This window comes from Apteryx rowi, unplaced genomic scaffold, assembly GCF_003343035.1.
Source record: "Apteryx rowi isolate R43461 unplaced genomic scaffold, aptRow1 scaffold_166, whole genome shotgun sequence".
Lineage (NCBI taxonomy): Eukaryota > Metazoa > Chordata > Aves > Apterygiformes > Apterygidae > Apteryx > Apteryx rowi.
Window position 1 is genome coordinate 1,087,173 of NW_020447930.1, and position 72,089 is coordinate 1,159,261.

At 37.4% G+C, this 72,089-nt stretch overlaps 1 protein-coding gene across 1 annotated transcript; it reads right to left on the reverse strand.

The window, feature by feature from the left end:
* Positions 1 to 270: 270 nt before the first annotated feature.
* PAWR (pro-apoptotic WT1 regulator) lies at positions 271 to 43,014 on the reverse strand. Its single transcript, XM_026060174.1, has 6 exons — positions 42,973 to 43,014; positions 39,765 to 39,893; positions 20,038 to 20,072; positions 7,271 to 7,418; positions 5,792 to 5,896; positions 271 to 357 (listed from the first exon to the last, which is right to left on the reverse strand). The coding sequence occupies exons 1-6, from the start codon at positions 43,012 to 43,014 to the stop codon at positions 271 to 273; spliced, it is 546 nt and encodes a 181-aa protein (XP_025915959.1).
* Between the last annotated feature and the right edge of the window lie 29,075 nt (positions 43,015 to 72,089).

Genomic DNA, 72,089 nt, shown 5'->3' on the forward strand with positions numbered 1-72,089 from the left:
AAAACCCAAATAATTTTGAATTTAATATTTTGAAATATGTCAAAATTGTTGTTTTCCTTTGAAAAGAAAGTTAAAAATATACCCCCAAATTGATGCCATTTCACTGAATGAAGAAGAAAGTATTATGAAAATAAACATCCATCTGGTTTCCTAATAATAAATATAAAGACAGTTATTTTAACATACTGCAACACAGGAAGTATTACTATATTGACCTTAACATTCAATCAGTAGTTTTTAAAAATCTTTCCTCATTGAGGCTTGAATCTTCTACCTTGTCAGCTGTCCAACAACTTTTAACAGGGTTTTATTTTCTTGCTTCAATTGTTCATTTTCATCTTCTATATCATCTAGGTCCTGTGAAAGGAAAAGGGAAAATAAAATCAAACATTTTTCAGAACATAAACATAAACTCTCAATTAGTAGCTGCAAGAATTTAGCACCTTGGCTCTGATATCAAGAAGATATGGTGTATTGAAAGATGAGGAATTAGAGTTTCATAGTAGCTACCCTTAAATCTTCTAAAACCTGCATTTTTCCATCTGTTACCATAATTACAAAACATTAATATTATATTCCCATGTATAAGCACCTTTAAGTGGAAACATATAATCAAAACTGGAGCCACAGAAGGAATGAATGCAACAGGAAACCAAAATAGGACGGACGTGATTAGTTTATTGGCATATGCCTACAGTGTATTAGTCAGCTATTGCTTCTGCTCCCCAGACTGTGCTTGTCTGCAACAATTACACTTGCACATATGAATCACTACTTACTATGGCAATAAGGTTGGCTTTGTGTTCTAAATTAAATATAAAAAAATCAGGAAAAGTCCTGCTCACCCATTTTTCAATTTTCTATTAGAAAAAAGTTATGAGATATATTGTACCTTCTATCTAAACTGCTACCGAGTGCTTAAAATAGATTACTTCTATCCCAAATGTCCTTCCCTCTTCCACCAATGACTGTATTTAAACAGTTCCCATTTCACTTCTTGACTTCCTATCAAGTCTTTTCAAGTCTTCTAAGTGAAAAACAGTGAACTTGGCTGTTGCTATATGCAATACTTCAGTCAATATAGTTTTACTGTATGAAGAACATGAAAGAAACAGATCAAGAAATAAAAACTGATTAAAATAAAGGAGTGACCCCAGGGAGACCATTTTAAGGAGGAAAACGGCAGGCAGGCAGGCAAAGGAGACAGACCAGGATTGTGATCAGAGATTTTAGCTGCCTTTGCGTTGAAGTCTGCAAATCCCTACTTGTCGCCATGCTAAATTAAATATAAAACAATAGTAGGGAAAAATATTCTCTCTCTTCAACCTTTAATTTGTTAAATGGTATTTGACATAAGGAGCCTATTTCCTTGTATCTTTTTAGTGGGGTCATTCCAAAAGCGCACTTTGGAGACTTTAGAGACTTTTAAATTTGATATTATGATTAAAAAAGTCTCTTCAGTTTGCCAGTTAAAGTACAGATTTGGTGATTTGGCAATTGGTGCCCAAATCCATACTGCAATACCTTTGCAATTACTCTTTTGTTTTGGTAATGTGCAATAAAGAAATCACTAGTATAAACTTTTCTTTGCCTAACAGAAGTAATATTGCATCACAGCACGGATGGCTTCCAGGAACAGCATTTAACTATTCTGAAAGTTACAGATACAAGTGACTTAAACATCTACTCCTGCAAAAGTTATGATAGAGCAAGTCACTGTAATTACAGTTTATGATGTAATTGTGAGAAACCTACTTTGTTTTCTTTCTTGTGCAGTTCAGGTCAATAGCACAGCAAAGGGAAATAATTAGATGGAAGGGACAATACTTTTCCAATAAAATAATAATTTTTCAGTTCTGTATACATAATACTGTGTTTGAGCTCGCTGTTAACCTAGCCATTAGATGCTGATGACCTAATTAAAGCCTGCTTAAAGGGCTTTTGCTGCTTAAAGGGCTTTTGTGTAAAAATATCTGAAATTTACTCAAAATGAAATACAAAGTTTGTGAAATATCTACACTGCAAGAATAACATTCCAAAGATTACTCCAAGTAAGAGTTTCTTGAATATAAGCCAGTAATAATAACAAACTGCGTTTTAAATATCTATGGAAATAATGGGCTGATATGTGTTTTTTGCCAGTCTGGAATTTAAAGTTTCTTATTCAAAATTACAATTCTAATTTAATTTATATTTATTAGTAAAAAAGGGACGCAATGGCAGAAAGCTTGGGCTTCACATACCAAAGGAACCAGTGACTACACAACTGACATTAATTGGCTTGTAAATCCTCACTAACAGACTCCCTCCAAACACACATCTAACTATCGCATCTCAGCGAGGTCAGACATGACCAAGTGTAAACTAGTCGACAGTTGAACTTAGCTTAAAAATATTTAAATGTACTGAAATGCCTTTCTCTTCAGACAGTTGAGGCTTTTATAAACCAATTATGCCTTTCTTTTAAAAAAGGTGGTAGACATAATTTAAGCGGCTAATCTACTGGAACAAAGCCATTTATGGCAGAAAGCCTTTTCTGGTTCTCAATATGAATGTCATTCATGTTCTTTAAGTTTCTTTGTGATGCCCTGACAGGTCTCGGTAAAATATTTTTTCTTAAAGTAAAACATAAATTACTTAAAATGAGAAAAAGTCTGCCAAGAAGTTTTCAGAATTCTTGGAAAAAACATTTTTCAGGTGTAACATGAGATCTTTGCCAGTGAAGGATGCATCTGTGGACCACATGGACTGACTAAAACCTGTATAAGCATTTGTTTGAATGTAAGCCTTACCCATGCACAGCACTGAGCAGCCAGAAAGCTATGCAACACAACGGGCATCTTAAGAAGTTATTTAGGCTCTTTGAAATTATTTCCATGTCTGTGTAACCTAATATGCAATAACAGCACTTTTTGCTGAAGGGAAAAGACAGTACCCTGAACGTGTAGGTTAAATTTCAAGATCTCCATTGAGGTTCCTTACCAGCAAAGCTTTTAAAAGACTTCTCCATAAACTACGGAGAGTTTAGCTAGCAGAGCATCCCCTTATCTGAACAGAAGGCTGAAGATCACAACCATTTTTCCAAACTAAGCATCCAATTCTGATGGAGGTCTAAAGAATAGTGTTCTACAAAGAACAGATGGATCTCAAAGTGCTGGCTCTCATGATCTCAGTTATGATGACAAACCTTAGGCAAATATAATGACTGCCACATTAACTTTCATGCACTTCTCTCATGAGAATGATATACAATTTCCCTACCTATTATTAATAATATATTAAGCTTTCTTCCTTCCAAATCCACATGGATAGCCACTATAAAAATCCAACAACTATTATAAAAGGAAGTAAAACCATATTTGTTTTAATGGAAGTATCATTTGGGACATGTTGGTCTCAGATTTTGATAAGAAAATCAGTTTTTACACTAGTCATAAAGTTAAAAGGCAGCTATTTCATTCTTAAGAAAAGCCAGTACATAAATACTCATACTGCAATAAAGCTACCAGATGACACTATGATAAATGCTGACCTGATGGAGAAAAAATTAAGAAAACTTTCTCTTCTGTATTTAAAGAGAGGCTACAAAGGAAGTAGTGATATGATGGCTTCATATATCTCACTGAAAGATATATTTTTAGTCATTTTAAAATAAAGAGGTTTTAAAATAAAGAATGTTTTTTGGAAGGACTAAATACTGTTTTATCTTTTCTTTTCACACAATAAGCAGAAATTGCCATCATACTTCAGTGCAGCCAAAGCACAGGCTCTGTTTGGCTTTACTTTGCATGTTCAAAGATCGTCTCTATTTTGACATTTGATGGACTTTGTTGAGGACATCATCCTTCAGATACAGCAAGAAAAGAAACATTGTTTCTGGAACTCTTCTGGGTTCTTTTAGGTACCACCATGGTCCTAAATCACAAGCTTTCAGTGATTTTGATTCTTTTGATTTGTTGTTTCTGACCTCTGAGTCAGGAAGTCAGGTGTGACTGGCAGTATTAAGTAGAAGGAATGAACAGCTTCCTTGGCTATGGTAAGGCCATCAGCTTAGACGTCACAGATTCTTTGCAGAATGGAAGAATGCCATAAAGACCAATTCCCAATTAAAACAGAAACCTCCTCAAACAGACAATACTTATCTATCCTACACAGTAATTTCCAACTTTCTTTATAAAAAGAAATAAAAGATATCTATTTCTGAATGATCACAGAATCACAGAATCGCTGAGGTTGGAAGGGACCTCTGGAGATCATCTAGTCCAACCCCCCTGCTCAAGCAGGGTCACCTAGAGCACATTGCACAGGATTGCATCCAGGCATGTTTTGAATATCTCCAGAGAAGGAGACTCCACAACCTCTCTGGGCAACCTGTTCCAGTGCTCTGACACCCTCACAGTGAAAAAGTTTTTCCTCATGTTCAGATGGAATTGTCTGTGTTTCAGTTTGTGCCTGTTGCCTCGCGTCCTGTCGCTTGGCACCACTGAAAAGAGTCTGGTCCCATCCTCTCGACACCCTCCCTTCAGATACTTGTACACATTGATAAGATCTCCTCTCAGCCTTCTCTTCTCCAAGCTAAACAGGCCCAGCTCTCTCAGCCTTTCCTCATAGGAGAGATGCTCCAGTCCCCTAATCATCTTTGTAGCCCTTCGCTGGACTTGCTCCAGCAGTGCCACATCCCTCTTGTACTGGGGAGCCCAGAACTGGACGCAGTACTCCAGATGTGGCCTCACCAGGGCTGAGTAGAGGGGGAGAATCACCTCCCTCGACCTGCTGGCAACACTATGATAATCTTATCAAGCTCCTTTATTCATGTGCATTCTTCTGCAAACCTATGAACACGCTGTCCTACTTTGTTACAAATGAATAATGCAAAATGAAAAGTTTAGTACTACGCACACAGAATTATTGTCTCCTTTCATTGCTGGATTGACCAAAGCCAGTTCTGAATTTTTACAAGACGATCTGCATTAGATTAGTAGAAGCATATTCCCCTGGTATGTCCAGGCTCTGCACTTGACAGGCTCTGTCAAGGAGTGCAAGATAAGGTCAACTAATGTGTTTTAGAAAAGTGCTCCAGTTTGCCCTTAAAACTGGGCAAACTTGAACTTCTTAAAATTAGTCTTATACTAACTTTAAAGTTTCTCATCCTGTCCCACTCCCATGGATGCCTCACTCTTCTACCCCTCTTCTTCTGCCTACACACCTTGCATGAGTGCTGCTAGTTCACTCCCCTGCCCCATGTCTTGTTCTGCCTTTAGCTGGGGATGAACAATAGAGTATGAGAATATGTGTCAGAATATTAAGCACTTAGACACTCCAAAATCTTTTTAAGATTACCTAAACTATTACTACCAAATAGAATAGGATAAATTAAAATGAAATGAAAGCTATAACAACTTTGTCTGAAAAAAGTCCTGGGAAAAAATTTACTGAGAAAACTATCAAAAACTGAACTTAATTGCCTGGTATGCTATTTACTGAATAGGGAAAGAAAAGGTAGCAAATAACACATGCTTTTATAACCTTTTTCTACAAACACTTATAGCAACAGGAAATTCAGATACTCCAATCACACAGCTTCTAGAACTTTACCCATTAATGGTGATAAACAGAAGTCAAAATATAGTTTATTTATGCTTTTCCTGAAGGGTTAAACATGTACAAAATATGCTCTACTTAATTCTCTTCTGACCTTGTCCAGCAGATATGGGCTAGTAAAGAAGAGCACAGAGAATACGGAGCCTTTTATTCTTTTTATATAGCACCACATAGAAAAATATAGGCTTACTCTGTTTAATAAATCAATTTCTTCCTTCAGCTTCACAATCAGCTCCTCTTTGTCCTGTGTAATCTTCATTAATCTCACATTTTCCTGTCTCTCCTTTGCAAGTTCCTAAAAAAGAACATGTACTGAAGTCCCAAATAGAATAGGTTATTTGAAAAGAAACAGTTTTAAGTTACCACTAGATTAAAAAAAAACAAAAAACACTTACCTGTAATTCCTTTTCTACAGGAAGTCAAGCCCACAAATACATTTCAAGGAGCTAATGAGTCACATGTCTAGGACAATATTTTACCCACAGTAAACCTGTGTGATAATTTCCAGAGATAATGTTTTAATTAATTTTCAACTTAAGCATGAATGCAAAATTGGATTGGGGCCCAAAAGAGAAATAAGTAAATTTAAGGTCCCAGCTTCCAAACTTGTTATATTGTATTTTTCTTTAGGATACAGAATTTTGTTTTAGATTGTGGTTAACAAGGAAATGAAGACTCACTGTAAGATCTGTGCATCTGAATGTGAGAAAAAAATGAAACATTTCACATGAGACATTTACACCTTAGGAATTCAACAAATCAGGACTCAGGATACTGAAAAAAAGCACTGAAATCTTCCTCTGTTTTCTGTGCTATTGGCAATTAAATTATTTTGGAGGGAAGCTGATTTGGAAGAGGTGATTATAGAGCATTTCACTCAAATCAGGCTTCCCTAAGTCTTAAAAAAAAAAAAAGGTAATTTCTAAAGAATATGCTTTATTTTCATCCTTTCCAAAAATAAGGTCTATCTAAATTGTGTTAACTTAGCAACTTTCATCCATAAGGATTCAAAGATATTTGGGAAGTTACATACAAAAATCCATTTCAGAAGAAGAAAGAGAGGCTAGTAATAGATTACAGAGATGACATGTTTAGCAAAAACTGTTATAGGTGAAAAACTCAGCTTTAACATTATTACTTTTTCCCAAAATTGTTTATATGAAAAATTTCTAAAATAACGAAAATTTATTTTAAAAATGTATCATCTGAGTTGCTTAAAACTTCAATGAACAACCGGATAACAAATTTTATAACACTTCAGTACATTAAAATTTGCCAAACAAGAAGTAGATAAGGAGTACACTTGCTTATTTTCTGAACAATCAGTGAGCCAACCTATCTCCTCCCACTACTCCCCCAGAAGTTATTTGCACAGTGTTGGTGTGTTAAGAGATAAGTACGAGAAAGACACAGAACACAGCTGGCTCTAAGCATATTACCTTTACCTCAACTGTTCCTTGTTTATACACCAAATCAAAACTAAACATTTATGATGATTAAAAAGTTCATATTCTTCTCAGTCTAATTCTTTATACATTTTTGTAGCCAAAAGTATCTGTAGTTCAAGTATTTAGCACCACTTCTATATATTTTACTCAGCATTTCCCCACTGAGTTTGAAAGATACTTTATTTCAGAGGGATACTGCTTGGAAATAAGTTGGTACTTACTCTTTCAAGTTCCTCAATCCTCTTTTCCAAAGCATTACTTGGTACAGAATTCCCAGAAGAATTTGCATCCCTGCTGTATCTGCTATATGTTGTCCTGTCTGTTCGGGAATATCTGTTTGCAACATCTTCTTCTGGTGCATTAGGTGTGCTACAGAAATAAAGAAGAAAGCAGACACCCATACATTTAATAAAATGGTTGTGGTAGGAACAAATATAGACTGCTCTCCAAGGCACTCAGTAAGTAAGTCTAAACTGCAGAGCACTTATTTCACAGCTCTTGTGTTACCGAGAACTCACTGAATTCACTGCCTCAAAGAGTAACGCACTAGACTATCTCAAGATACAACCAATATCAATATCATTTCCTTATGACTGAATGTTGTAGCTTATAATTTTCCTAGAGCAACATTTCAGAGTACTCTGCCTGCTTTTTTCTCTATGAAACCTCTTCTTTTCTGGCCAGGGTAATTTAAGCAGCACATATGAATTTGCTGTAAAAAACCTTTGGATCATCTCTACCACTGAATCCCCACCAGAGAAGGTCAGCAACTCTTTTGCCTGATAATAATCTAAATCAAGATGAATTGATATTTGGGTTAAGGACATGACAGTTTTGAAGCCATATTTGATCTGAGTTATTGCAACTACACAGATCCACTCACTGAGTTATATTACCAGCTCTGAAGAGTTAGTGTTTCTTATTCTAGATTCCAGCATGAAAGAAATCTTATTTGCTTTACACACTTATTGGAGGTACTAATCTAAGAACACTGGAATTGTTTAATTCAGTGAAATATTCAGGAGACATATGACCTGAATCCTCAGAGAAAAACATTTGGCAAGTTCTCATCAACAGAGCAACTGGTTGTTTAGTACATTTTGTAAGTCTTCAGAAGAAGGTGGTGACCTGCTTTTCTGAACAGTGATTATGAAATTTAAACTAAGAGCTGTAGACAAAAGAAAATGTTGCTTTCTAGAAAGAATTTTAAAAAGGCTACCTAAAGGTCACCTTGAAACAGCTGCATTTCTGTGTTGCAAGGAACAGACCAAGAATATGAAACTCATCAATAGAACTTGATTAAAGCCAGGTTACTAGCACTGTGGGAGAAAACAGCACAAAGTATTTGGACTGATACACCTCAAATTAAAAGAAAAATTACCTATTCATCACTTCAGGATTAAGGAACATTCTTCTTGGATAAGGAAAGTTGGGAAGAACATCAGATATAAAAGCAGCCAAGAGCAAAAGCAATGAAAGAAAAGAAAGGGCTAAAGTTTGTGCTCTTACATTCAGTGAAATAATTACCTACTCAGCAGTTCTAGTACTCCCACATCCAGGTCAGGTGACTGACCTGAAGCTTATTAGGTATTAATGAAATAAAATGGAAAAATGTGCATGTGGTGTGCGACACCATGATTTTTGTTGGAAAATGTCAAAGTTCTAGGCAGTTACTGAGAAAGTCTCTCCCTAATGAAAATATTCTAATGTCATGGGGTTTTTTTGTGGGGTTGGGAGGACGAGGGAAAGTCCCCTCTCTGGATATCCAAAAGTCATCCATGAATCACATACGCAGTTCCAGCAGACAGCAGACTCCTTGACTGCACATCAATACCAAACTCCATGATCTGAGGAGGAGGACACAGCTCGTCAATGGCTTATGAGTTGTCCCAAGGAAGTAATATGCTCCCTGATTCCCTCCTCCTGTGACGCCCAGAAGCCAATTATGTGGTATCCCGCGTCACTGTATGAAAGAAATACACTGCAGAAGCCAAATCAAAAGGATGATGTCAGTATATAGGACTAACTGTAAAAACAGGGACCTATGAAGTTGCTGTCTAGAATCATTCACTGAAATGACAGAATGCTATGCTAAAAGCCTTGGGCGGACAAAGTATCTTCCTGCATGATCCCCAAAGACTGTCTTCCTAGTCTTTCTAAAGGGGGGGAGGGTAGAAGGGCTTTTGAAAAAAACATCTTCAGTGAACATTATCCTTGACATAAGACAAATGGCTAAAGAACAACATCAATGTTGTTTAAAAGATAAATATCTTTTAGAAACATGAAAAGCTTTCAACACATGAATATTGTAATTACTGAAGATAAATTTTAGATGAAGTTTATCGCAAACATTATGTTCCACTCTTAAAAATAGAAATGGACCATTCAGGTTTAATTTATACAATAAATAGGATTACAGAATAATTCAGCTTAGAAGAAACATCAGGAGGTCTCTAGACCAACCGTTTGCTCAAAGAAGGGTCAGCTATGAGACCAGGTTGCTCAGAGAAAGCCCTTTATCCAGATGAGCCATGAAAACCTTTAGGATGGAGACAGCACGACTTTTTAGGGCAACCTGTTCCAATACTTGATGCCCTACCTAGTGAAAAAGCTTTTCCTTTTATCAAATTAGAGACTTTCATTTCAATTTCTGCCCTTTGTGTCTTGTCCTCCCACCATGCACAACTGTAAAGAGCCTGGCTCTGTCTTCTTGATAATTTCCTTGTAGGTACTGGAAGCCTGCTCATAGGTCCCTCTAAGTTTTCTCTTCTCCAGGCTAAACAAGCCTAATTCCCTCAGTCTCTCCTCATATGCCATGTGCTCCAGCCCCTGCACCATCTTGGTGGCTCTCTGCTGAACTTGCTCCAGATCAGTGTGCTTAATACAGGGGGGACCAAGACTGGATGCAGTATTCTAGATGCAGTCTAACAAGGAATAAAGGAAGATAAAAACTTCCCTCAATCTACTGGCTGTGCCTATTTCATACAGCTGAAGATGCTGTCAATCTTCTTTGCTGCTGGGTCACTGCTACCTTAAGTTCGGCTTGCTGTCTACCATAAATCCCAGCTTCTTTTCAGCAGAGCCGCTCTCCAGCCAGTCAGCCCCCCGCCTTTATCCTTGCTGGAGCTTCTTCTTTCCCAAGTACAGGACTTTGCATTGGTCCTTGCTGAATTTCATAATATTCCTGTCAGCCTGTTCCTCCAGCCTGACTAGGTCCATTTGAATGGCAGCCCTGCCTTCAACTGTGTTGACTGGTACCTCCAGTTTGGTGTCACCTGCAAACTTATTAGACTGCACTTCATTACCTCCTCCAAATGACTGATAAAGATGTTAAACATGACAGGTTCCAGAGTAGACCCCGTCATACTCCATTTGTGGCCGGCCATCAAGTACAGTTCCACAACCCTCTAAACCCAATCATCCAACAGCTGACACATCCAGCTGCCACCCACCTAGACCATAAAGTCCTAACTTGGATACAAGAATATTGTGGGAGACAATGATGTCAAAAACCTTGCTAAAGTCAAGGTAAGATACATCCATTGCTCTCCCCTCATCCACAAATCCAAACATTTTATCACAGAAGGCCATCAGCTTGGTCAGACATGATTTATTCTTGGTAAATCCATGCTGGTTGTTCCCATTCACCACCGTCTCTCTGTGCCCAGCACTGTGTTCCAACAGAATCATTTGCAAGATTTTATCGGGGTTGTCCTGTCTGTAGTTCCCTGAGTTGACCTTTTGGCATTTTCTGAAGATGGCTGCAATACTCTTCAGTCACTGGGAATCAGCCTGCACAACACTTCTAAATCCATCCTTTGTACTCTGTCCCTGCTTCCTGTACACTACCTTTCTGCCCTGGAGCTCCAGCATGGGTTCCCTCTTCAAACAGGCCAGCTTCCTGATACATCTTGTTTTCATGGTGCCAGGATGGACTGTTCTTGCTCTTAGAGGAGGTTGCCCCTAAAGTCTTGTCAGCTTTCCTGAGCTCCTTTGCCCTTCAGAGGTGCCTCCAATGGGACTCCACTTACCAGTTCCCTGAATAATCCAAAGTCTGATCTCATAATCTCTCTCTGCTACTTTCCTTCCTCATTCACCTCAGGACCTTCGACTCCATTATTTCATGGTCACTACAGCCAAGGCTGCCATTGATTATCATATCCCCAACCAGTTCTTGCTTGCTTGTGAATGGCAGATCCAGCTGTGCATCACTCCTGGTTGGCCCATCTAGTGCCTGTATCAACAAGTTATTAGCCTGACACACTCCAGAAATGTTCTGGATTGCTTGGGCTTCACCATGTTGCCCTTCCAGCAGATAGCAGAGAGACTGAAGCCCCTCAATTTGTTTAAAGAAAACTTCATCCCTGCTTCTCACTCTGATCAGGCGGCCTGTAACAAACTTCCACCACACTGTCACCACACTGGCCTCTCCTCTGATTCTGACCTGCAAGTTTTCAACCAACCTGTCATCTGTTCCATAGAAGAGCTTCCTCTATCTATTCTGCTCCTTTGCAAAGAAGGCAAACCCCCTCATCTTCTCTGCCTGTCTTCCTTGAAGAGCTTGTATCAATTGGTCCATCACAGTACTTCAGCTGTGCGAGTTGTCCCACCACACCCACACAGCTATTCTAGCAATTTGGTAGTCCTGTGAATGCATGAGGCACTCTAGTTCCTCCAGCTTACTTCCCAGGCTGCATTTGTGTACATACATTTAAAGAAAGTCTCCTTTCGCCATGTTTAATCATTTCTGAGTTCTCTCTTCTTCCTGCCACCCTGCATCATTTGCTTTCCACTCCTGTCCATCATTCTTCACTGAACTATGGGTTATAATCTCCCTCTCCTGTCATTCTTCCTTACCAGGCTGGCCAGCCTGTTAGCAAAGATGCTCTTGTCTCACTTCATCAGGTGAATCCTGTCTTTCCTCATCAGTCCTCAAAGAGGGGCTCATGGGTGAAAAAGCCAAATCCCTGTCTATGGCATCAGCTGCACCAAATACTGACCTGCAAGATAGGTCTAATATTTCCCAAGTTTTTTGCCTTCGTGGTCAGACTGAGGAGACCTCTCCATGTGTCATCCCTGCCCTTCTCCTGCGCCCACAGAGACGTGTAGTCATTCTTAATATACTCAAGGTCTCTCTTCACTTAAAGATACAGTATCAAATAGCATGCATCTCCACAGTGTTAGTATAACTCTCCATACAATAAATTGAGCTACCAATACATGTAAAAAGTTCCTATATATGTTAGAAAATAATTTCTTCCAGAAACTTCACCCCCACCCCCATATTCAGTAGTCCTGACCAGAAGTAACAGCTCACCTACCCAATAGTTTCTGCCTTTGGCTCCTACCCAAGAGCTTGGTACATAGGTTTGGCCTGTGTAGCTGATTAGTTTAAAATACAGATAACTTCTGTGTTTATATGTTTACACATCTGAGTGCATATTTGAAATGAAAAGCGAAATACAACTTTAATCCAAGTACACTACTTAGAAGAATACCTGGGCGATGCAGCTCTCATTATATTGGTAATCAACTCTAAATATGCATTTATATTTATCCTAGCTTATTTTTAAAGATTTAAAAGTTTTACAAATGGGGTACATTAAAAACCAAGCTAAACAATTCTATTTCAAAAAGGAAAGACTCGCAACAGAGTGTATACCAAAAGTCTTGTTAAACAGATGATAACACAAGGGAGGAAAAACAAGTATGTGTCCAAAATGTAAGAAGACTACACAAATCAACTGATTTTTCATGAACTATAGATATAGCCTTCTAAGGAATAGGAACAGAAGCCAAAGTGGGAAAGTTATGTGACCTAACATGTTAATTTTATGCCATTTCCACATATTTTTGGGGTGTACACTAATCTGTCATTGCTCAGCTGGTAGGCACTCCATCATTAACTAGTCATAACTTTCTTGCTTTAGATCATGTGTCTACTCCTTTAAAAGCACTGTAATGGAATCTTAAGAGATAAGCATTACCAGCTAATTAAAAAGAGCTTACGGAGGAAGTGGGATCATGTTCTCCATTATGATCATTATATATAAAAATATTGCTAATTTAAAAAATACGTATTAGAAGTCATGAATTCTCAAATCACAAATTTAATAGAGTGTTCTTCCCATAGCTATTTTCTTCCTAATAGCAATGGTATTTACCTTCAATGCACAGTCTCAGATATAATTAAGAGCAGCAGAACAGAATGCCTTGGGACCAGGCAGAAGGTAGTTACTTTCACTGTCCAATCCATCAAAAAAAATACCTTGACTTATATAATATACATCTAAATAGTCAAAGACAAAAAACTCTTGTTCAGTCTTCAAAGGATAACTCAAATGAGAAATCGCACAACTGAAAAGTATGTAATGGGTTTCTACAGTACTTAGAAAAAGAATGAAAAGTACCATGAGTATCCTTATAACATTTTCTTTAAAACATAGGAGAATATGTGATTAATGTATTCATTTAAGAGCCATGCATTTCACAACTCTAGAAAACCCCTGCTGACAATGTGCAAATCTAGAGGGATACAGTGCAAATCAAAAGCAGGCATATCTTGGCAAAAGAATGTCTTTTCATGGATATAAATATTGTTTTGCTCCAGCATGTGTGAAGTTTCCAAGGCACACTGACACAATTGTAAGGAATTTTGTAGCTTAATGTTATTACCATATTTAGCACTGTTTATTCTTCATCTAGAAGATTTAAAAAAAAAAACATTTCTAGGACCGGATATGCATGTTGCAACACAACATAAGAGAAATATTTTAGCTTAACTCTATAAATCCTAGATCATTTAGCTTTTTGAAAGATGTGTTGTTTCATGCTGTTAATGTCACAAGGTTAGACCACACAAAAATCCACTAAGCTTTTCCTCACTCAAAAATGATCCCTTTTGCCAATACTGGAATATCTCAACTCAGCTCCAGTGAGTGATCTTGGCAGGTGATCCTATGGGAAAGCTGAAAGAAAGAATAACTAGACAGGAAGGGTTTCATTAATACCGAAAATTAATTTTGTAATTATTCTGTATATTCCCTAAAACTTGCATTCAAAAACTTTCTCTTCTGTTCCACTGGGAAGAAGACCCTACTGAACATTTCTTTTCTTTCAGTATCAATAAGTACCGAAGGCACATATCACAGAAACTTCTAAGAAATTAGAGCGATTTAAAAATTTTTAAGGAGGCACTAGACCTTAATAGACCTTAACCTGTCATGAAGGAGTCTGACATATACATGGTTCATTATTTTGCTTTTTATAACCAACCAGTGGCCAAACATGCACAGCAGCAGCAAAAAGTACCATTTGAGATATGGTAGGTATATCTTTCACAAAGAACGGAATTTTAGTCTTCTGAACGAACGTCATTTTATGAGCCCTAAACCCAGAAAAGAAAACTCAGTTAGAACAACATCATCACTGAACTTGTAGTCTACACTTAATTAAAAAAAAAAAAAAGTCCAGCCCAAGTTAGATATCTCTGTAGAAATGAGAATATAATTTCTAGATATATAATCTGTCTAAAGTGAAGAATTTTGCACACTGTTAAGAAAGGGAGTTGGTTTTATGCCTGATGATTTTATGGAACAAGAGTAGAACCTCAGAAAGCCTATGCTTTCCTTAAAAAAAAAAAAAAAGAAGTAGTGCATGCAACAGCAGAATGGTTTTAGCTTGACACTCTGCAAATGAAAACTTGCTTCTTCTGCTTCCTAACTGAATAAAAGTTTACTAACTTCAGATTTCAGCCTGCAGTCCACAGCTCCCTGGCATCTTACAGAAGGTAAGGAAAAAAAGCAAGCCTGTTGCCAGTAGGCTATCACAACCTCGTATTAAATGTTTATTCCCGTAATGGAATACTGAAAACAGAAAATGCTTTTGCAACTTAAGATGATTTGCTTTTAAATGTGTGTGTGTGGGGGGGGGGGTTGGCTGTATTTAAATAAAAATATTCTAGTGAAATTAACCTGCATCACAGTCTTTGACTACTCTTTTAGACAGAAAGTTTGGTTTTGGAATGATGTTCTAGTCATTTCCTTTAAAATAAAATAAAATTAGGTACCCACAAATGGGTCAAGTTTGAAGGCAATATTACAGAATGCTGGAATAAATCTTGCTCCTTCCAATGTCTCTTTGGCTCTTTCAGTGTTTTCCTGAAGCACTGTCCAAAAGCAATGGCACTTTCATCCAATTAAAGCTATCCAAGATTTCATTGATTTCAGCTACAGCATATTTACTTTCATTTCCAGGATCTTGTAACTACACTTGATTTGGAAAAATCCTAATTAATTATGCCACTTTGAAACCCAGCCAGTTGGTAATAGCTTCTTTGGAAGAATGAATAAAAGACTATTTCTAAATAGGCTATGTAGGACTTCTGTTATCTTGGACTGCTTAAGGTGGGTTCGTGGCATTCAGAGTTGAGCTAAGGAAAGGCAGTCATGTCTTCGCTGCAGCTGCACATGCCCAGCCTCCTCCACTTGTCCTGGCTTTGGCTTTCCAGTGGCTGAGCAGGAAGCCATTCGAGGAGCTGATCCAGCAAACCAGCAGCCCAGCAAAAGGAAGTGACTGACTTTCAGCTGGAGGGGCTGCCTGAAGCACCACCCTGTCCAACTGGCACAGCTGCTGTCACAAGGGACAGTGAGCCACTGCAGCAGGCTCAACTTAGACCATCGTAAACATCTGTAGAAATGAACCCTAAGTGTTTCAGCTTCTTCATAACATCCCTATTGGCTGAAAAGGGTATACAACAGTCAAGAAATGTCAGAACAGATGTGCCCAATCTACTTGTGTGTCTCCAGAAACTTAATGGGCCTTGATTAACCTCTGTTCATTTCAAGTGTTCATTTCTGCACAATAATGGTTCTAATGACACATTTAAGCCCTTTTGTAATCTAAAAACATTGAGCAAGAATTTCAGCAAAGCTTTAACATTTCCTTCACAGCACTTCCATTTAGGACCTACTAATCTCTTATAGCTCATTTAACATTCATACAAGAGTTTAAAAATTAATTAGAGCACAATATAGTCCTTTGGAATTAGTGGGCAGAGTCTCTACCAGTTGAGCTTCATTTCAGTGTGCAGCACTATTCTAAAAGAGGAAAAAAAAAAAAAAGTCTGACATTTTGTCTGTGAGCCATACCATATCGTATTTGTTTCCAGTAATAAACAGAAATTACAAAAGGAACACACCCCTGAATCACTAAGAGATTTTAATCTACCTCTTTCTGTAAACTGATCCAGCCTGATCTGTCTGATCCATGAACCATGCAAAATCTTCTGAGTTATTTTAAATCCTGATTTGCCAGGGTTTATTTTTAATTTAAGACATTTTTAAAACATTTGCTTTGAGAAGCAAAATAGCTCCAAAGCTGGTAAACAGTCTTTAAAATAAGCTGTTAAAACAAATTCTCTGTAGTTATCAAAATATTCCTATGCCATATACTTACTTTTGCCATTACTTACTTTTTAGTACACAAAATATAAGAGAAACATAATATATGTTTGTATGTAAATTACACTCACATATTTCAATAAGCAGAACACACTGGTATCATTCACTTGTTTGAGAAATCAATGATGGCACGAACTATGGTGATAGCATCAGAATTGAATCAGAAAACCATATTTATTCAAGGCAATGTGCTTGTTGGTTTAAAACAACTACTCACAAAGCAGCACAAAAACTGGTAGACCCAGTTATAGTAATAGTAGCTTAGAATGGCCAAGGTGAGGCATATCATATTAAGAAAAGCTTAGCAAAAGATTAAAGATGAGGAAGTTGATATGGGCTCTTGCCGCAGAAAGATACTTACATGAAGATGTTTTAATCTCCTGTAGCTCACAGTCAGCACAGACGACGAGTCAGAGCTCTCCCAAATACGCTCAAAAATATGTCACGTACAAGCATAATACTGGAGAGTCTGGTAATGTTCTTAATAGATCTTAAAGGATCATCATAGATCACAATAGAGCCAGCACTTTCTTTTGAAAATATTTTATGCAGTTTTTCTTGCAACTACAAAGGAACTCCTAAAGAAATTTTTGGGGCGTGAGGAAATTTTTAAAGTAAATTCTGAAGAAAGACCACAATTTCAGATTAAGATCCCCATACCAAACTTTTATTTATTTTAGTGTATAAGGAGACAGACTCAGTTTGTCTGAACCAGCCAGCACAGAAGTAGAATAACACAACGGCAGCCAGCAGACTTCATTCGCAAACACGTCTTCTGGCCAGTGGGTATGCAGGGAAACATGGTCCTCAGAATGTCATATAAATGTTTAGCCATGAATTGCTGCATCCATATAAGGCAAAGTAGCTAGTATGTCTGATTAAATAGGTAGTAAATTCTGTGCAATTCCTTGAGCCTTGGAACATATTGTGAAGACTGCAATTCCACGAGAAGCACACAGCACAGATCTATCTTCTCTGCTTTTGGTAAATCTCTCTTCCCTTTTTAGGTCCAAGAGGCTGGGTATCTCAGTGCAGACATGAAAACAGTTGTACCGTAAGGGAAGGGGAAGCTACTAGAAGCCTGGGATGGAATCAGTAACCTAGGACTAGAAGTCAGAGGAAAACAGAAGATGGAGACAGAACAACAAAAAAAGAAATCATGAGAAAGAATAGAGAGAAGACAAGGACCTCAGTGGTTAAATATGAAGACATATGAGAAAGTGGGAGAGACAGGAAAGGGGGTCTAACCAAACTAGGAAATGGAAACCAGCGAGATGGAAGATGAACGCTGAGATGAAGAGCTGTCGCTTCTGGTGAGGAACAACTAGGGAAGAGGGAGAAATCAAACAACAAGTGGCAGGAGTAGTAAAGATGGAGGAAAAATGACCTGAAAATTTCTGACAAATAATGCATTCTTCCCTTGTGGTCCATAACAGAGCCAAAGATTTTAAGAAAATGCTGCCTTTTCTCTTTTGTCATCATATGCCTGTAAAGTCTAACAGAGTCTCTCTCTGTCTCTGAAGGTCATCCACAAAAATCTTGACCAACTGTTATTGAAGCAGCTCAAGTAACAGAGACTCTTAAATGGGACCTCAAAGTGGGTTGGAATTTGCTTTGCTATCAATTTGCTTTGAAAACCTAAGGAAGTACAACCAAAACTGTTAAAAGCACATTAAGCTGGACACTTAAAAGAGTCTTCAAGCAGTTTATGATCTTCAGCCTTTTAACATATACATTCTGTAAATAGCTGTAATCACATAACTACATTTTCTGTTTCCAGGGGACTTCTGCGGTATTTGGCACATAGGTCAGATCTACATTACAACGAATGAGAATTACTGTAGAGGAGGTTCTTTTCTCTAGGACCTCTACTTGTTGCAGAAGTTGGAAGAGGCAAATAAGCCAACAGTTTGCAAGAATAAGCAAGGACTTTTGTGATTAAAGTAGTTGAATATTGTCCACGGGTACCATGATGACCTCAAAGGAAAATAATAATTTGTTTTCAACATGAGGTTAGAAAACTATGCAATAAGTAAGATATAAGGCCACATACTGAACAAAATGTTGGACAGCAGCTCGCAGCAAGTATGATTCTTCCTGAATGTGATGCAAGTCCTGAGAGGAAGAGTTCATGAACAAAGAAGGTACATCATATATCTAAATAAATCAAACTGAATGAAGACTGCACAAACAAGTCTAATTTTAGCATTTCCTAGCTTTGGACTTTCCTATTTTTGCAATGCTAATCAGAAGAACTAGCTTATCTTCAAGTAAGTTAGGAATGTGTATGATTACTCAAACTTTTATATCATTATCCCCCATGCACACAACCAAGTTTTTGCATATGACATAGTATAGCACGTGAACACAGTAAAGGTAAAGGTTTACGAAAAGCCACAAAGTACTACGACACACAGCTAAGTATTCTGCAGATACAAATAGCATGGAAATTCTGCACAGGAACTGAACAGGAAGTGGAGACTGAACTAAAATGTGTCTGACTAATAAGAAACTAATCATGAAATTGTATAGATAATAAGGTCATGAAAATAAGTCTACACATGATTCAAAAAACCCTGCAGCAGTAAAAAGCATCACTAGACCATGTTTCTGAGAACCCAGGAGTATAAATACGGAAGACAGCATCATGGCACAAAAACAGAGTATTAAGCTTAAGCATAAAGGATGGATGAACAAGTCTAAGGGGTGGATTATACACTAGTGAAAAGTACATAACTGCAGGTGCTCTTTGCAACTACCTCTACAACCAGAAAATACATACAAATGAATAAAGCACCAACTCATTTTACTGAATATAGGATATCAAAAAGAGAATACACTTACGTGTTGAATAAAAATAATATTTAGACAAATGTCTTATTTCAGTTGACACATTTCATCTCCCATGTTACCATTAAATTTCTGCAATAATTGCGATGGCTGTGTCAATATTAATTCTATATGGGCAAAAATTTCATACTCTGGCCAGGTGCATTGAGAAATTTGAAAAGTTTTTCTGACTGATGAACTTGAGCCATGACCAGAGTAACACTTGGCTCAAAGACAGACAAGTAACAAGCAGAACAGGACACGCTGCATGGGCAGTATTCCCTAAAACTGATATAGAAGTACAACAGAAATCATATCAATTTATTTCAGTATTAGCATAGGAAGCAACAAAATTATGTTCCTATAGCAAACTTCAAATGATGGTGGTTCATATACCTTAATTATGAAACAGCTAGCTCCTGGTTATGTTAGTCAAAAATACCAAGTTAGATATTTACTTGGGAAACTGTTCTGCCCTAATAAGACCTAGCAAAATACCAGCTGAGTTTATTTTAAAATAGTAACATAACATAGCAGTTTGGGTAAGTTTGCTGTACCCCAAAATCAGGTTATAAATATACAGTAGTAGTACAATAGCCTGTACTACAAGCGCCCAGTATATTTAATCAGCTTTATTTCTGGCAGATCTAAATATGCAAACAGAATTTTAGAATGTGTCGAGTACAAAGATCTCATACCTTTTAAATCTGCTTGAAGCCGTCCTGGAGGAGTCCTAAAAGACACAGAAAAGAAAAACTAATTTATTCACATTTTTCTTTTATTTGTGCTTGAATAATGTTTTACCACCTCATAGAAAATGACACCTGCAGGACAAGAAAGCAAGATCCATTCCTCAAACAGCTGCTGTACAACTCAGTTTTGCAGTATTTTGCTGTTTGGAATAAATGGAATATTGTGATTATTGTAATCATGTTACTGCTTCTGAAACCAGCTCAGAACTCTTAAGGACAGCTTCTGGTTACATCTTTAAACATGCACTTTGATAGCTGCTTATCTGTTTGTCAAGGAGCAGCATAGCAAAACTGCTCTGGACTCTTTCAGCACCACTGCTGTCCTTCTGGCCTGAACAAAAATGGAAGCTGGCAGCTAGTATGGGATTGAGACCCAAATCAAGTTATTACACATGGATTGGCTCAGGGTAACTATTTATGGGTATGCTCTTTCTTTACTTTTCGGATTCCCATAATGCAGTAAGTGGATGGTTTTTCTGAGATTATTATTTTTTTTAATTTGAAAAATTCCATTATGCTCTTGTTCTGGCTCTGTAAAGATGGAAATGGAAACAAAAAGAGCAGCAAGAAAGACAGCACATTTATTCTGTTACACAGTCCGTAAAAAACCCTAATACACTATGTACAAATAAGAAATAGAAAACTCATATTGTATCCATAATGCTGTGATTGCAGGTCCTCCAAAAAATGTCTGATCACATGGAAAAGTTAAGACACGTTTCAGCTGATAAAAAGATGGCTCAGATTAGACAGGGTATGCCTACACATATTTTTAAGGATGTTGTTGCAAAGAGAACATGAAACAATTCTTTTTATTAGTCATAGACGAAACTTCCCCCAGCATCAGTGAGTACTAGGTAAAGGGTCAGGAACAAATATTCAAGGAGTTAATCAACTGAAAAAGATACCTAATGAACTGAAAATTTGCCACTACTGGAAAAATAATGGCAAAACATGAGATTCTGTCTATTTATGACACTAATTACAGACAAAGATATAATGAAGTCTCAAAACAAGATGCCGGAGAGATTCTGTCCTCTTTGGAAATCTTGGGAAACATTACACTATCTTCACTGATTAATGTCTTTGTAAGTAAAAGTTAATTAGAGAAAAAACTAGGATAAAAAGTATTATTTTATTATACAGAATAAGGTTGGCAAATTATTTTTATTATAGAAACAAAACTTGATCTTAAGCTGTATTTTTTATTTTATGGAGCATTTTCAACTTCTGCAATATGCGCTACACATTCCCCTTCCCTAACATAAGCAGAAGAACAATATCCAAAGTTGTTTAAGTCATGGAAGTTATTTAAAGAAGCCCACAAAGTGGTATAAAACTGCTGTTTTACCACTGGTAACTATTTTATCACTGATAACAACATCTGAAAAGTAGCAATTTACAGCTATGAAACAGCAACCTAATTTCACCTCTAAAAGGGCAAGGAAACAAAATTTTAAACTGTAACAATGGTATTTTTAAGGTTTACTAAGGATTATCCTTGAAAGGTCATGGCAATCGGGGGCGGTTCCTGAGAACTGGAAGGAAGCAAATGTCACTCCTGTCTTCAAGGACAGCAAAGGAGGAGGATCCAGGGAACTACAGGAAGGTCAGCCTCACTGCGATCCCTGGGAAGGTGATGGAGCAAATCCTCCTGGAAGCCATTTCAAAACATACTAAGGACATGAAGGTGACTGGCAGCAGTCAGCATGGATTTACGAAGGGGAGATCATGCCTGACCAACCTGACAGCCCTCTACAATGAGATGGACGAGGGGAGAGCAGTGGATGCTGTTTATCTTGACTTTAGCAAGGCTTTCAACACTGTCTCCCATAATACCCTCACAGACAAACTGATGAAATACAGACTAAGTAAGCAGACAGTGAGGTGCACTTAAAGGTGACTGAAATGTGGGGCTCCAAGGGTTGTGATCAGTCCAGCTGGACACCAGTTGCTAGTGATGTACCCCAGGGATCGATACTGGGGCCAATACTGTCTAACATCTTCATTAATGACCTGGGTGATGGGACCGAGTGCACCCTCAGCAAGTTTGCAGACAATACAAAACTGGGAGGAGTAGCTGATACATCAGATGGTTGTGCTGCCATTCAGAGCGTCCTCAAGAGCCTGGACAAATGGGCAGAGAGTAACCTCATGAAGTTCAACAATAGGAAATGCAAAGTCTTGCATCTGGGGAGGAATAACCCTTTGCCCCAGTACAGACTGGGGGCCGACCAGCTAGAGAGCAGCTTGGCAGGAAAGGAGCTGGGGATCCTGGTGGACAACAAGTTCAGCATGGGCTAGCAATAGGCCCTCATGGCAAAGGCGGCCAACAGCATCCTGGACTGCATTAGGCAGAGTGTTGCCAGCAGGCTGAGGGAGGTGATCCTTCCCCCCTACTCAGCACTGGTGAGGTGCATCTGGAGTGCTGTGTCCAGTCCTGGACTCCCCCATACAAGACAGACATGGACATACAGAAGCGAGTCCAGCAAAAGGCCACAAATATGATTAAGAGTTTGGAGCATCTGTCATACAAGGAGATACTGAGAGAGCTGGGACTGTTCAGTCTGGAGAAGATAAAGCTCAGAAGGGATCTATCAATGTGTATAAATACATGATGGGGGGAGCTTAAAAAAGACAGAGTTAGACTCAGTGGTGCCCAGTGACAGGATGAGAGGAATGGGCACAAAATGAAGTACATGAAATTCAACTTAAACACATGAAAAATCTTTTTTTTTTAACTATGAGGTCAAACACTGGAACAGATTGCCTAAAGAGGCAGTGAAGTTTCTAACCGCGGAGATATTTAAAACCTGACTGAATGCAGTCCTGAACAACCTGCTCTAGTTGACCCTGCTTTGAGCAGAGAGGTTCGACGAGAGACCTCCTGAGATCCATTCCAACCTCAATGATTCTGTGATTCCAGTCTACGACACATCTCTATTAGCCTTTCAGTGCAGATCGGGACTGTCCTCTTGAAGTGAATATTCCAGTTGTCTCCACTTACTGTGGTCTAGTTCACATCATGAAGCCATCTAAGAATGAACAAACTAGATTCTTTTTGAATGAAATTAAACCAAAAGATGTGTTCCAGAAGTCATACTGCTCACAGGTGTTCACAAGATCAGAGACCTGGTCAAAATAAAAACCCCCAAATCAAGCATACTGAACACCTCAACGCCAGAAGTTTCACTCTGCAGAGTTGCTCCTACCATACCACACTACTTGATAATGTAGATGAAGTCTAAGATGGTTAACTTTTTAACCCCCACTTCATAGTGAATTATGTCAGTGAACTAAGTGATTAGTTGAAAGACGATGAACATACCAATAAAATTACCTTTCTTTACATCTATGTGTTGTATAAAAGTTCTTAGCAATCATTTAAAATGCCCTGCACTGTTCACTCATGATACTTAATGCAGTCTTCTAATACTGCTGCTAAAAACCTTTACCCCCAAACTATTACATACTTTCTTAAAGCAGTGACTCAACTATTTGGACCATGAACCAATTCCCAAAATTTTCTTGAGCAGTCATATTAAACATATCAAAAAGCACCTAACTTAAAGCACAGTGAAAGCAACAGGACTCCATGGGTCAGCTATCAAACCATGGTCTTTAAATCATAGTTTGGAAAACCCTTAAATATTTCTTATTTATAAAGTATCAGTAATATACTTGTGATCTGCAAAATACTAAAAAAGGAGAAACTATTTTGCCACAAGGCACAGAAATGTAGGAGTACTAAAGAGAGAATGTATGGGAATTCTACAGAAAGCAGTCACTTCTACATTTACTCTTTTAGTTAATTTCTTGGGGAAAAAAGCATATGATAAAAACTTTTTACTGAACTTTCCCCAAAATGGTCAGGTTTTTCAATATGCAGGTATATCACTGGTTTTTCTTCCTTTTTTCCAAAAGCAGCATCAGAAAGAAGCAAGGCTCAGGGACACAAAATAGAACTATTGATCTTACTGCTTCTCCTCCAGCTATTTCATTCCTCCCTTTGCACCAAGTCTGATGCTCAGACTATTCAATGGGCTGACTCTACCCAGTAACTCAGCAGAAAACTTTTTTGCTTGTATAATTTTCTCCTCGGTTAGTGAGCTGAATGAGTTCAAGGATCTGTTACAAGTCATAGAGCTGGTGTAAAGGTGGAAGGAAAAGAGGCCTACTTCTTTTGACACCACTGGGTGATTAGATTGACTCTCCCATCTCTAATTAAAGGCCATCTTTGCCACCTTTATATCCAAAAATTGGTAATCAAATTATATTACACTAAGGAATAAATGCTAATCATTTAACACTTGATTTGTATTAACAGAATATAGCAATTTATATCATTTCATTATAGTAAACTTTCATCTGTTTTTTTACAGAGGGGAAAGAGCAAAAAAAGGTAATTTTCAGATTAATTATTCAGATTTCAAGCTTCACTATGCTATTGTCTGACTTTTCCACCTGCATTATCCTCTCAGCTTAGTGAGTTAAGTGAACACAAACCTAACATCTAGCAGCTTCAGAGGATTTCATTCTTCCCTCTAACACTGCTATCTAGAGACCTGCCTATCTGAACTTTTACATATAGAGCTGCAGCCTTGATGCTGCAGCCTTGATGGTATGGCCACGCTTCCTGGTGAACGTAAACCTCTGCACACAGCGAAAGGCAGAATTCACAAGCAAGGGAGAATTTGCACATGACCCTGCAGCCTAGGGCAGCACACATTCCCTAGCACAGGGAAATCCGTGCGTCTCGGTGCCTGTTCCCTATTCTAGACACCAAAAGGATGCAATTTATATATTGTATGCCCTCAAATTTGCCAAGATTTTTCCATACAGTAAATGCAAAACCAGGCAATTAAGCAATTTATATACATACACTTCTGCATTTACCTCAACAGAAAGCTTCTAAAAGTTTGGCAGTATTACTCAGAAAAGCCAGTTCTTAAGAAAGCTGGGAAAGCAAACAAATGCTCAGGAACAAAGTACATAGCAAATGAGATTATTCTTTGCTACAAATGACAGCCATTAAAACTAAAAAAGGAACTAATAGAATACTAATCTGTCCTTTTTAACAGATGATTCTATAGTGTTAGTGTTTTTTATTTTTATATTTAAAAATAGCTATGAACAAAAAGCTGAAAATATACAATAACCGATACATAAAACAACTACCTACAATTAACACTCTGATAACCAAATTAATTCCAAACTAACCATTCTTTAAGATGATGATGCAAGCACCAGTGAAATATATTATGTATCTCCGTTCTCATATTGTGAAAATTTATTCTATGTGTCGTCTTATTTATCCAAGGGTTGTTTTAGAAACAACTATAAGCAACACTGTGTGTCTGTCAAGCAAAAATGTCTTTAAACTTCCAAACTATTTGAAAACTCTTAAAATGAAGCAAACACCTCTTAGAATTTGAGACCTTGTCCCCTGCACCACTTTTGGAGGCAGAAGACAGGCGGAAAGGGAAGGAGAGGGAGGGAGGAGGGAGAATGGAGAGACATCTCTGTTCTGCAAAGAATGAAAAGCAGATGATTGGGCATGCATATAACTAGTATTTTATAAATCTGACGTATATTCCTTAATCTTGTTAAACTTTGAGCTTTAACCCATGTTTAAAACATCTAATAACTGTTATAAAAATGAACGATTTGTCAAAGTAACTACTTATGAGCAATGATTCATTTATTTGAAAGTCTCCCTTTTAAAAAAGGGAATCCTGTTAACTGTCTGGGGAAATTCTGAAGGAAATGTAATCAGTAAAGAAGTAACCCATAACAATTATGCTAGTGGTTTCCTTCATACTGGTGAAAAAATATTGTTCCCAAAGACATCTAATAACATTAGTTCTTCATGCAGGATTGTTGTCAAACACTACGGTTTCAATACAGCATTCAAAATGCACGCCTTTAAAATTACTCTTACTCTTTGAACATGATCTGTGACATCTTGCAATACCTTTTAACAATATATTCTACTGCTAATAATTTATGTGATCAAGCAGCCTTGCTCCCTCTCCATCTCAAGTGGGAGTTCAAGGTCACTGTACGCTGACACAAGTCAGTATTGCTCCAAAAAACCAGTCGTGCTCTTTTCCTCATGTCTACACAAGTGTTCGTGCAGCCACACGATAAAGCACAGGGGGAAGTGATCTGAATTAAAATAACCAAGGAAAAAACTCGAGGAGCTCCTTTATCTGATTCACCACACAGCCTAAAACTCACACCTGCACAAGGGAAAGGGAATGTGTAAGGGCAGAAAAGGCAGCTGAAACCATTTCTTTCAATGGAACTATTTACTGCCAGTTAAGTATCAGTCAAACTGGGATGTAAGCAACTTCTAGTAATTCCTCTCTCTGCTCCTGGCTCATCTTGGTATTTCATCTGGCCAATACGCAGATAACAAACAAACTGGTCATCTGGCTTTAAATAAATAGAGTTCTCTGTGTTTATAAGTGTCTGACAAAGATTTCTAGATGTTAAACCAAGCCTACCATTACAAATCCATTAGTTAAAATGAATTAACAAACATTGTTTTTAAACATGTACAAACTCTGGAGTGAACCGGACTATGAAAATGGTTCACTGCAATCCCCTGGAAGACTAAAGTTTCACAAACTAGTTAGTAGCAACAACCAAAGCAAATTGCCTGTATCAAATGAGGCTGCTGGGGTACACTGGTATGTACACTTGGGCATAGTACTTGCAGTGTTTTAGAGTTAGACTATACCAGTGTAAACTCAAACTACATCTGCATAATGGTATTCTTGCAACATGCAAGGTTAAATTTTAACCAAAATTAGGTCATCAAAACAATTTGTTTTTTCATATGTAATCCAAATACAGACTCCCCACAAAGTCTCCTATACGTTCTCCAAGATGCATGAGGATACAACTTCACTGCTTGGAGGAAGGAGACCTATTGCTAGGGTTTTTTGCCTTTTTTATATATCAAGGGATGGGAAGAACCTATCTCCAATCAGCCAATCAAGTTAACTCAAATCTCCTACATGAGTCAATTTTGATTAACTACATCTACTTACTTGTTACGTTCAGCACGATTTTACATTGCTATTTCTGCAGAAAGAGCAGTTACACACACACCTTCCACAGTGCGGACAAAGTTTCATTCAGATCCTAGAAGTGTGATAACATCTGATGCCTGACAACTAAAAGGCAATCTGATCCCATTACAAACCAGGGATAACTACCGGTGTGAAGAGTAGGAGAGGGAAGATTAAATGCACCACTCTTCCCCCACATCAAAGATTCCCCAAGAGAAAACAACTTTGAGGAGCAATACAGTCACAAAGGTACCATTTAATTTCCACTCCTAATTCTAAACTATTAAAAAATTGGGGGGGATGTTTTTCATGGAATGCAACGTTGATTTTATCTTGAATGGTAACGCTTTCACGACTGGCGGTAGGGGGAGTCTCCACTCATTATTTTCACTGAAACTGTATTTTTCAGAAGCACTCTAAGGTGCTTCCGAGCTTGTAAAAGTAGCAAGTTATATTAATGAACTACTTGTACCCTCTGTAGCTGTGCAATTTCCAGATCTCTACTTGGACAGAAAACTTGTACATACAAAAACATCCCAAAGGGTCCCTCCCCTTAGTCTCCTAGCTGCCAAGATTTTATATCTAAGATTCGTTACATTTCACTTTTTCCTGGTGTGGATTTCCTCGAGATGACCTTAAACACTCTTTACTTACCCAATAAATCTCTTTTATGAGCAGGCATTCTAAAAATGAGCTTTTATTTCTAAGACTGTTAGGAAAGCATGAAGTTATCACCACCTATTAATCAGTTACAAAATAAACTGTAACAGGAACCTGGTAAGATCAAACAAAAATACAAGCTGACCTACTGTTTTTAAATAGCCTCATGACATTTTTTCACATTTTGATCTTCCTCTGATTCCTACTCTTTCAAACTGGAACCAACACATTTTAAAAGGGCTTTGTTTAATTTATATCCAACTGGTCTTTTTAAAACATGCCATATGAATGAAACATAACAGAAGTAATAAAATTTTGAGCAAGAAAAGACAAGTCTATGTTCCAGAGATTAAAATTCAATTGTTAGAACTATTTTCATATAGCAACACGCAGAAACTTAACTCCAGATCAGCAATAAAGAACAGTCTCTTCTATGTGCAGCAGAAGATTTAGATGAATGGGACCTAAAAATGTTTCATAGGTGAAAAGAAGGATACAGTTTTTATATACAAGCTGAAGAGAGGAAATCTAAAGTTAATGGTCTCAAATTTCTTAAATTTCGAATTTCTGAATTGGTCGAATTCTTGATAACATCATCATGCCAGATAAGTTTCAGGAAGGCATTTATAGAAGTGGAAAGATAAAGGCATTACAGATCTATGCAAGGACAATACTTTCTTTAAGAAGGAAAGAATGAGAGAAAATCTAAAGGTAAGTTTCTTAAGTAATTAGATCAATCAATGTGTTTGCCTTCATGCATCTTTATCTGCCTTTATTTCTTCCTTTTCTATGTATTTGGAGTAATACCAAAGAGAAGATCTAAACAGAAGCCATTTTTTCAGACGCAGGTTACATAAGAATAATTTAGGACAGCACCACAAATTGCCGGTTCCTTAGACACAGCCTGTGAGTTTCCTGTGCCCTTTCACTGAGACCCATATGGAGTCTGCACAGCTCAAACAGATTCCAAGGAGTCTCTTCTACTTCTTGACGATGCTGCCCTTTGGGGGGAAAAGCTATTCACCTTTTTTCAAAGAGGAAAACTTCTAACAGTATGTAATTCCCCATCATCTGTGTGTGGTTCTCGACTGTGGATGAACAACGTCACAAGTAAAAACGTTGCAGTTCACTTTGCCTGGCACAGCAGAGCCCCAATTAAGAACTGCGTATCCAACCTGCCTGTAGGCAGAGCCTGCTCAGGTGCTGGCTTTACTTTTTGAGAAACTGGGAGCAATGAGGAACATCCATGCCTCTTCCCCAGATCTGCAAGGACCCAACGGTACCTATTAGCTCTGGCTCAGCCCCAGCCTCATCTGGCTCCTGCAGTGACCCAGGTGTCCCCACATGCAGCCTGCCCATGCACCCCCCCCCCCCAAACACAGCCATGTCCCCCTCTGGGCCCAAGGGACTGGAAAGCAGGGCTCAAAGGTACTCAGGTGCCTTGAGGAGGAACCAGCCAGACTGCAGGAAGGGCAGCAGCATTAACGCCTGCTGCACATGCACTCCCTCTGTCCTGAGATAAGGTAATATATTTGCACCATGCTCCCTGAAGTATTCTGCAGCACATGCATTATCCGTCTGAAACTGCTCCAGTGTATAAAATCCAGCTAACCCAATTGTCGATAAATCAAGAAAAGAATCAATATACTGGTAAATCAATCATTCAACTGTGGCATGGTTTTTAGGTCGGACTTATTCCACATTACGTAAGTATTATTTCAAAAATTGAATGTGTAATAAGCTTTTAATCTGTTCTTACGTAACTCCATAGTCTCAAAGGTAAGAATGTTTTGTATTAAGAAAAACTCTTTAGAACATGTAGGTTCATGATGGTTCTTTGCCTAAACAACAATATGAACTAAATTTAATGCACAATTTTCTGGCCAGTTTTATACAAATCAGTGGAGGATTTTTAAGTTTATCAGTTCTTTTAGTTCACCACTATCTCTTAATCAGCTTTAAAATAGATGTTTATATATTTATCACCTTTTGCTGTTAGATTGTAGCATATTGTTTTGATGTTGATTGACCAACATACACATTCATGCAATGTAGGTAAGACTATGTTATGGTTATAATGCCCTAAAAGTTTCAAAATTATTACATTTAACTTGTAAAGCAAATAAAATTGTTAATTACAGATGAAAATTTGCTCAGAAAAAGTAGACACTACCATGAAAGAAAAAAAGAAAATCATAAAAACTTTATTTACCCCTAATGATCGACCTGTATACTGAGATAGCCCCCAAAGGAGTGAGGAAAGAAAAGAAAAAAACAAATTTCAGTCAGGGAAAAGTTAAGTCTCCTCTTTTCCTGCTACAAGTGGACCTTAAAAATAATTTTAACATTGTCACCTACAACTTTTAGTTGTCTTTTCTTTATTCATTATTCTCCAACCCTCTACCCAAGCAAGTCAAGACCAAACAAACAGAAGATTCCAGGAGAAGTTGTTAGGCCATCTGAATGGAGAAAATAAGCTCCTATGAGAGCTAACTAGATCAAGCGGACTAGATCTGCAGCGATTCATTAATGGAGCAGAGTTGGAAAAACAGTCAGAAAGACAGTTATTAAATCCAATACATAACTTCCACGGATTGGTGTGGCACAGTAGCAAACTGAAAATGTAGCCTTCCTAGAATTCTCTCAAAAGAAAGGGAACTTGGAAATTTTTGCACAATTGCTCCTAAATCAGTCCTTCATAAGAAAATAAAGAATCAATACTGCTACCAAAACCCCGAAAAACACCTCCTACATGTAAGAAAAAAGCACAGGTATCTAAAACATCTAACTTGTCACTGAAATAACAGAATATTAAAAAAAAAAAAAGAGAGAGAGAATTCAGATGAGCATTAATCTTCACAGCTCAGAGAAATAAAGATAATGTTTTCAGGCTGTCAAGTCTCAGAAGAGCTAGGCCATGATATCAAACTTACAGCAGACACAATGACAGTGAAAACAAACATTTATAGCAAGCATAACTACAAAATCCTGCATGGTACCATATAAAGAGCCACTTCACAATACACTGTGTGTGTTCAGACACACAAAAAGACAAAACACAATTTCCCCCAAAATATGGGGGATGGGATTCATCTCACACCCTGCACAGGATTTTAACATTTTCAACCTGATCTTACAGAGTCTTGAGCCACTTGCTGACTTGTCTACACAGTGCTTTGCAAACTGTGTCCTACAGAGACATAACTAATGATGATACCAACTGCATCCTCAGTGGAACCAAGTAAAAATAGTGAGCCATCCTTCCCACCTCTATTGGCGGTCGGTTCCATAAAAGAGATGGGAAAAGCTTTTGCCAGTGAGTTTACCAGCAGAACAAGGCTGAGAGCTTCTACAGATAAAAAAGTAAATGGAGGCAGACAAGCCAGAGACTCTTCTCTGGCTCCAAGGCCAGGTGACACAGACTGGCCATGTCTATGCTCCAAAGCGCTTGACTCTGGGGCTCCTCCATGCTCCATGTAGTGCCCCTAAGAAATAATAACCTGTCTGGTTTTTGTTTTGTTTTGTTTTTGCGAGCTAAAAGCTTCAGAACTAAGGTTAGGGCTGGATTGCACGAAGTGGTGTTTTCATACCATGAAACCAAGGTCTGTGCTGCATGCCCCTGAGTACAGAATAAGGGCATGCGGCTGGTTGTGAGAATGTAAAGGCTGCAGTGAAGTCCTAGGAGCACTACACAGGCAATCAAACCTGGTGCTTTGATGTCCATACTCCTGCAAGGACTCATTCATGGCACTTTATCCCACAAACAGTCCCTGGGTGTGATATAGGAGAACACTAGGCAGCATGAACCAAAATCATGCCAGAAAAGCTTGCTAATAATTAAGCCATAGGCACAATCAGCAGTGCAGTGTTTGAGCTCACACCTAGGTCCTGCTCTTTTTAGCAGTATAAATGTAGCCAAACAACACCAAATTCTGGCTTCCTCCTACCTCCTAAGCTGTCACATCTATTACACCAGACTAAATCATACAGAGAAGCAGATTCTTCCCCCATCCTCAACCCACTTCGAAAGTGGGATATGCAGCATCTAAACGCAGAAGCACATATCAGTAGCTACCACTATGATATTCTGTAGCTTACTAAGAATAACATTAAGGCATGATCCATGTTATGAAAGCGTTTGACAACTATCGCTACGTCTATTTCTGTAGAGTCGCATAAATTTTTGCCCATCTTTCTGCAAGACTAAGTTTTCTCCCCCTCTACCTTACACGAGACATTCAGCGGGGATCCTTCTGGTCCCTGTAGTTTCTTATAGTACTATGTCATAAATTACACAATACACACGTAAAGAGGTCTTCACAGATCTCAGCAAACAAGCTTTGCTCAACTCCGTTAAGTGGATCTTCTCTCAAATAATTAAAAACTGACAGTAAACTGACTGGTATCATGACTGCTTCTGACAAGGCTCCCAGGACCGTCCCCCCCGCCAGTACCTACAACACCATTAACTGGGCTTCGGACTTGCTCCTGGCATGAGAACAGCATTAGCAAAAATTCTCTCTCTAGAACAGGATAGCAGAAAAGCTCAAGAATCAATACTATTACTGTATCTTACAGAAGCTTTTGACAATAGTCAAGCTGTGTTATTTATTTGTACAAGCAGATATGGCAGGAAAGGAAGTCCTTCCCTTTTCTTTTCAATAAGCTTGTATTTACCACAGGACTCTTCTTCCCACAGAAACCTCAGCTACCATGTATCACTACATAATCACTTTTTTTACTCAAGAATTTTAAGAGAAGACTGGGAGGAGATACCCAATTACACATCATTTTTGACAGCTGGACAGAATTTCCTTATTTACTCTTTGCAGATAAAAGAATCTTTTCAAACCGGCATCCAATTTAGCAGAGTTAAAAGCGAAGCCAGTGCAAAAAGAAAAGCATGTGGGAAAGAAAATGAATTCCTTCACATGAGGCCCCTGCTGATCAAAACATTAGTTGGGAATTTGAGAAACTGCCTGCTGTTCCTTCTGGCCATGTAAAAGCTCCAAACTGGTGTAGCACTAACTAGTGCACTAGCTTATGCAAGCCTGGAGCATGTCTTCATGCCCTCAGCAGCGAAAGAAACAAATGGACTCATAGAGGCTACATAAGTAGCAGCAACATCTGCAGATGATGATGATAAGTATAACAAAGAAACCCAAAACATCTTAATTGAAGGCTCACAATCAAACTTAGAGAAACCACAACTAAGAAATCATAATATACACACATTGCTTCTCATTTGGCCCTTACAAGGATTAAAAAGTTCTTGAAAGAATAGACCATGCTGAAACTCCTGAAATTCCCATGCATAAGAGAGAATCTGAGATGGAAGTAAGAAGCCTCCACGCTGCCTTGCTGTCACAGATTCAGGCCTGATTCAGTTTTAGTTTTCATGCACTTCTCGAGATGAATACTTGTATATATGCACAGGCACTGGAAAACTATTATTCAATTATAAAAGACTTCACGGGCAAATTTACACGCTTCTTTATTGGGACTGAAATGCACTCCTGAAACAAAACTTGAAGTTTAAACCACTTAGCCACTGACGTACATGTCACTGAACACAGACATTAGAAAATGATCATCATTTGGTATTTCTTTCTGAAGAAATGCAAAGTTTGTCTGTCAACTGTAATCAAAGTTATGCTGACCAGCATTAGACACTGAACATAAATCAGGCCTGCCACAAACAAATGGAACGATTTCTCTCTCTGATCAGTCGTTATAAAGAGGAATGTTGATGGCTACATATTAGTATTTCTCTACAAAAGCAGAAGTCAGATAGCTTAAGGTGGAGATGCCCAACCTACAGTCTCAGGGCTACATGTGGCCTGCCAAAAAAATTCCTTGGGCTTGTAGCCTGTTCCCAGTCACCTGCTCCCCTTAGGTCTCACAGAAGTAACTGCCAGTTCTCAGCTTCCTTATTTTTCAGGAGAAAAAGGGACTGTGATTTCACTTGAAAGCATTTTTCAAAAGCAGCAGTATTAGGCAGTGCATGTATAATATAGTTGAATCAGATTTGCTGAGCATGGGCAGATCTTTCAGGAATGTAAGACTTACTGGGCAAGCATGGATCAGCAGCACGCCACATCACACCCACCCACATACTAAATCTGCTCACGTGAGAGGACAGAAGGAGAATTTTGGCAGCCACCTTACGCTGCCACTACAATGTCTATTACATGGCCCTTCCTGCTGAGAGATCCGGACTCCACTGTTTTAAAACTATGAGTTTCTATTACAAAAAAATTAACGAAAACCCAGCAATTCCATTTTTGCAAAACAACTCACTGGCTTTAAAGACTCCAATTATATTAGCCAAGACCCACTATGCAACATTATTACTCCTAAACTTAGAGAAGTTAGCATATTGATTATTTTAAAAGTTTCAATGTGGGGGTTTTCTTCAGTCTCCAATGCCATAGACAAAAGGCATTAGAAGAATATTAAAACTGCAAAGTCACCAATTTAGGAAGTGGGAGAATGTGAATAACCTTGGCAGCTTTCGTGCAAATTCCTAGAACCATCTGCATCTTGATTTCATGACATCACGACACATTTTCCACAAGATCGCTTACGTATAATGCAAAGACAGAATGGTACTCAGTGAGCAGTGCCCAGTATTTTGCTTTTGCTTATTTTTCAAGAAGTGGCCACCATGCCTTATCTACTGCAATTAACATCCTCAACTGCTCTGAGTACATGTCCATATTAATACAGACACTTATGTGAGGGAATGATCATATATGACCATGGAAAGAGCACGTTCCTGTGTCCAGATTTTCTTTATACAAATCACAGGAATAATTTGGGTGTCCCAAGTCATGCCAAGCATTTCAGATGCAATTACATTAAAATAATTAAATGATCCTTTAATATTTAAGTAACATTGAATTTTAATTCTTTTTAACCCAAATTTATATGAATATGTTTAGATATAAAATAAAAATTAATTTCCTTATGAGCTCTTCTATTCTATTTACTATTACTGCCTAAGTGCTTTGTGAATACTAATGGCTGTTTTCATACCATCTCTGCAAGATGGGTCAGGTTAATTTTCCCCAACTATACACACAGAAAGCTGAGGCATAGAAAACCTAAGATCAGTAATATCCAGTAATTTAGCTGTCAGAGGCCTACAATCTGATTTTGCAGAATTATATACAACTTTAGATATTTAAACACAGCTCCTCCTAATTTGTTTATTTCTGTATTTTAAACTTTTACTCTTATTTTTTTAAACAATACCAATATTATAATCATGTTTTTATGTAAAATAATACTTGGCCTAGCAGCTCAAGTCTTAAGAGTAGTATTTTTTTTGGGGGGGGGGGGGGCGAAGTGTCTTGATACATTTGGGCGTACCCTGTAGCACAACTGAATTTCTGCCTATCATGAAAATTAACAGCAAGTAACATCGTGAAAATATACTTATAAAAGATCAATTATTACTCTTGAATGCATGCACAGTTCTTTGCTTTGCCAGAGCTACATGAAAGCTAGATGCAAAACATCTTTGAAAAGCTGTGGTCCGATAGGTGAGAGTATCATTGCCACATACTCAGGATAATAACAGTACTTGCAAAATGATGCTGTATGACTTTATGCTGCAGTGCAAAATAAAAAGCCAATAAACACAAACTAGCCAGGTATAAACTGCAATTCAGGTTGAGAAGCTTTTCCGTCAGCGTATTTTTTGCATAAGATTCAAGTACAAAACTCTGGGGAAGCTTGTGTCAAGCAGGTTTTCACCCATTTCCTAATAGAGATGCATATAATATATAATAATTCAGTATACGTAATGTATATGTAATATGTAATATTTCAGTTCCCTGCCTTCCTAACAGTTTTTCACGCAGCTAAAAAGTCACTAGAGACTTTTATTCACTAACTTAATTTTATTTACTGCTTTCAGCATAGCTTATAAGGTGCCGCTACTAAACATTTACAGCTTTGTAATGGTGTACACAGCTGCTTCAGAAAATTTCAACATGTTGGATCACATGCAAAGTAGAGAATAATATTTAAACAGTTAGAACTGCAACACACTATTTCTGTGGAAATACCTTCAGACTGCATTCGTTTTGGAAATTGTCTGCAGTGTCTCAATGAAATGTTAAACTTATTCAAAACCAAAGGTTAAAAAAAGATCAGAAATGTTTTTCCTTTGATCTTCATATGTTCTTGTATGAGTTAAGACTAAACATACAAGTCATAACTAAATGGTCACACTAATAAAGCAAGCTTAGATGACTTGACCAGTTCACTACAAAAGCTAAGATGAACCCAATCTGCTGTGGAGGAATTTTACAGTTATATCATTAGGTGAATGCTGGTGATGTAGACAAGAATTTCATCCTATCCTCATCTTCAAACAATGAGAAAGACTCTTTTTAAGATACTGGGTAATTTCTACACTAAATAGAATGATTACCCAAACATCTATCACATCTATCATCTTTTTATTTGTGTTTGCTTTTGCAGAGAACATAAAATCCTGTGTTGCTGCTACAGGGAAGAGTAATAGCAACCCAAGAGGTAGCAATGCTCCTCTGCATGCATGTCAGTGTCGTGAGATGACAACTAGATCAATTTTTCCCTATGGTGTCTTGGATTGACAGCTCCACAGGAATTCTGTACTAAGGGCAAGCTTTAGCCTAATAATACAAATAATTTGAATTTATTTCAGGAAATGTGAAACAACATATAGTATATCAATAAACACAAGGTTCAATGCTACAAATAAAAAGAAAATTTGGTGTTGCAAATCTGTCTAGCATTGCTGACTGTGATGCAGTGTGGATGTTTAACTGTCTCGAATGTATCTTCTGATTTTGAATCCTGTATAAAATCATTTGATAAGATTCAAAATCGTAAAATTTCTTGGTTATACCATCACTGTTGCTTCAGAAGCCAAGAGTAATACAGAAACTCCAAGAAATGCCAACTACAATACCTGTACAAAAGAAACTTATGACTAGGACAAGATGACTGTTTACTAATTTCTATGTAAAGAGCCCAGAGGCCTTCAATAAGTTCCTGGGCTCCGCAGCACTTTATAATACACAAACAGGTACAGAAAAGCAGTAAGTATGGCTTAACAGAAAGTGTGAGTCATGTCTCCCATTGGAGTCCCAGGCTTCAGAGCTTCTGAGACTCAAAATTCCCCTGCCAGTTTCAGGCCAGCAGTACGACCACAGCAGTACAACCCCAAGAGCAGGTTTCTAGCAGATCACCGTAGAGAGATCTTTGTCAGTCATTCCAGACACAGAAGGTATTGGTAACTGTGACAGCTATGATCTGCAGTTTCTTAATTAGGACAGACAACTTTTGCTACTTTGTGAGACAGTAAGAAAGATACACATTCCCATTTTACAGCAGGATACTCTAAATTATTCTGATTTTTCTAAAACATTACCTTTCACTTGAAGGATTCAGAGTATTTATTTTGTAAAGGTTGAACCTCATTATCTAAGTGACTCACAGCTTCCCCTTTTCATGTTCACAGGCACAAAATTTGATATCTCATGCTATCTCTAATTTGATATCTATTTCCAAATACTGTGGTAGCAAAAAGCATTCTGATATATTTGGTCCAAGTCTGCTAGGGAAGAAAGACTGCAAGGAAAGAATTCCATTTGCCTTATTTCAGATGTCTACATCTGACCTAGTGAAACACCTTTATAATCACTTCTAGAATACAATAAATCCTATCCCAATGTCTAAAATATCTCTGAAGACCTCAGATGCCTTATTTTTTCTTGGTGTTCCTGTCTGTACACATTTATTCAGCTATTCCCACATCTTACACTTAAATGTCAAGCTGTTTGGAGCAAATGAAGTTCTCTGCTCTGTGTTCATACAGTGCCTGCCACAGCAACTGGCATTCACAGACATTGGAAATGAAAAGAGAAAGCAGAAAAGAAGGTAAGACAACATGAAGCAAAGGATTTCAATCTACTATCAGTGTATTGAGACTGAAAGTTGCGTATGATTATGGCATCTTTTCCAGAAAAACAGCCAGTCTTGATTTGAAGGCTTTTAAGGGATGGAAAATCTACACATTTATCCATCCAATTTCATGCACTGACAGATTATCCTACAAGTTAAAAAAAAAAAAAAAGGCATGCTTTGTTTTTAAGTTGAGCTTGATTTGCTTTAGGAATGCTTTTTTATCTCATTTTTCTTCCTAGAGAAAACCCTATCATGTTTCATCCCTCTGCAGATCACTAGAGCCAGAGTTGAGCCAATACTTGTGTTTCTTTCTTAACTAAAAAAAAAAGAAAAATGATATGCATGTCTCTCCCACTGCAAGGCTTTATTTTAGCTTTGGGATATCTTCTCAACCTTTCCCAATTCACTCTCCAATTTTCCAAAAAACACCACACAAAGAAATATAGAGACCACAACAGGGTATCATGCTCAGATATCACTTCTATCATGCTTCTAAATTTCATATGCATCAGCATATGAGTTACCTATTATCACTCAGGTATAACCCCAAGATGTTGAAGTTGTAATAGATCAAAAAAAGTCAATACAGTTCTCAGCAGGAGACAAACAGGGAAACAGAATATCAGGAATTGTCAGAGGAAAAAAAAAGAACAGAGAACAGAAAACACCATTATACTGCTCTACAGCTACATGCTGTATCTGAATCCTGAGCATACTCTTCAGTTCTGTTTCCTCATCCCAAATAAAACATAATCAAACTGGAAAAAAGTATGGAATGTAATTGAATGTCTAACAACTAAATAAAACAGAATTCTTCAGCCTAGAGAAGAGCCAGCTGAGAGGAGCTATGCTATATATCTCTTCCCTATGGCACTCACAACTACATAAAGAGGAAGCAGTCATTCCCTGTTTCTTCCTGTGGAAGATCTTGATGAAATTGCATGGAAATAGGTGGCAAATGACAGGTTCGACTCAAAAATGAAGCTTTAGAATTTTTTGCCATAGGCTATTCTGAATGTTAAATGCTTACACAAGTACATAAGAGAGTGGCCAAATTTCCATAACAAAGTGCATCCAAACTCATTAAATTCAGTAATGCCCGCTCTGGTTCAGGACATCCCACTGATGGTATAGAAAATATCACTACGTGCTTGCCCTGTCCCTACACTTTTCTCCCTAGGTATCTCTGTCACAGACAAGATGTGGGGCTAGATGCATCTGTGATCCAATACGTACAGCTGTGTTTGTACACGCTTGTAGGTAACAGAAGAGAATAAGACCAGCTAAGGAGAAAGAGGGCATGAAAGGAAAGAGACAGAACATTTGCCACAGGTAGCATGCAAGAGGGCACAAGTCAGGATTGTGCAAAAAAAGACACTTGTTTCTGAGGTCTTTGTTTTGTTAGTTGCAGAAGTTGAAGGATGCACAATGGATGAGACAAGTGACTGTGGGGAAGAGAATGAAGGATGACATAATTAAAGTAACAGAATACTATTTGGAAGAAGTTAACTTTACTTCTCCTACCTACAAAATCTGTATGGGATTCTGGGGAAGTACCAGTGATCATACTTGCAGGCAATCACTACCTGACTATTCCAAATTCTAGGGATCCTGATTTAAAAAAGCTATTAAAAGTTTACCTCCAACTGAATACTCTAAATCCAAGGATAATTTTCATTTCAGTCTCCAGGCCTCTCTTCCTCTTATCAAACCAGTGTTTTGTGAACATCAATACCTTTATCTTCAAAAACTCTACAGAAACAGACAGTTCTGTTGTCAGAACTAGATCTCAATAATGTTGAGTATGTGGTATGGAGTCTCAGACTCCGTTATTTATTGTAGTAATCTGACAACTCCCAAATTTCATGTTTGTTTCCATATAGTATATAACCTACTGTTAAGGAGTGCACAGAAGAAGGCAGCAAGAGTTTAAAAACTGAGTGATATATATCAAAAGAAGCAAGATCTCACCTGTAGTAAGTATGAGCCAGCTGCATCTGCAGTGGAACTCTCATTTTGTATTGTATTCTGCTGGGTAATAGCATCCTCCCTCTTTCGTTCCTTCTGTCCTGCTTCATCATCTTCATATTCATCTAGGCTCTAAAACCAAAAATATTCAGTTACAAAACTGCATTTGTATTCTACTTTGCATGCTTCACATATTTCATAAAATCCACGCATCAGTGAATTAGTATTTCCAAAGATTAATTTTATGTTTCAGAAAAGTTTAATTAATGTTTGTTTTCTGATGTTTACTGATATCTTCAGGTACAAGAATAAAGTCTGACAGTTACTTGCTTTTTCTTAATCACAAAAAAAGAAATAATCAAATCAAGATCCAACTGGACAAAGCCCTGAGCAACATGGTCTGAGTTCAGTACTAAGTCTGCTCTGAGCAAGAGCCTGCATTACACCCAAGGTCCCTTCGCTTTCATGATTCTAAGATCCCATTTGATTCTAAGATCTAAGATCCCAGGGCAATCCCATTTGTCATAAGCAATATTTTTAGCTCTACATTAATAGAATTTGAGGAAGCATAGAAAGGAAGGAAGTTACTCTTAACTTTGTTAACTTTGTACTCTTAACTTTGTTAACTTTGTTAAGTTAATTGTACTCTTAACTGACCTTTTTTGACACAGTGGCATCTGCTAAGATGCAAGCATCTGTTTGAATCATCCACCTTAATTTTGCTTTCGTAATTTTGGGGTTTTGTCTTTGAAAATTTACTATTTAAAATTAGTCATTTTTAAATTAGCTGAACAGTCTCATTAATTACTAATAATTTACACTAACATAGAACTTTCTGGCTTTTCATCATAAATGTTTTGTATCAGATTTACTGAAATATTTGATTCAAAAGGATTACATTTCTAAAGCAGTGACACATGAGAGACAGAGCAAAATAAATAAATAAACTGAACAACATTGCACCTGTGCTAGCTCAAAGTCAGGCTGAGGCCAGGGTAGATCAGTGAGGGCTCAGTTACCTTAGGTAACCTCAGTTACCTTAGACTAAGTCAGCTATGCATCTTGTTTTATTAGTTTAATTTACACTACAAAAAGAAAAACTACGATCTTGTATTTCGAAGACCAACTTGAAGCAGACACAAAGATTCAAAAAAATTTGCCCTAACATTACAAGCTGTTTGCTAGCACTCTGCTTTAAAACAATATGCGAGGCCTACTTACAAAAAACATGGGTAACTAACCCCGACTTAGACTAAGACATTAGAAAAAGCTGCTAGATGACCGCACGGCAGCTTGAGAAGTAGAGAAGGTAAATTACCCTGTTCCACAGGGCTATAACAGAAGGAAGGTGAATGCCAAAGGATTTTCATAGAAGTTTCTAATGCACAAAGAAAAAAAAAAATCAATATTCTGGGGCTTTTATACTGACAATCTTTAGCATCATCTTATCCAGAGGACACAAGAATTGTCACAAGCATATAATGCGAGCACTGCGATACACTATTTTGGAAAAGAAAAACAGTGTTATTTACTGACTAAAAATCACACTAGCATATAAAAAACTAACAAATGGCTGCTCCAGAGCAAATATTATGGTGATAGAAGTGCTGGAAAACTGGTAAAATTGAAAAGTTTATGTTTTCAAAAGCAAACTTAAATTACCTGAATAAAGGCCATTTAAATTCTCTACAGCACCACCCATAGCAGAATCCTAGTGCAATTTCACCAGGCTATTTTAATTAACTTTTTAATGCAATCACTGTATAACTGTATACTTTTTTCTCTAAGAAAAGGCATAATGAAAGAGTATTATAGCTGAACCATTACACACTCAAAAACCTTTTCAAGAAGTTGTAATTTCAAATTAAAAATTATAAATCAAAAATATTTCATTTGGTTCTCTCAGATGCATTATTAAAGAAGAGTTTAAATACTGTAACAGCACATTCTAGGAGCCAATCTTTAAATCAATATCCTCCATCTTTTATACACTGTAAAGGTTAAAAAATTTGGTAACATACACTGAATTTCTGTCCTAATTTATCTCATTATCCTAATAACCCATTCTGAAGCAACAAAATAAAAAATTGCAAATCTAAGCCTCTGCTGCAAGAAGAAGTGGATTGATCTTTGGCTCTTACGAAGCCAGACTTTTTCAAAAAGAACTATGAGGCTCACGAAAGATATCTCACAAAAATTAAGATTAATGTCATGCAGGGGATGAATGATATTCTATTAGAAAAATAGAAAAACTTGTGGATTGTTCTTCCAGTCTCCATGATGTTCACATAAGAGAATGAGGATCCCAGACACACTCAAAGGAAAGATACAGTTTGACATGAGTTTGGAAGAGCAACCTCTAATAAATTTAAGAGAAAACTGATTGGAAAAAGTAGAGAGCAACAATCTTCAGAGACGTCAAATAAGCTTTGCATTTCCAAGGATCAGCATCTTTAAAGGAAAGCGTAAAGCTCAAAGTTCAACACTGTAGGTACAAAAAAATCATCTTTTTAAGAAATAAGTAGACAAGGTGCTTCTTCACAAATTTTCTCCTTCGGATACACACTTTCATACATTTTCTACAGACCACAAACATTTCACAGAAATATTTTTTCTCTGAATACTACTAGGTCTGTGAGGAAGAATAATTTTCTATCTTTTGATACAAGATCACCTGCTACTTATATACTTAGCAGTTTTGGACGGGTATGAAATGTCATTATCTGATATGAGATTTCCAGCTGTAAAATTTTACACGAAGTGTTTTTGGGTAGGGACTTGTTTAGGGATATGCGTTCCCACCCTCTCTTATTCTCAAGAAGGCCAAAGAGCACAGAGGACTGACACTCAATGCCACCAAAAGGTATTAAAACCCCCAAACAATTACTAGTTACAGGCTTTCTTCCCAAGCAAGGAACAGGTAAGGAAAGGAACAGATTCAGGTAAGCCTAATTTGGAGGACATAACCTCTACTTTGAAGATTATCAGGGCTTGCTCCCCCTCACATTTACGCCACTGGAGCAGGCCCTCTGGACTGGCTGGGGCTAAAACAGTTTTGAGTTGCGACCCACAGAAGGATTGGGTTTTTATTTCTTGCTACAGATGACATACAAGAGCCATGGACAGGTTGTTCCTCACTATTTGCAGCTGATGTGAAATATTTGAGTGGGATTGCCAACGCCTTCCCGCCATAAAGCAAATTACTTAGTACCTGACAAAACCGTCTGCGGTTTCCCGACTGAAAATGTTCCATTTCCACACATAGACACATGCACACACAAATTTAAACAAGCTCCATGAAATGCTAGCTGAGGACAAGTTAGCATTACCATAATTATGGAATTTTAAGATTTTACAACTTATTATTAAAGTTATCATAAGATTTTTGTTTTAATAATCATTAACCTTAACACAGAACTCCACATTTCTTTGACTCATAATGAAATATTGCTTCCAGTACGCAAAACAACACTTTACATTCAATATTGTGTTATACTGTTCTCCAACAACTTCAGTTAATTAGCAATCTTAACACTGCTTATAGGGCTGACTTTTAGAGTAATAAAAATCAATGAAGAGACAAGTTTCAACTGGCAAATTTTAAACAGTTTAAAAATTTAAAATGTAGAAAGTGTTGTTACACACTTTAAAAAATGTTTTGTTCAAATTACCCTACAGCTGAAACTGCCTCAACCCATATGACATTTCAGTCAGAGGGACTACTGCTTTGCTTACGTTCCAGCCTTCTCTCAAATACATCACTCTGCTTCATCAAGTAGTTTCATGTCATTGAAAAAAATACAAATACGATAATTATTTTCTCTGTCAGCAGCATCACAGAAATGGACTTGTAACCACCAAGGTGTAATTCTGACATATTATATAATTCTCCCTGTCCATTCCCTTCCCCCTGCTTTTTTATTTTGCTGTGAGGCACATACCACTTCAGATCCTCATTTGCCATTAAAATCAGCTGAGTTGCTGTACAGCAGATATTCAGTGTGACATTCCCACATCTGATCTTAATATAAGGAATCCACAGAAATTCTTTAGGTTTTCTAGCATTTCAGTAAATGTTTGAAGCTATAGCATAAACATTTTTCTGTAAACCTCTAGTATGGCAAATACAGGCAGAATAAGATGCTTTCAAAAGAATCGGAATGATGAAGAAAACAGCCACAAAGATACCCCTACATTCCAGCCTGCAGTTTAAGGAGACATTGTACAAAAAACATTTTTAATGATTCACTGGGTCACTTCCTATAAATATTTGTGTATTGCTAAGAAAAAAAGGGGGGAGGGGAGGGAAAGTGTCTTTTCCATCAGTTTCTAAATGCCGCGACACAGCTACTCACTCCACAAGAAAATTCTGCTGGTTCAAAATGTCACCACCGCCCTCCCTCCATCCACTTGTTTTCGCCTCCCAGTTCTGTGGGCAGGGCAGATATCTAAGGGCTTCACAATTCATATCTTGAAAAAATCAGTCACGTTAAGTTTCAACAGTTTTAACGAGCCTTGTTGATTTTGCCTGAAACACATGCAAGCCTATGTGAACTATTCCTTTTGCAGAAGCCTGGGGACGGAGCCTTCAGCTTTTGGGGAATGATGAGCACTCGCGATAATGGCATATTTAACCAGTAGGGCAGGATGTGCAAGCAGATTTGGACTTCCAGTCAAACACGATCAGTTTGTGTTCAACATCACATTTGAGCAATAAATAGGAATCTCCACCACATAAGCACCACTAATTATTTTGATATTTCTTTAGCTTCTTAAACATGCTGACAACTTAGGAGAGGAAATAAATCTCGGTTTCTTCTCCCCGCCCCCAAACTGCTTAGAACAATTTAAAAAATCAATCTTATAGCAAGGACATTTCTGTATGTAGTAAATATTTAAAACACACTATCACAGCTTGATAACATTCAAGATGATGGAAAAGTGCTGAGGTTTCTACTAAATTTAAAAAATTCTGAGAAACTTCCATAGTAAAAAAACAAGACAAGGTGTAAGAATTTCTTTTTATTCTGAAAAAATTTCAGCAAGCAATTAACTACAATGAAATGCAGTTTGGGAATCAACATCATTTATCCCTCAACTGACCATTCAGAAAAGCTTAAAAAAGTTATCTACAAATACAGGAAGACTACTTTACACACTGTTTCTTTACAATCACTTAGTGCAGCACTGAGAACCAAACGTTTTCTGTCTTTATCATACATGTCTCTGGTATCTGTTAAATACTGTTTTCCTACATGTTTGGAAGGGACGTTGAACAGGCACAGTACCAAACCTTTCCCTAATCACCCTCCCCCAAACACATACATCACACAAAACAAGTAAAAATACCAAACAGATGGTACCTTTCCCCTTCAGAAACAGTATTTTTTTAATCACACTTCTATTATAATGTCCAAACAGTGCCCCAAATATTTAAGTATAACAGGTTTGCAGTAATACAAAGTAGTTCTTATTAGAACAACAGTATAAGTGGAAAAATTACTTACTTTTCACTACACAAGTTCTTCATACAGTCTAGCTTGCTCTCCTTTACAAGTTGAAGAACATGCTTAGAGAGGTGAAAAGGGCTAGTGTTAGTCACAGAACCTAAAATTTAGAAACCATTTTATGGATATGGATTACTTAGTGGAAGATTTTATTTTATTACGAGTACACAGCGTTAATTCTCACATTAAGAGAGTCCAAAAAAGGATACAAAACTCGAACAGCTTATCTGAACGATCATTTTGTACTTTTAAAAGTCTACGTATCCAAATCGAGCTTTCCAACATCAACACTTAGCATGATCACAAGTGCGGATTTTTAACCCAGAAAAAGATGACAGACGGGAGGTATCTACGATCAAAAGGGACCCGAAAGCAGCAGTGGGTCAGTGAGCAGCAGGTGGGCCAGGACACAGCTGACAGCCGCCGCACGATGCTCTCGTCCTGCCTGTGCCGCCAGCGGAGCAAACCGAAAAGGCAAACATCACTTGCAGAAGAGCGAGACGCAAGTCTTGCTGTTCAGAACTCCTGCCTGGGCTTATAAGTCTACAGCTCACTTGAATGCTGTCCTTTTCTCACCCAAGATAAGAACTTAGAAGTGCACGCTTTGTATACTTATAGTGCAGAGTAAATACAATTTGCATTTTTTTTCAACAGGGTACATTTAAAAATGTGCTTAGAAATGTTTCTGGAAAAAAAAAAAAGAAAAAGACTGATTTGTCTGTCTTAGAGCAAAATAGCAAAGTATTTGGAATTCTTTAAAGCTTTAAACAAAACATCAATTACATCAACACCAAAATGTCAATTATCCCTGCATTATAAAAACAAAAAGCAGCTATGTTTGCAGTTTGTTATTCAGCAAAATACAGTTTGGCCACCACTGTCTTCAAACATACCACAAGAACGAGTTCTAAAGTCAGATGTTTAACTTCAACTAATCACCAAAAAATCCCTTATTGCAAAGCTTGTCATGAATGATTGGTGGAAATGCACAATTTAACTACTTAGTACGTGGTATTAATATTATTAAGTCACTGAGTAAAATGTCAGAGATACAAGAGAAACTGGAAAAAACAAGCTATCTAGCATTATTTAAATCTTTCTAGAAAAGAGAAGAACGTAACAGAAGAAAATATGAATTTTAAATTCATTTTTAATTTTTAATTCATTTCAAAATTTAAATTCATATTTTCATATAAAATAAAGAAGAAAATATGGATTTGCAAGCTATCAAGCACCAAACTATTTAATGGTACACACACAAAGTTAACACGTTGGGTCTTTTCAGACTGATCACCATCTAAGAACAGAAGTACCAAACAACAGAATTGACGAGATCTCCATACATAAAAATCAAACTGCTGATGCCCATTCCATGAGGAAATTATTATATAAACAGATGTAGGTCCTTCACTTATCCAAAGAAAAAGTATCAATGCTTTGCACTTAAATACATACATACACACACACATGCACGCACACACGCACATATATATACACGCCAACAGAAAATAAAGAGGCTAGGAGAAAAGCAGCCAAATACTCCACTTCTGAAGCATAAGATAAGGAGACAGTTCCACCCTGCATCACCTCCAGAACTTCAGGGCCAAAACTTCAAACATAGCAGAGCTCTAAATGCTAGTGGAGCAAAATTAAACACCCACCTCCTTTTTGAAATTCTGCACACTGCTCTTCTTACCTACATGTTCTAAAAATCCTTGCTCTGACAACACATATACCATCACGTTTTCTGTTTTCTGCTGCTAGTTTACATCTGTGACTGATATAAAATTAGTGCAGACTGTATTTTGTACCCAGGAAACACTATTAGCATTGAACACTCAAATCTAAGAGTTATGGGAATGTTCCCAAAAACACACAAACCAGAACAAACAAATAAAAAACATAATTTTGTTCTGAACTGAAGTCAATCACCAAAACCAGCTCCTTAGCCTCCTGAACAACATCCTCAAATGATGCATCCTACCTAACATGATGATGTCAAATGAGTGGCTAAGCAGAAGAAACCAGGCAAATCTTTGCTTGTTAAGGCCAGGAGGAAGAGAAGTGTTAAGGATGTTTGTACCATTCATGGAAGGAACATTTCACAATTTGCATCATGCTATACATGTGAAGAAACACTGCACTTTGGCAACAGTTAAAGGTTGCAAGAATTGGGAGGAAAGCTTTTCCTGGATATATTTAAAAAGAAAGTCTTAAATTAGCATCATAAGCTTCTACAGACTCAGTGTCCACCTGCAGTATTTCTCCTCTAAAACTTGCTCCTGTTCAGCCTCACTGGTATTAGAGATACGTAAACTGTCTGCAACTGGAGCAGTTTAGCCACTGGAGCCATGGGTAAACAAAAGCCACTCAACAACCAGTCAGACTGAGTAACCACCATCTTGCTGACTTCCACTGCCGTGCGCTTCTGCCAAAACTAAGCAAATGGAAACAATGGTCCAAATCAGAGAAATATGCATCTTCATGTAAATAAAGACCAAGCACATGAAGCACCCTTCTCTTTAAAGCTAGAAGAGCAATGAGAGAAACAAATCTTGGAGAAGATTAGCATATTGTTTTCAAAATAGAAGTTTTCCTTTTAATATAGTAATATAGAAGTAATATAGAAGATTTCTATTCCTGTTTTCTTCCCTTACTTAAATACAGTACTTCTAAAAATAAAATAAGAAAGATGAGACCAGCATTTGAGGAATGGTTTGAAAGGAGATCAAACAGGTTATTCACTGAATATCAAGTTGCATTTAAAACTGCTTTTTAAAAATGAAGCACAGTACTTTCATAGGTTTCTTCTCTCTGGCTTAATGGGCTAATGCTCAGTTTTCTTTTTCTACCCAACTGAATCTCATTCAGTGTTCACACATAATGGATGTGGGACTGGTCACACTAACCAAAGCCAAACAGGCTGCTGACAATGAAGTGAATATTGACAAGTCATGACAAAAGATTTAGAGCCACAATCAAACCCAAAGGAAAAAGTAAACTTCTGCATAATGCTTTTTTGAGAGTTGTACTGCATTTCTAATTTGGGAGTGAGATCTCTTGAATCCTTAGAAAAACTGATAAAAGTACCAACTAGTTTTTCTGCTCTCCCCGTTGTTTCCTTTTGAGTCATACTACAAGTAGCTATTTTCAATGGAGACATATAAGGATTCCACACTTAGCTGTGGAGCAGAAAGGGAGAGGAAGTACAGAAAAAGCCCATTAAAGAGGCTAGGCACTCAGCTGGACAGCAACTGCGGGATTTGACTCTAAAGGCAATAAACACAAACACTTTCAAAGCTCCTGACACTGACATCAGGAAGAGAAAGAAAATACTAAGGAAAGTCATGCAGGCATGACAAAGCACATCTATACTGCACACATCTGCTAAGACAGCAATACCACAACCATTTAAAAGTTTCTTCTGCAGTGAATATTGGAACTATTTCTTGGGAAAGCACCTTATACCTACAAGTTAACCCTAACAATAATACTGTCAAGCTGGTTCCCAACTTAAGAGTTCTGAAATCACACTTGAGCTCTGCAATTTGGAAGGAAGACCTCTTCCTTAGGGGCTGCAGACAGCTTCTTTGTATAAATGCTCCTATCAGTGGAAATCCAAAGTTCCTGATGGAAACCCAGTCCAGGTTCTCATAGTGCAATCCCATGTCCAAACAGAAAGAAGGTCTTCCATCACTGATATTTGTATCCCAGCTTCTTATGGAAACAGGGCTCAGAAATCACATTTCCTTTGTCCCCATGGTTTTTGAAGTCACCTATGCCAGAGGGAGGGGTCTTGCAAATAGCATTAATATTAATAATAACTTAATATCTCAAAGATATGAAGGTTGCACACATTTTTTGAAAATTAGCAGTTTAGTAACGGTGAAAGATGCAGATTAGCTACCAAGTAATTCAACAGATAAACAAAATAAGGCAGTTCAGTTAGCCTTCCACCTGAGCAGTCAACACTGAACTAGCTCAGCAGGCCTTTGACTCTTCCCATTCAAAGACCATGAGGAACTGAGGGAACTGCAGTATTGATTTAGGGATGGAGTGAGGCAGAGAAAGTGTAGGAGGACAGAAAGAGCAGTGGAAAGAATAATAGAAAAAAATATAACTAACTCTTGGAGCTATGCAACTGAAGTGAGACTAAGAGCAGCAAGAATAAGCAAGCAGCAAAGGACACTTCTGTTTCTATTGCTCTGAGAAGCAAAACTACACATTACACTTTTGCTTGATCTTTCTGCCACTGTCAGAGCAATCTAGTTTCCTCTGTAGCACTCATGCAAAATCTTTACATTTTGGTTACCAGGACTAAGATAGAGCTGCACATACCCCCTCCTCCCAGAAGATAAGAAAATCCAGGACTTCAGAGCAGGACCACGCAGATAGACAAGACTCCACCACTCAAGAGCACTCAGTGTGTGCACTTTAGGCCCACAAAACAGTACAAGCAGGTTCAAGCAGCATTTGCATATGGTGACCTCACACCAGAGGACATGCACAGACACACAAACAAATCAACCTAGGTGTGAGGAAACGTAGTATGGGAGACTAATGAGAGGAATGAGTCATGTCAAAACTCAAAACCGCACTCGCTGGAACCTTACACTACTGTAACTCACTACATGAGAGCACTATGGTATTTCTACAGCAAATCAGACCAGAATAAAATTCCAAATAAAGCAAAGAAAAGATGTTAGATAAATAAATAAAAGCTTATATTTGCAAGTGCAAAGAAGTTTGTGCAAAAAAAGCAATTTTACATTAGGGGTTTTTTTTCCAATTAATTGACTGACGCAGTTTTTATTTTTCAGGTGTACAGTGGTAGGTTACTTGTATACAACATAGCATTACATCTTTGCCAGGTGTTCAGCAACTGAGGACTTGTCTGCATGTCAACAAGTCTACCTTTTCAGGCCAGACAGCTTAAGCAAATCATTAGGATTTCAGCTTACAAGGCATTTGTTATTTTGATTCAAAACTCCAATCATATATGTATTCCCCAACTGTAAAATAGGAATAAAGGGTAAAGTCCTCTTTTCTGAAGTACTCAAAAATCTATCAATTAAAGGTGCTCAACAAAAGCTAAATATTTACTACGTACTGAAATGAACCCACTCTGTGAATCATAATTGAGCAGTACTCAGTACTTTACTGGTGAGGGTCCCAGTTGCTGAAGGACAGAATAAAAGGACCATGGCACCCTTCCCCCCCCCCCAAATTTTTTCTATGGGGTGTAATGAGCGCATGAGGTTAAGACTGACACATAAATCACCGTGCATCATTTTCTCCATGGTAACTGTTCACATGCATTGTTTTCTGTAGCCCAATCTGTGATAAACACAAGGTAATTCAAGTTTTACCATCCCCCAGTGAAAGAAAGGTAAACAGTTTTACATATCCTGCTGTAGGTACCATGGGGTAAGAGCATTCATGCAGTTACTATGGAAAAGCCCTAAGCCATTTATGCATCAAAACCCTAAAGCCATTCACCCTGACTGCAGAGGCGGAGGAGAACTAGCATGAGTTGACAACACCGGAGATGGGATTCAGAGCTGAATTCATCTCTTGCAGCAACATACCGCAGACAGGTGATACTTTAAATCAGTAAAAAGTCTGTTTTAAGGATCTTCATGGCAGAAAACTTTCAACGATAAAACAAAGCTGCAGTAGGGGATTTCATGTTGTAGACAGAAAAGAAAAAAAAAAAAAAAACAGAAAACAACCCCCCCCAGCCATCGCTACACTTGTACTCAAATCCAAGCCAGGGGAAAGCAAGTGAAGAAGTACCAGAGGAGGAGTCAGACTGAGGATTCTGCTATTCATGTTATTAAAATGTGCTTTTAATTTCTCAGACTACAAGCTAAAGCCTGTAACAATGTCATTTGGAAAACAGAAGGCTGAGTGAGCATCTGAGGGTGAAAAGGAATGTTTTCACAGGCACAGTTAGTAAATACCACTGGCTCCTGCAGGCATTCTTCCTTAAATGGAAGTTAACATTGCTTTAGGTTAGAAAAAATCTCTTGATACAACAGAAGTGATAGGCTGGCTATTAACCTTTTAGCACCTGCACTAAAACACACAAAAATTAGTAGAAGGCTTTAGGATATATAACATTACTTTATGTTCACAAACAATTTTAAATCCCCCCCCCTCCATTCTATGACTTTTGTCTGTAGATTTGGAAGAGCAAGGAATCCAAAAGTCTCTCAAAAACTATAAAAATAATGTAAAAATAAGAAGTCTCTCTGCATATCTGTGACCAACTGTACAAGAGCACTAGACAATTTAAAGAAAGGAAAGCCTCTCCAGATAAAATGAGAACTGAACCTTCACCCAAAAGTTAAGCCAAACTTTATTTGGGCATTTAAATAACTTCATTACTTGGATTTTATTTTTACTTTCTATTTTTTTATTTTCACATGCCCCCTGTAAGTGCTTTATCCAGCCAAGAAAACAAGACTGTTCTCCCTCCCCCAAGATTCCTGACAATTTTAACAACATGACAGACTAGGGCTGAGGCTCCACAACAGTTTAAATCAGCCCGTATCAGTGCTGCCACAGTCCAGCTCTTTCTCTTTCCCACTTCTACCCACGGGCTTCTGCCAGGCCTCTGCACTGCTTGCCCTGACGCCAGCGAGCCGTGTCAGGGTCATTTATTAACAGAAAGCTAACCCTAGCAAAAGGGAGCACTCTTTTGTATGCTTTGGTCTAGCCAACTACAGGATCAGATGAGGCCACAGCCAACACGAGCGACGCAGGTAGAAGCGAAGGTCCAAAGCAGTCCTGACGAGGAAAAGCTTAAGCTGTCATGCAACTAAAATCTCAGCAATTCGAATCAGCGAAATACATGTCCAAATACTGAAGTATTCATCTAAAACACATACTGATGTGGAATATTATTCAAACTAGCTTTTTTTTTTTTTTTTTTGATTTAAAAACATTGTCCCAGATAATAGTATACAGTACCTATTTTTAAGTGGAAAAAACTGTCTCGAGTCAGAGTTCACAGGTTTGACACGTGGTCACTGTGGCTTATTTAACCTACATGTTGTGTAGGCTACAGAACATCTTTCCCCGTGTAATCTGCATGGTTGCTATTACTGGAACATGAGGACAGCTTTTGAGCTGTACAGCTCACCCAACTGTTTGAAGTTTTACCACTACGCCACATAAAGGTATAACCCCGTGCTATGATTACCACGGTAACAAAACCAGTCAAGAGTCATGGATAGAGGATTAACATAGATCTTCTTACAGCTTGGCCCCACAAGCAGTTGGGCCATTACAACTGAAAGAAAAGTAAACTGCAACAGAAATGGAAATGAGCAGGATGAAAAGATGTACTTCTTAACCTGGCTTTTCCACCACAAACAGCATGGACTCGTAAATACACACAGATCATGGTCAAAAAGCTCAGCCTCATCTTCTGCTCATTCTGGCGCCTGCACTGCCCATTTTTTTCATGCTGGCACAAGTGTTTAACCATACAGGATCCGATCCTGCTGAAAATGAACATGTCAGAAAATGAAAAAAGTTATTTGCAGACCTGCCAGTTTGCCTATTATACCAGGTGTGTAGGCACAACAAAAGAGACAGGACAAGAACACAGACCACTAAACCCGGGCTATCTCCTTGAGAAATTTGTATCAAATTACTCCATCTCTTAGACCAGGCAGATACTCAAACATGTCATTAAAATATGCCCACCTTGTATACATAGCAGTGGGAATTACTAATGTGGGAAATGCTAACATATGCAGGCAATTTTAGGAGGAAAAATCCAATGAAATCAGGACCAGGGTGATTCTGATCTCACACCATCCAGCAGCTGCAGGGCTGCAACACTCAGCTGTTTGCGAGAAGACATGGATGCTCTTGACCGTATCCAATTGTTTCAATCTCAGTTTTGACTTGGATTGCTACTACTCTGTCACACCTACAGAAGAAACTGTGATCCATATCCATTTTTCCATGCTTATTTAATGAAAATTATTACCTTTCTAATAAACTCTGCCTTCCTATTAACACAAGCTATTCACAAGCAGACTACAACAGACTTCTGTGATTAAGCTCTGAAAAGATCCAGACAAAACCCTGGGAAGAAAGAACTGCTAAATTACACTGCTTGCTCTTTAGTCAGAATGGAATGTTATAAAATAGATCTCTCATTAAATATCTAGAACTGACATCTATCCAACCAGCCTCTACTGACCTAGATTTATGCTCTTGGATTTTGTTTTTAAACTATTATCATAACTTTATACTCAAATTCTCTGAATACTTCTCCAGTATTCTAAGATTTCTTAGAAATTAATATTAACGGCCCAGCGCCTGCTCTGGTCAACTCCTTCGCAAGCAAGTTATCTGGACATGCTCATTTCCAAATGTTTATCCTTACTGGAGATGTACTGACTGCCTGGAAAATACTACTTCATCCTCTTTTGACATGAATACATAGTCCTGTTTCCTCCAAGCAGTAAACAGAAATATTTCTTGAACATGCACTGTTCATAGCAAGCACTTATACCATAATAATACCGATTTAAGCAAAAGGACAACAAAACACAGCTTGGGCTATAACCAAATAATTGTTTCAGAACAAGCCAGCACATTTAAATGAGACAGGACCCTCCAAGTGAAGCACTTGGCCATGTGCACACTACCAGACCTCTGCACTGAAAAGAAGAATTCTCTTAAAGGATCTAAACCGATGGTTTTAAATAAACCTCTTTTATTTTCCATTGTAATGGGCTAACAGTTCACCCACTATCAGTAACAACACTTTAACTGAGCAACAAGCAGTAACAATTAAGAGGCACTATAACACCATTACTGATGATGGCTGACCATTTCTTTGGTAGGTGTACACAGCTCCTACTGGAAGCACCACAAGTCCAACCCAATCTGCAGCGTCCACAATTTTCAGTACAGGTACTGGCTCTGCACTTCCAGAAGATCTGAAAGCCACTGACTGAACCATCTGTGAATTGACCCAAATGTCACAAAATTTGGGTGTTCATCTGACTATACTGGCTTTGATATAAAAGACAAGAATTGCAATAACTTTTTTTTTTAATCAATCCAATAGCTTGCTTTATTTATTACACTCCTACAATGATATAATTTGTAGTTTTCTTCAAACACCACCCCCTACAGAGTTGCACTGGTAGCAATTCCTAACAAAGATCTTGTGCTTCTCCTCAGCAAAGTTAACCATGCTGAGCTTTTAGTTAGGCAACAGCACAGACTAAACATTTATCTATTTGCTACAAAGTGCACGCATCATTATGGACTACTCTTAAAGACCAAATTTTAATTGAAGTATTTGTAAAGAATGCCTATTTTGAAACGCAGCTTTCAACTGCTCTGTGAAACCCTTTGGCAAGGATATTGTGCATTCCTGGGAGGATTTAAATTAGTCTGCTGCAGAACAAAACCTGGGTTACGGATAGTAACTTGGATACAGTCACACACACACAAAAAAAGAGAACATTCACATTCCTCCTGATCTTTTTCCTGGAAAAACACAACCATCAACATGCAAAGTCCATTTTAATAGGATAATGTGAGGACTGATTGGATAAATGAAAAATATTTATTGCAATACTTTGTTTCTAAAACAATTTAAACATGTTTGTACTTCTCAAAGCTACTACTGAATCTAACTTTATAAACTTCTACAATATTTAAAGTTGAAACTGCCAGTTTTAAGCCATCATCTTAAAAGAAAATTTCATATTAAGGGCTGAAATTGTACATCTTGCTTTCAAACACAATTCCTGAAAATCTTTTTTCTAGATTTTGAGACAGGCTTGTCTTAATTTATCAGTTGTTCATTCCAATCTGATTTTTCCCCTTAGTAGGGCATCAGACTAAAAACAGGCGTTAACACCATAAAGAAACTTAGAAAAGCCTCATTAAATCTTCTCAGCATTCAGCTGCCCATCTTGTAGTATTACTGAGGGAATCTTCATATACATGATAATTAGTTTCCTGAAAGGCTAAGGCTTAAATGTCATTTCTTTGTGTTGTAAATGCCAATTATTCATAGTAAATAAATTACTGATACTGGTTTATTGCTTAAAGCAATGCAGAAGCTTGAAGTTATCATACAACTGGCAAAAATAAGGAGTTCCCAAAAAAGGAAATAAAACTTCATTCTTAACATTCCAGTAGACTTAAAACGGGCCCCATTAACACTAACGGAAGAGGGCCAGTGACCTAGAACTCTACTTGTGGTCCAAAACTATTAATGAAGTCTGAAGAATAAAGAGTAATGGGTATTCAAAATTCAACTCCTGTGATGTAGCAGGATAATGAATAAACTGTGCACTAATTTACTCTGACATGCATCACATCATAGCTGGAGATGCAGTATGTTAGAACAAACAGTCTGTCTTTCAGGAGACACATTCTTGGAAAATGGTTGGTTTGTGTAGATTCTCACATGACCTTTAGTTTAATAGCAAAACAGTTAAAAACCAAATAACTCTTCTTATACACAAGTCATAAAGAAAGAAAAGGAGATTTTGGAAGGATGAGAAAATTTTATTTAGCTTTCTTTGAGAACGAAACCATATCATATGGATTTTATGACTACTCTGACATTATTATTCAACAGTCTATCAAGCCTTATCTTTTCCACAAATTTTAAATTATGTGATGATGTGACATTTATTTAAAGAGCAGTAATTAAAACATTCACTACTGGAAGATAAAGAGCCAACTTGAGTATGCTCCTTGAGAAACACCTCAAACTGTCAAAGAAAATAACTTTTAGGCTTCTCAATAGCCAGTTCTGTGCTTTAGTGATAAATAGAAGTATAACACTGACAAATACCAGTATGACAGAATGGCTTTGCGGACTATCCAAAAATTGTTTTGGGTTCCACAGCCATCCAAAGATCAAGATCTTGACCAAGGCATTCTGCATCATTTTTATTAATGTAGCACGTGCAAAAGTTCATTTTTGTATTGTCCAAGTAAAAGTTTAATATCAGCATGACTAAAGAGTCAGACCATAACCAAAAGATTGAGCTTTTCTTCTCCATAGTAGCAAAGAACTTTACCACCCAGATACATGTGAGGATTCATGTTGCCCATTAAGAGAAGCTAAAAAGAGGTAATAATTCTTTCAGACATATTATTTAGAATTTGGCTTTTTGAGAGGAAAAGAAGAAAACAAAACTGTTCCTGAAAACACCAAGCAAAGTGATGCTTCACAAATAGTAGCGTCATTCATTTTTCAAAACTGTCTTAAATGTCTTAAAACTTCTAAGACAGAACAAAACTTCTTCTTAAAATTCTGGAACAAGTTTTTTGCCTTATCAGAACAAAGAAGGTAAATATATATATATATTTACCAAGACTAACACTATCAGAATGATTAAGATGCTGGGATAAATCTGAGAAGTAACAATATTTTTCTACTGGTTAGAATAAATATTTAATGCTATATTCACAGTCAGATTTAAGCCTCAGGTATCTACAACTGGAGAACAGATATGTCTGTATGGGCATGCCATAATCCACTAAGATTATGAGTCTCCTGGACAGTTGCTGCAAGCAATAGCAGAACTCCTTAAAATACTAGAAATATGTGAATAAATATCTATCCAAATAAACACTGACTATTTTTGGTACTAGAAATATTTTGGGTTCTGTTAGCAATTAAAATTCTTCAGTCTAAAGAATGAGGAACAACTAAAAATTATTTCCTACTTAGAATTACTGCATTTGACATATCCTTTCTGGATCCATCTTGATTGCAATGTTGACTCCTAAAGACCAGCCAAATTAGTTAAGCTCCATAGGTCCAAGAGAGATCTGGAGAGGAATGGATCTGAGAAAATGTAAACTTTAATTAAACTTCTGATAAAGAATCATCTGTATTTCAATGCATTTTTATTTCTTTCTCCTTAAAAAAAAAAAAATTCTCTGTCAGGTATGCTTCTGCTTACTGGCAACACTGGCAAGGAGAACCAACAAAATTTCTGCCTTATACTTCTCATTCATACCAAAATGTGACTAGAGTATAAAATCAGAGAGATTTCTGAAATTTTTTAGACGACCAAGTGAATGGGTGAAACTAGAGAAGCAGAAACTAGAAAGAGCCCATGCACCAAGAGCACATGACCTACAAGGAGAGGTTGAGAATGGTGGGCTTGTTTAATCCACTGAAGAGGAGGTTAAGGAGCAGTTTAATAGCAGCCTAGAACAACTTGAAGGTTAGTTACAAAGATGATGGAGTCAGGCTCCTCTCAGAAGCAGCCTATATACCAAATGGCAATGGCCACAAATTACATCAACTGAGCATTTGGAACAATATTTCACTGGAAGGGTTGTACAGCACCGGGTCAGGCTGTGGAATCTCTGTCACTGGAATTTTTCAAGCCTCAGCTAGACCAAGCCGTGGCTGACCTGATCAGTTGGTGGAAGCCCTGCTCTGAGACTTCCAAAGGCTGCTTTCAACCAACATTTCCATGCGTTCATGAAGTCAATGTTTTTGTTTTTGTCTTCTCCCCCCCCGCCCCAAAAAAAAAAAAGGAAATCTCACGGTCAGTTTGGCTTTTATTTTTCTTACATTTGGGCAACAGTCTAACTTAATACTTCCCTCATAAGATGATTCAAGCAAAATCTTTTGAAATTCAAAGCCCTGTGCAAAGAATGATCAGGCACAAATCCAAAATTGTATCCTAGAAAATGTAGGAGCAAACAATCTGGCAAAAAAAAAATTCAACTAAACAAGTAATCAGAAGCATTTATTAAGAGAAATGCATAGGAAAGTTCTCTTAAAACATGCAAAGGAAAAGCCTTTAAAAGCCAGTTTCTGGTTTTAAACCAGCAAATTGATATCTATTATTCATCTGGAGAAAGGAGAAAGATGAGTTGTTTAAAATGCACATACTTTATCTTAATGCTTCTGTATGCTTTCTCCTGTAGAACTTGCCTCATAGGTAGCCACCGATGAAAAGTAAGCTGCCCTATCCAAAGCCTAAAAGGTTTTGTTTTGTTTTGTTTTTTACTGCTCTGACTGCTCCAACTCTTACTCTATGTTCTATCGGCTACATATATAGAAAGAGTCTATTCACAGCTCAGGTATCACATACCATGCATCACAGAGACCGTATCTTGAACAAGGAGTCCTGAACGCGCTGGATCCAATGAAGGCCAGGTTTCCACAGATTTGTGATCCATGATTCACTGAAATTTGACTGAAGTGTTTACTACAGTTGACACACTCAGAAAGATCCCTCCCCTGCATGTATTATCTTCTGGTGTTTTTCATAGCAATGCATTCATTTACATTATATCCTTTTCCTGTAGTTGCAGATTCATTGGCTCTCCTTTTTTTTTTTCCCAGCCTTCCATCATGGAATATGTAAGAGTTTAATTACCACCAAGAGCCATAACTTTGGGGGATTTACCGAAATTGAAACAGGCTCATGAGATAAAAGTTGTACAGGAAAAATGGCTGTAATAGCTTACTTTTACCTCTACTTTCCTGAAGAAAAAAAAAAGTGATCAACCCACTTACCTGACAACCCTGCTCATCTCCTAAAGAGAACACAGAAAATATGCATTCCCTTCACACAGATACTCAAAGCAGCACACTCTTTCTGCATAGCAGCACAATCTTGGTGTGAAGCCAAGAGACATGCAGATGAAGCCTTCAACTATTCATTTTGCATGGCACTGAAAGAAGTCCAATGTAGACCACTTGAAAAGGTATACTACATGCATACAAGACTATTTTTCCAAAGCACATGAATAAAACCTAGCTATATAATTGAACAACCTACAGTAATAATGATTTCAAGACCATTTTCCCCCGGATTTTGAAAGGCAGGCTCTTCTAGATTCTACAGCAGGACTTAGGAGGGAAGATTAGTGTTAATACACTAGTGTTAATTCTACAGAATTTGATAAACTGGACTCAGATTTGTCTCCAAAACATATTGGTTAATAAAGTCCAAATGTACCTATCACCATTACACTAAGTTACTTTTCACAATGATTTGGTATACAACAAGGCACATCAGGCCAACTTCATTTTTACTAAAAAGTAAGTTCTCTAGTCCTTATACTTCAATGTTATTCACAAGATAATTTTCTACATTTTCCTAAGAAATTGATTGTTTGTTGAGACCAAACACACAAACCTGTCGTATATAACTAGAGTAACCAGTGGCTGAATTGACCCAGATCTATGCCAGAAATGAGCTTCTACTTAAATGTTTTATCAAAAGTAATTAAAAACAAATAATGAAAATCTTGGGTCAAATCATAGCAGCAAGAAAGAGAAAACTGGTAAAGCCTTTATTTGGAATGAAGGCTGCCTTCAAACTGAGCTCAAGAAAAAAGCACACACCTTGGTATATTTGAATCTTATCTGGTTCTCAAAACAAACTGCATTTAAACATCCCAACAGACATTAACATCTGGAAGTGATATGTCAATTTATGTTACAGTACCCCACCAGCAGGTACAGCATAGTGATTCGCAGTGTGTAAACCCCAGAACACTGCTTCCCCTCCCCGCTGACTAGCCAGGGATTTTACAGGAACTAACTAGGCAGTTGCTAAATGTCTGATATGGGATGAAAGTGGCCAATGCCAATTCCTTCTGTATTCATTATGGACATATGTAAGTACCTTGTAGCATCAAAAAAAGAAAACAAAACCTGTGTACCACTGTTTGCTATGTAGTTCTGCTTCCACATAATTTACAACAGATGAGCAGGAATTGTTCTTTTCCTAATTCTCCAGATTTTGTTGCTGTTGCTGATGACATACCAACAAGTTAAGTCATTCTCACAGAGGTGCAAGTTTAAATAGAACATAATTATGTGCACTGAATTCCTGACAAGTTCTTGTTTGATCAGTTGATGGAAGCAGTAGAGGTATAGTCCTATTTCAGCAAAACCTGACTCAGTTGTAGTGCTATCTTCAAGCACAATATCCCTTAAAATGGTGGGACTCAATCCAACTGCAGTGTATAAAACATTCTGACCGACAGATGAAATACTTAAGAGTCAGGATTATGTTCTGAACAACAAAGAGATCTCTTTGGAGATAGATGGCTTTTTACAAAGCTATTAGAAATAAATCCACCTTTCAAGGACGGTTCCATCTTTTGAAGAGGATTGGTCTTGAAAGTAAAAGTGCACTCATCTATAAACTCATTAAAATTATAAGCAGCAAAGGCATTTAAGCAGAAAATAACCACATTCTTGAAAAGCTTCCCAATTAAAAAAAATGACTAAACATTCATGATTAAGGTTCCACATATTTATTTTGCAGGCTTTCAAAGGTTTTAAAACATTTGAGCAAAACTAAGAGCAATAAAAAACAACAGCAAATGTTTATTTAGGTCAAAACCAAAACGTCTTACAACTAATAGCCTTAAAAAGCAAAATCCAACACTGTAGCTCATCCCTTGTTACAAGCAGTCTGTTCTGGGTGAAATGTATTTAAATATCTCCAAAATATTCCCCCCCCCCCCCSCCACATTCCCTTCTCCCTCTCCTCACATTTTCAGCTAACAGTTTGACATTACTGGCCTCACTAATTTCAATCCTGCAAATTCCTGACATTCATGTCTTCTTAATCTGAAACGTAACTTGAGGAGATGGTTAACATTTGACCTTTGCTCTACCTCAGACATACCTGGAGACAAAAAAAAAGAGAGAAGAAAAAAAAGCCCAAGGCATGCAACATGCATTCACAGTCTGAAAGGATGTTTTATTTTAAAGCTCCCAGAACAGTCTTTAAAAAAAGAACCAATTAAAATTTCAAAAGGTGATTTTTATTAAGTTCTACTTCAAGCATGGTTTTGCATCACCATTACAATTCTACTAAGAATGAAGCCATAAAGCAATAAATAAGAAACAAATCTCTGGAAGTACACACCTAAAAGTCCTGATGAATTTAAGAATTAAATGGCTACGCTACTAATGAAAATAATCAGTCTCATTTAATTAAATTGGCTACCATGGCAGAGAACAAACATCAATAAATCATCCACTGATCATGTAAGTAGACAGAGCACCTAACAGGCTATGAGAAAAAATAGTCAGAAACAAATTAGTGACACAAATGGAGGAAGAGGTTAGGAGATAAACTAGGAAGAAAAATGTAAAAGTAAGCTACTTCTGCAAAAGAGAAAATGCATCTTATCTGCTTGTTCTGAGTGAAGCCAAAGAGAGACCCAGATACAGTTTCCCCTGACTTCTTCTTTCCTCTCTGAGAAATAAGTTTTAAAACTGAATCTTCAGAACTATTCTAGCTTTTTGCCCACCCTCCTACTTTCCTTCACTGCACACTCAAAAAAAGAACACAGACATTAGAAGCTTGTTAGCTGTGACTTAAATTGGGTACTCTCTTTTTTGCCCTCAAAATTTGGGATTTTTGTTCTATTTTGGGAAGAAGACTTACTATGAATTAAATCCTCTTAACTATCAATGAGAAACATTCTCCTGATATCATGCATTTTTACCTCAAGTGAACTTGTTTGGGTATTTAGGCTTTTCATCCTTTCTCCTCTTAATTACTAGTACATACCAGTGCCAGTATCTTGCAGCGCCAGAATTTTGAGGAAAGAAAGAAAAACAACAGTTGGGAGACAAGGGATGAACATGACTGCTTAATGAGCCAGTGTCTCTTTGCTAGGAGAGAGTCCCCATTTGCTGTTATCGCGATCAGCTTCAGGCATTTTGTTTGTCATACAGTGAAGGCATGACTAAGCATGCAATTTTGAGATTTTTCTTGTTAAATAAAACCTGCAGCTACAAGTGATTAGGGGAATGACCTTTTACAGACATGCTGTATGACAACTAAAATTTTAATAGAACATCTAGAAGTGAAAAGCAAGGTAAATAATTTTTTTGTTGTTTTCAAGAAACTTTCACTTCCACTTACAATAGCACTTTTCCCACCATTCTCTAGCAACAGCTGCTGACTTATTATGAAAACAATACGCTGGCTAGAAAATTTGTAATTGTGAACTTAAAGCAAAATTTTTCAAGGTAGATTTCTATAACTACAAGCAAAGTAAACTGCAAAAACTTCATTTTCAAACAAGTTTCCTCTATATAAACAAAAGGAGCAGACAGAACATACTATGAAAGTCTTTTTGGAAGAACTGCCTATCACGTAAAAACACATTCTTCCTTGTACCAGTGGCTGATTTAGAGCCAGGGCCCTAAGCCTTAGAGATAGGAACAAAACCAGGTCACACCTGCACTTGCTTTGGTGCTAGCCTAGGTGCAGAGGCGATTTTGGAAAAGGACACTATCTCTGTGCACAAGTGTCTGTGGTGTGACCTATCACAAATTTCTTTAAGCTGGTCAGAGAGGCTTCCCACCTCACCCGTCCACTCTTCCACATCCCTTTCAGCACACCGGCTTCCTCACACCAGTCCCATCCCCTCTAGGCCCATCTCTTACACCCACCCATCTACCAAGTTTGCTGGCTTCAAAATAGTTCATACACATGAAACAAGCCAGAAAAGTCCAGGCTACATTTTAGACATAATGCAGCATCTGTTCTAAACATCTTTGATAGCCACCACTTTAAGGTAGTGCACAAATTCCTACTTTCATGCAATTTCTCTAGCTGTGACTAGATGCAAAAATCAGCTTTTCTTTCCAAATGAAATCCCATGAACAACAGGTAATCAGCTGGAAGATCCCAGGATGACATTTAAGATATTTGAGTCTAGTTTAAAGGGGAGAAACTCTACTTCAGTCTTTCCCGGAATGCAAGGCTAATCAGCAAATGAGTCCTGTCAGATAGTCCTCTCGTAGTATTTTTAGTCCCTTCTTTTGCCTGTTGTGCTGATGACTAAAAACTATTTGCTTTTTAGAATATATTTGTAATGTTAATATCCTAAATTTGTTATTTTAATACTGATCTCACAATATCTGAGTTGTACTCAGAAATAAATGAAAAACAAAAGTTTTATTTATTTTTCAAGCTTTTCTTCAAACACAAATTCTAAAGATAAAAAAATAAATACAATCCCCCCAACAACACTGTGGTATTTTAGGGGATTAACTCACGATTAGTGCAGCTTTCTAATAATTTCAGAGTGTCCAAGTGGAAGAACCATCTCTATAAAAAAAGAAGAAAAATCTGGAGTTCTGAAAGCTACATAAAAGCAGACAATGATGGGAAAAAAATGAATCCACTTAGAATTGCAGCAAAATATTTTTACAGACCCAGCTTTCTCTTTGCTAATCAGTAATGCTTGACATCAACAAAATTCTGGTCCGATACCAGATATTGGTCCACACATTCCCACCAAACTTCAGTAGAAGCCCTGTTCCTGCTTCCTGAGAGCATTCCTATGGAGTGCTGCTATACAGAGCCAGTGACTGCTGCAAACCAATCCAGAGACTGGCGTTTGGCAATTTGTTTCAGATTTAGGTCATGACATTCATGTTTCATTCACTATTCATTAAGTATATATTATCATTTTGATTTCTCAAGTTTACTGGGAGAAAAAAGGTACATTTTGAATTTTACATTTCAAATTTTAGCTCATTTCGATGCATCCAAGCTAATATTCATATTTTAGCTTGGATTCATATGTATTTGTGTGAACTACAATTTTGTTCAGTTGTGTTTTGAAAGTGCCTGTAAACTTGCATTCCATTTTAGAAGCAATAATTAAAAAGCAGTGTGTACACACCTGGATTGGAACACACTTTGCATTCTCCCATTTCATGCCCAAATCCCACTGTTCTACTCCCCCTTTGCCATGCCTTTACATCTGTATTATTTCTCCGTAATACTGCTGCTTCAGATCTGAGGTCAGTGACGTATATTGAGAAAGAGCTTATTTCCTCAGGCACATGAATGCCATATCAATGCACAGCCTGCTCTGATTCAAAAACATAGCTGCATTTATGCAACATATTGCCAAATCCAGTAAACACTGTTGGAAGCTGAAAGCAATGCAGACATCCAAAGAGCTGAGAGTCAGCTTGAATATCTCTACAGCACGTTTCTGGATGCACATTTCCCAATACTTTTAGACAGAGTCAGGTTAGGTCAGCATAATTAACCCCAAGCTCAGCAGCTCATGAACAGTCGGGTGCACCCAGACCCAAAAAGGATCTCAAAGCAAAACAACAATCCTAAACCTGAACTAATAAGCCATACCAGCCTATACAAAGCCATGAGGATGTCTAAACTCATCATATGGAAACTAGATAATTAACTGATAGGTTACAAAGTAGAGAATTCAGGCTTCAGATCTAAATTTCCAGTCACTCGGAGCCAGCTCACACAAGTGCTAAAAGCATTAGAACATATAAACACACGAATAAGCTCCAAATCTTTTTAAATAAACAAAACACAAAGAAATTTATGAAGAATCAAAAAGGGAAGCAGAATGGTAGCTAGGGTTACTTCATGTGTGCATAAATACATTAATATATCCATTTCTAATTTCCTATGTTTTGAGTCTCAACCATTCTTGCAGCTTATAAAAAATGTAATAAGTTACAAGAAGTGGTTTCTAGTGTTGAGCTGCTTAGCAACACCTGTGTTCAAATAGCCTCTGGGTAAGTTTGACAAAAACTGATCTGACATCTGACAAACCTAATTTTTTTTAATTGAAAGAAAGAAGCAAACCCACAGAATGGGATTATATTAATACACCCATTTATGTTTGAGACCATACATAATGGCTGAAAACTGTCAGAGAGCAGGATGCTCCTCAATGTCTGCCTCAGGCTAAAAATACGTCCTAAACTTTGTTGTAAAAGTCAGCTGCCTGAGGTGCCATTATTTCATGCAAGACAATTATGATACATATCATCATCAGGATACAAGAAGTCTTTATGTGCACTTACTGTACAAGTTTTCTTAATTTTTAGTTTAACTGCCTTTTAAGAAAGAATTACCTCTAGGGTTTCCATGCCTTTCTAGGCACAGGAGTTCATTAAGCAAAACTGACCAAATAAAATTAAGGACTCCATCGTTTTTTCAATTCTTTCGATTAGTAACAAATCAAAAGAGTAGAGAAATAGATTGAATAGGAAGTTCTTTCACAGATGTCTTAGGACCAACCAAACTCTCGCTGTCCCATTATTCCAGAGTGTCTGAATGTAGGCCCCTAAATAATTGTCATGTATGCTGGAAATGCACAGTTCCAATATACTTCACTGGAATACTTCATTAGAGTACTTAGTACATCAAATATATGCCACTTAAACGTTCAGCTGTAGATTTCCAAATCTGAAAGTTTATCTCATTTCTCAATTTACTGATTTTAATATCTATTTGTTAAAAGAAACATGCTTATAATGTAATGTTTCTCCACTGTCCATTGTAATACAAACTCCCACAACACCCAATTCTGTTAGATCCGCCAGGGATTTGCTCATGTGCTGTTCCTGTCTCATTTTTTTCCCCAAAGGAGAAGCCTGCAATTTGGTATGCTCAAACTTCATGAACCAAAACAAGAAGTATGAAAACTAACAATGTAAACCCCGAACATACCCTTTAATCTCATCTCAGCATTATGTATTAGAAATGTATATGATTAAAAAATAAGTTTTTTGGCATCAAATACTAATGCAGAACATCTCAATTCACTACTGCTTCACCTTTTTTTCCTTAAGATAAGGACCCAAAGAACTGCTCTACAAAATTGCTCTGTACATTCATTAAATTTTAAAATCATTCAGCATGTCTCAGCACTTTACAGAAGTTTGCAGTTTTGGTCTAATTGAAATGACAATGTCATAAAATTATCCTCTGAAGCACAACATAACATGTATTAAAAACTAAATCTTTAATATTGGAGACAGTATTTTAATTTAAATAGCACTTTTTCATGTAAGGATCTGAATGTTTTCATAGGAGGGAAAAAGCAACTCTGAACATGGCTGTATAAGAGACAGAATCTAACTGCAGAAGTTAAGCAATTTATTTAGAACTGGGTCAAGAAGACAATCTGCAACAGGACCCAGCACTTCCAGGTTCCATTCCAAAATATATAGGTTTTTATTCAAAACAGACTTGACAGAAAAATTTGAATATAAGAATGTAAGTAGTTAAGTAACTATTTTAAATGAAAGCCTATCATACTCCTGGAAGAAAAGAGGAAGATAAATTTTTGACTTTCTATTCTAGAGGTAACTCTGGTAGATACCATCTGCATTACAAACTATTGATCACTACATGTAAATGCTGAAAATTAAATAGTTATAAATCAGTAAGAAGAATGGAGCAGACAGGCAAGGAATCTATATTGGGTTCCAGGTGATGTGTACTGAAATGGTGCTTCTAGCTTCCCCAGAACTTGTGTCACATAAGGTGAGGAAAGCTATTTAGTTAACTAAGGACATAGTAGTAAGATACTGCTAAGTATCACTGCCTGACCAGTGATCTGTATTCCCAACACAAAATGACTTTTGATATTTGGCTCATTGTACACATGAAGATGGAAGCCATGATACTATTTTAGGCTGGATTTATTCTAGAAAAATTGATAAGCTACATGAGCACTAGTGAAAAATTCACACACCTTGCATTTCACGTTTGTTATTAATACTCTGGGACACAGACTACAAGCAGACCTGTTGCTAAACTTAGAATGAATGTCTGAAGTAAAACATTCAAAAAAAGTAAGACAAATAAGGCACTGGCGGAGTTATCTTGGCAAAGCATTACTTAATTGAACAATGATAATGAGTAACTCCTAATTTAACCTACAAATAGAAAAAACAGGGTTTTTATGGAAGTTGACATTATACTTCACATTATTGACTAACTGGTTAGTTGGACCTTGTGGAGAATTATTCAGACTAAGCTATGTTCTTAAAGCTCTTTCTAAATGGCATAGTACATTGTTGTTTTAAGATCTTTTTTAAATTAGGTCTGCTTAATAACAGATATAATAACCTATTTTAGGGCACAAGAACATCAATTAACTCCTAAACTTGGAAATAAAGGTCTGTTTTCTTAAGCTCAGACGATTTTGAAGAATATTTTATTTTGTAAATGCAGGAAAAAATATCAAATTGAAAAGTTTCATACTTTTATGTAATTATAAAAGATGTAGGTCAATTTAGTTTTCTTTAGTGCTACTGGCTTAAAGAAGGGGGTAAAACAACACAAAAAGCACTCTGTAAACAATTGAGAAGCTATTTTAAATCAATGAGCCATTCAAGAATGAAGATTGCATTTGTTTATTTTGTCACTACTTCAATCATTAGGAACTAGTTTCTTATGTGGCATTTATACACATACAATTTGTAGAGAGAATAGCCTCAGTCTCTGATCTACACTTGGCAATTTTTATGTACAAGAAAAAATTTCAACAGCAATCTACAACACATTTTTTTCCTTTTCTCTCCCCCCAATAAAACAGAAATGAAAAGGTAAAATTTACCCCCGCCAAAAAAAAAAAAAAAATCACCCACACACAAGTCAGCATTTTTAAGTTCAAGCCAACTGTTCACCTGCTATGGCCTAGATGCTTCTAGGTATTACAGTACACATACTTCTTTCTTACTTGAATTACCAAACCAATAAGAGATTGGGATTAGGTAGCTAAAGAGGACAATTACAGAAGAGCAGATATAGAAGATAACCTGCTTTGGATTGAACAACAAGTTAGTTCATTTAATACAATATTTATGTTTCCACTTTAAAAAGGGTCTTTAACCAGATACTTATTTCAAAAGGACAAATTCTGATAAACTAAAAGGAGCTGGTTTGTGAAATCACCTGAACTTAGCTGTCCAAGTGCTTGTATGAGGAGGATTCAGAATGTCTTATTCAAAGTGGTACAACAGTAAGGACCTGCATCTCACACAAGAGAGAAGAGCATACAAAAACTGCTAAGTCTATTTGGATGAATAACCTACTTCCAAAACCAAAAGCCTATAAAAGAACATGCAATGGGTGTGAACTGGTCAACAAAAAAAGCTCACCTTCAGATATGAGTGCACAGCAATTTAAGCCAATCTGTGGTTTACATTAGATGAACCATCTCCCTCAACTGATGAGCTGCAAAGTTCAAGTGCTTGCACAGAGCAAGGGAGGTTACAACAGCAAGCCCACTAAAAAGATTTCTAAGGGACAGCAGGTATGAGCAAACAGCCTGTCAGACAAGAATAAGGGAACAGACCAGAGATCCTGGCAAATTAACCTTAAATTGAAATCAGAAAAAGTCTCCTAACCATTAGAACAGCTTTGCTGTAGAATAACTTGTGAACAGGAATCATGAAATGAGGCAAACAGGTACTCCTGGGCAGGGGGAGGGAATAATAATAATAAAGGTGGTTCTGCATCTGTAAGCATTGTTAGAAACATGGACCTCATTGCCCAATGTGGGTTTTTTTTTATGTTAACAGTTTACACAGGTTCAAGGGGAGACTGAACAAATACTTGGAAAATAAATTCATTTTAATTTTTCGTCCATTTAGTAACCTTCATCTGATGCTGCAAGTCTTCAAGATGAAAACTGTCAAGAGGCTAAAAGACTATTTCACAGGAAATACCTGATTGGATTGCTGCATTCTTTTCCTTTACTAGGTATCTGTTTATGGCCTTTGTAGGGGTGTGGTAATGAGTTCGATGGCTTGCTCCTTGGTCAGACCCACTGTAATCGCTATTTTCTTATGGTGCACTGAGAAAATGAATAAAGCTAGAGCTCTGCAAAGTGATTAAATGACCCTTATAGGCATGCAGTGGGAAGAGATTAGACCAGATGACCCTGGAAGTTACTTGCAGTGCTCTGCTCCCTCAAACACTAAGCTGCACATTACATGGAAAATAATTTATAAAAAACATGTCAATAATTACAGCAAATGGGTAGGACAGACAGGTCCCATGACTCATAAAAAGGTGCAGAAATACTGAGCAGGAAGAAATGGGGAAAGAAGGGATATCCCACTCGCTGCTGGTTTTGCTCCTGCCTACCAATCTGGTCTCACATGACATTCATGCATTTGGTTTAGATGCCATATATGCAGATGACTGGCAGTTATTCCACAACACTTCCTCCACATCTGAGTGCTGTATGCATTTTACCCAGCTATCTTACCTCTGTGCCTCAAATCCCACTAGCATGTGTTATCTCTGCTGAGTAAAGCAGGCCTAAATTGCTGCTCTGCCAAAAAAATGGAAAAACAAACAAACAAAAAAACACTTTTATTTCCAGTTGTCTCAGTCAGCCATTGAGCACAAAAAGCTGGGCTCTGTGTAGCAGTGCATGTCAGGAGAATGAGACACAATGGACATAAACTGAAACACAAGAGGTTCTGGCCAAACAGCAGGGAGAACGTCTTCCCCATGAGGACAGTCAAGCATTGAAAGGGTTGCCCAGCGAGGCTATGCTGCCTCCATCCTTGGAGGTTTTCAAGACCTGACTGGATAAAGCCTTTAGCAACCTGATCTGACCCTGCTTTGAGCAGGAGGCTGGAGTAGAGACCTCCCGATGTCCCATCCACACTGAATTAATCTGAGATCCAATGTCTGCACACAGAAAGCTCCCAGTGCAGCCCCAGACCCAGCCTCTACAAGCCTCTCTCTCTTCTACTAAAAAGCCTCTGACTTAGGCTCAAGAAATAGTTACATACAGAGGCTTCACCTCAGGAAAACTAATGCTGCCTCAGTGCCAGTGAAGTACTGCATAGCAGACACCATGCAAAGCCACTGCCTAATACATATTTTTGTTTAAGGGTGGGTGAGAGTCAGGGGTTAAGATAGGTAAAAACTGCAGTTGCCACAGTTTATTTAATTTCATTGGGATTTTTTGTTTGTTTTTAGGCTTACCTTCACCCAGAATGATCCTTCCATATTAGACACAAAACCTGGCTTCTTTAAAAGTGAAATGTGATTATTATATGTAAGACTATATGATAGAGATGCATATGACATTTGCAAGTCTGGACTAAGAGGCTTAAATGGTCCCTCCAGTCCTTCCTAGCAACATGGAAGCAGATCAAATACAGGAAAATCTTGAAAAAACACATTGGGTTTTGGTTATTTTAATTTCCCATGACCTTGTGAAGCATGGGAAATAAGTCATCCACCTACAGTTTTACATTTGAGAAGAGTCTTTAAACATACAACTCCAAGTTAAAGTAGTAGAGGTGGAAATACACACATAATAAAAAGTTCAGATATATATAATGAATGCAAATCAGATAATGTAAAGATAACGTTAAGACATGCATAGAGACTTGTGTGGAACTGAACACTCATAACTGTTTTTCCCCAAAGCCCCCTGTATACTTTGAGCTACAAGAGGATTTAGAAAAGAAGTATGTTTCAGCAAGGCAATAGAGTAACAAGCATGACAAGTTTCTGCCAATTAATATTTTGCATATCAATTCATATCGCCATGTTTAGAGTTTCATGAGGTTTTCTTGTTTCAATTTTTTCTTGTGAAAAAGGAATCTAGTTCCCACCAGCTCTTACTGGGAACATACAGAAACCACATTTTTAAGACTTTTTTTTTTTTTTTTAGTGGCACAAGAACAGCAGTTCAAACTCATTCACCAAGATGCATGCATATTCAAGTTATATGAAGCAAAATTAAAATACAGTAAGGCATAACTTGGAAGTTTTGTGAGGGGAGAGGGGAGTTTTTTGCAGGAGGGAAAGGATTTTTATTCGTTTTGTGAATAGTTTGTTTTTTCAGCTTGGTTCTTTTGAAACCAACACATCCCTGACATAGTACATTCAAGCACAAACAGGCTGCTGTAAAAGAAAATTATAATGTAAATCTGGAGAAATTAAAAAAGAATTCACAGGTCTTCTAGTTGTTTATGAATGACTGCTTAAATTAATCCATTCATTGTTTCTTCTCTTTCTGTATCCACAAAGAACATTACATCTGTTGAAAATGGTGGAAGGAGGATTGTATTTTTCTACTTTTTTCAAGTTTTTAACCAACAAATAGTTTTTACATATCAAAAGAAATATGTATATAATATTTTATAAAGACATAAATCACAAATAATAAAGCACACTACCCAGTCTGGATGGAAATTTCTCACTGTTTTAAAAAAAAATGCCCTTTTGTGTTTGGGGGTTGTTTGGGGTTTGTTTTTTTTGTTTTGTTTTTTTTTGGAATATTCTTCAGACTACTGAACCTGTAGTATAAAATTAATTATAGACTAATTTACTTTTAGCTTTGGAAATTAAGACCTGGAATCAGTGCAGTTTCATTAGAAATAGTCAAACCAAAGTCAAAATGAGGAAGTTCAAAATGCGAATTGTCCACATGTTCTGTCCCCCAAAAAACCCCCAAACCAGAAAAGACTAATTTCATCATACAATATATTTTGTACTTCATCATTTATTCCAAATCTCTCCTTTCTAATGTGTTCAAAAGGCGACCCTTTCAGTATTCCCAAACCTGAATAATCAGAACTAATGATCAGGATCCTCAAAGTCATGAAGGCATTTTGAAGTTATAATATTTCCAAACCTTGGGGTTATAGAAAGAGCAGTTCTTCTCCATTTACCTTGTTTTTTCAGCCTTCAGGGTTTACTCATTAAGTTATTATTTCCACAGCTATGAATATTAGAACTTACTTCTGAGAACAGGGCTACAAAGACCTGAGATTGCCATGTAAACCCATTACCTTCAGATAACAGAGTTCTAAATAAATGAATAAATGTCACAAGAGACAGCAGAGGTGGGTCCAACCACAAAATAAAGCCAAAACACCAGTGCATTATTTTCCTTCATTCAGGACAGTTTCATTAGAATACTCTAGATTACAGGGGTTTACAATATTGTTTCTCATATTGTTAAATACTGAGATACTACACGTTTT

What these genes read in the sequence shown, in the direction of transcription:
- PAWR (XM_026060174.1), bottom strand. Translation starts at nt 43,014, where the DNA reads ATGGAACATTTTCAGTCGGGAAACCGCAGACGGTTTTGTCAG. An exon ending in CTGGCTCATACTTACTACAG is followed by an intron (nt 20,073 to 39,764) that starts GTGAGATCTTGC and finishes TGTGTCTTTTAG; the next exon opens with GACTCCTCCAGGACGGCTTC. An exon ending in GGATTGAGGAACTTGAAAGA is followed by an intron (nt 5,897 to 7,270) that starts GTAAGTACCAAC and finishes GTTCTTTTTTAG; the next exon opens with GAACTTGCAAAGGAGAGACA.